Genomic DNA, 56,501 nt, shown 5'->3' with positions numbered 1-56,501 from the left:
CAGATATCTCACTAACTTCTTCAAGAGGTCCTTTTTGTAGATTGTATCAAAAATTCAATTCTTCTCTCCTTTTTTCTTTTCTTTTTTGTTTTGGACAACTGGATTCATATATTCTAATAAATAATTAAAAAGATTATATATATATATATATGTAGTAAAATATCAAAACAAGCAAGCTTTAGATGAAAACAATACCAAAAAAATTGAAATAATAGAACCTGATTCAAGAAGTTGATAACTTGATTTTATCAATACTTGTGTGGTGCTTTAATATACCTCTTGCAATATTTCGTGCCCGAGAAAAGAAAAAAAAAAAGCAAATTCATACACTATAGCTCTTGTCTTTCAAAGTAATATAGTCAAACACTCTTGAAGAAACAAAGAAGAAATATATAAGCGTAGAAGTATACTGAAGTTTGAGAGAAAAATATGAAAAATAGATTGAGTATTGTAGAAAAACCAATCAGGAGCCTTTTTTTTTTTTTTTTTGGTAAATATGCTAAATAGATTGAGTATTTATGAACTATATGTTACTTATTAATTTAGGGCCTTCTTGTCTACCAATCAATTAACTATTTGCTTTCAATGACAAAAATACTCAAAGTATTTTATAATTTTTCAAAAAAATAAATAATATATATATAGAAAACCTATATTGATGAAAAACTGGGGGCCTAACATTTTTTTTTGTGCGGATTGTCATTCTTTTGGGGTGGTCTTTAAATTTTGTCCCTCATATTTTTGGTCTTTAAATTTTGTCGCTCATATTTGTGGTCTTTAAGTTTATCTTTTGCTTAAAAAGGTGGGCGAACACCTGAGGTATATATATATATATATATACACACCTTAAGGAAAAACTAAAGCCATGTCCGATCCGGCGTAACTAAAAGTCTTCCCCATAAGACAGAACTTTTCCTTAATGCATAGTTTGGTTATGCCTTATGGGGCAGACTTTTAGTTAAGACATAACCAAAAGTATACCCCATAAGGCAAAACTTTTTCTTAAGGCATAGACTTTGCCTTATACGGCAAACTTTTAGTTATGCCTTAAGGAAAAGTTCCGCCTTATGTGGCATAATTTTAGTTATGTCTTATGGGGCACACTTTTAGTTATACTTTTAGTTAAGGCATAACTAAAAGTACGCCTTAAGGCGTTTTCCTTATAACTAAAAGTTTACCTTAAAAAGTAAAAAAAAAAAAAATATATATATATATATATATATATATACCTCACAGAAAGTAGCCGGCAGACTTTTAGTTAAGCATAACTAAAAGTCTGCTAGAGGGGGCAGAACGAAATTCAAACTCTGCCTTGCGATTTTTTTTTAAAATTTTGACTGAGCGGGGGTTCGAACCTGGAACCTATGAGTTTTAGGCAAAAAGCAAAAATTAAAGACTACCAATTTGAGGGACAAAGCTAAAGATCACCCCAGGGCCTAAAGCCTTGACTTTAGAGGGTTCATCCTAAAAGGGTCATTTGCACGATTACCCTTCAAAGGCACTGGTCTTTAATTTTTGCCGCTCAAATTGGTGGTTTTTAATTTTTTCCTTTCACCTAATAGCATGAGGATTGGGGTTCGAATCCCGGCTCAGTCAAAAAAAAAATCGCTAGGCAGAGTTTCGTAGCGAAGTTTGGCCTATTCGGACCAAAGTTAGGCCTCAGACAAATTTTTGAATGCAAAACTCTACCTCAGGCAGAGTTTTTGAATTCAAAACTCTGTCTTGAGAATCTAAACATACGCTTTTTTTTCTTTTTTTTTTTTTTCAAGGAGTTAGGCAAAGAGCAAAAATTAAAGACCAGTGCCTTTGAAGGGTAATCCGCACAAAATAATCACCCGAAAAGCCACAGTGTTTGCAAAAATTTCAACAGATTATGAAAATGCTCAAATGTACTATCGAACTATTAGAAATGGCTCATTTATGTCACTCATCAATTGTTTGGCTCATTTATGCCATCAAACTATCGAAAATGGTTCATTTATGCCACTCATCAATAGTTTAGCTCATTTATGTCATCGGCCGATACTAAAATGACTCATTCATGCCATTTTTCATTAACGCCAGATTTATAATACCAGATATAACATGTGGTCTCTATTAGAGGTCAACGTCGTTTAATTAAACTAGACCCATACACCCTACCCACCCACAACCATAATCTAATTAGAGACCATGTGTCATATCTGGTATTGTAAAACCGACGTTAATGAAAAATGACATGGATGAATCATTTTGGTAACGGGCGATGACATAAATGAGCCAAGCTATTGATGAGTGGTATAAATGAGCCATTTCCGATAGTTCGATGACAAAAATGAGCCAAACTATTGAAGAATGACATAAATGAGTCATTTCCGATTATTCGATGGCATATTTAACCCTTTTTCGAGATAACTTCTTCCAATGTGATTGTAGCTTTAATGACATGTTCCTTCTAAACAACTTCAATCGTTATAATGTCACATCTAGTGGTTAGTTCTACATAGAACATGATCAATTCATCTGAGACTTACGTTCTTTGATTTAATTTTTATGTGTATTACTTGTATCTTCTGTTGCATATATTATTTCTAATATTATCGAACTTCATATGACCGCGCATCATTTTTGTCATTCACATTCTACAAAACTCATCTTAACATCCAGCATTCTTGTGGATGCTCCTCTTTATTTTGATTTTTCTTAAGTAGGACACATATGACAAATGATTTACTTTTATGCTGCGAGCCTGCGACGATAAGATTCTGATAAGGAACTAAGGATTTATGAATAATATTGACTATGAGAAAATTAATTTGAAAGAACAATGATTTATTCTAACCCAGATTGAACGAGATGGCTAAAATTAACTGGTAAAACTTTTTTTACATGATGATTTTTTTTTTAATTAAAATTATATACCATAAGTGTTTTATTAGTATTGTTTCAAATTGGGTATTTCAATCAATAAGGATATATGGAATTTCCTTTGTGGTTTGGCAATATGACAAACATAAAAGAGTACTTCAAGACCCACTTCAAGTTTGAATAAAGTTCAAATTCTTCAACCAACAAAAGAGTTTTATCCAAGTGAAATTCCAATAGCATTACACTTTATTGTTTTTTTTTTTTTTTTTTTGGTTGACAATAAACACGAACTTCAAATGTGTCATATATTTTGAGAAAATCTAATTATCCAAGTGGAGAGTAGTGGATACTTCTCACTTAGATATTATACATTTTTCTTTCAGATAACATGTGAAATGTGAATCCACAGTTATCCAAGTCCGAAATTCAAGGCTCAGAGACATTGTACACAGTGTGCTATGCCAGGCCAGCAATATTATTTTCTTTTATGCTGCTAACATAGGCGGATATAGAAATTGGATTGCAAGTACGATAATATATAAGAAGTGGGGAAGATGGCTATATTTATCGTTTACTAAATTTTGTGAGATGGTGCAAATTTATTTTTCTGGATCATGGCATGTACACTCATCATCTTCATCCATAAAAGGACCACAAACATTAACTTCTGCTGGATAACCCCACAAATGACACTTTTTTTCCCTAAGAAAAGAGAACTGTTTATCGTACAAATGTTTCTATCACTCTGCACATAATCCTACATTACTCAGCATTTTGAAAAAAGCACCAAAAGTTATAAAATGACAATATTTACAAAATATATCTTCAGGGAGAAGTTAATCATATTCATATTGATGATCTCTTTTCATCAAAAATTAAAAGTAAATACGCGAAATACATCATCGGGGTTAACATCTACTATATATACATAATAAAATAATTTTAACTTTGAAAATACACGTAATTTTTACTAGGATGAACCGCCTAATTTCCGTCTGGATGATCTTACATGTCGCGTGCTTATTAGGACTGCCGAATTGGAGTTAATTTGTAGCTCAATGGTTATAATAAGGATTTCATGAGTCCTACTGAAAATTTTACTCTCTTTTTTTTTTTTTTCCCTAATTACTTCTTCTTTTCTAATTTGTAAAGAAAAAAAAAGATTTTTGAAACTTGCATATAAAGCAAATCATAAATAATTGGGCGATTATAAATTATTTTATTAAAACGTAAAAAGATAGAGTTAAATTATTTCTAAAAAAGGAAGTATGACATTTTGTTTGGGACCATAAAAAGAAAAGATATAATACCTAAAAAAAAAGTCAAAACTTGATCCGTTGTATTCAGATTTTCCTTAAACAATAACTGACCCCAATTATCCACATTTTTTTCCTTAAATAATAACTGACCCTAATTATCCACATTTTACTGGAGGAATAAAGAAGTATTGAAGGAGGACAAAAAGTAGTAATTGGAATGGCTAAATATAAAAGAAGATAGCATTTATATTTTTCTACGTATCAGATTAATATGATGTGGCTGTTATTTTATAGTCTCACACGCCAAATGTTATTTGAAATCACTTAGATAGTAGAAAAACCAAGTACAGAGGATTAATTCAGACTAATTATTATTTGATCCGGGGGGGGGGGGGGGAAGGGGTAATGATTATAAAAAAAGTCAAGTACAAATGATTTATTTAAGACCAAACATAGTTTAACGGTAATTTGAATAAAACGCATCAAATTTAGGGATGCCGAAAGTAAAGGAAATCATCTAATTTGGGATGAAAGCAGTAAGAAAGACAGGAAAATTTGGAAAAGAAACAACTGAAGGGTTGCATGAAACGGTTTCTTCTTTGGACCAATTGGTACACCTTCCTCCTATCTGCACGCAGAGCCCAAATATATTATAGGTATATTTCAATTTTCATGTTGAATTGACAAAGCAAATAAGCATAAAAAAGCAATAAAATAGTGAAAAAGAACTCCGGGAAGAAAAAAGTCATGCATATTACTTTTCGAACTAGAAAGAAATTATGTATTATATACAAAATGCTCAAGTTAAAGTAACTGTCGGATGCCTTAAGTCGCAATGCGCCTATATTAAATGTGAAGCAGTAGGGGTTGGAGATTGGCGGCCGTAGGATTAAAAGAAGAAATGTAGAAATTAGATTTAAGAGGGGAGAGAAAGAAGGGATAAATTCTTGAATTATTGGGATATTATTTGGGATAAGGCACTAGTATTTCATGAACTTTGACCAAAGTTGTTGCTACACACCTTATCTTTATTAGATTCCTATTACCCCCTAAACTATTTTAAAGTTTAATTAATGTCTCCCTAAGTGCTGACGTGGCATAGAGAACCAAATATTTGGCAGGCAGTGAAATACACGCGCTGCCATGTGTAATTTCACAATTTTTTTAAATCTATTTCATTTCGTCCTTTTTGTTTTCTTTTTAATTCCGAAATGTAATGGAAATATTATTTGATATTTAGAAAATTGAAAAGGACAATTGTTATTGTTATTGTTTTTGTATGAACCTGAAAAAGAATTAGAGGTGTTGAGCATATACGAAGGTTGTTGAAGTTTTAAAGTTAAGATTCAAGTGCTAAACTCATTCTAGATCCTTATTGTTGATGAGATCTGAAAATGAAGAAAGAATTTCGAATCCATCATTGTTGAACCTTGAAAAAGCTTGAACAACAAAAAAATGGGTTTGTCGAAATTCTTGGTTGTTGGCCAAATTGATTACTAGGGTTTGGCGATGATGTTGTAGTTGAAATTTGAGTGGTGCGGATTTAGCTGAATTTTTGTTGAATTTTGAGATAAAAAATTAGATTTGGAACTATTGAAAGTGAGTTATAAAATGGGGATGAAGAGTTCTTGAAAATCAGCTTTGAAACTAACACGCGGCCATTTCGTATAGGTTAGAGCCCTTCTTTTTAAGTTCCCAGGCGCTTAGAGGAGGTGCTCTCATGCCCTCCTCCACGTCAGCACATAAAGTGCAAAACAAAAACAAAAACAGAAACAAAAAAAACAAAAAAATGAATTAGGGAGGTAGTAGAACCCTAGTAAAAATCAGGTGCGTCACAACAACTTTGGCCAAAGTTCATGGATTACTAGTGCCTTATCCCACTTTATTTATTAGAAAAATATGTTAGAAATGTTATTAAAACTGCTACATCTGAAAGATATTAAAAGTTATGTTATTTATTATTGCCATGAGGCCAGTGCTACTCATTCTATAAAAATATTAATTTTTTTTTAAAATATAACTTGTATTACATTTTCCTATAGCATAATTAGTTTAATCTCTTCGCAAGTGTATCATTATTTTGTTGGTAAGTCTTCATAATAAAGTTTTTCACTCACATAATTGAATAATCTATAAAGAACAAATTATTTATGAAGAAGGAAGTGTGGAAGGAGACTTAGCAAATACAAAGAAATAAAAGATCCGATATTCCCTGAAGAAACAAAACTTTAGAGGTTGAAAACAAATAAAGAGTGAATTCGGTATGGAGGAAAACATTTTCTCAACTTTTCCATTATTGACTAGTCAAGAAAATTTATAGATATTTTTGTAGGAAAATAAGTTTTTTTAAAATGAAGAAAATAACAAGCCTAATGAAAATAGGAAAATTGGCAATTAGAACTTTTTACGCACGAACGGGTCAACCCTTGTTTTTGATGAAAAAGACATAGGAAGAAGTACATGTTTGTCTTACTTTCCTTTTTTGCCCATTTAAAAAAGAATGCATCTTTTCTTTTTTAGCAACTCTTTAATTTCAACTTTCTACATGATATGTTTAAGACCACAAAATTAAATGGCATTTTGATACATTTTACATATGTTTAGCTAACAACCACAAGATTCAAATGTTTTATTTACTTTCTTAAACTTCATGCCAAATAATTTAAAACGAAGGAATAATTTTCTTAGTCTAAGACACGTGTTAATTTAGAAGCTAATGGTAGTACCATTTACATAGCTTGTTGTACAAATTTTCACAGCCAAAGTTATCCTTTTAAGATAAGATCAATAAGCATGGGAGAAAATTTAAAAGGTAAGCTTAGGGATAAGTTTATTCACCAAGGAGGCCCCACCCCAAAGCTTGTGAGGACGACAAAAGCAAGCGATTCCCTCTTATATTAAGTAGTCATGTCAATAACTTTATTAAACCTGATTAACCACGTAAGAATCTCCAAGAAAGAAGTTCAGCTAAATATCAATGGTTGTACTATTTTCATTTACATAAGTAAAGATCTTGTTTTATCTCATAGGTTTGCCCAGTTCAAATGAGATACCTAATTTAGGATAGGGGAAGTATGAATCAGTGTTTTAAAAAGGCAGTTTTACGGCATGCTTGAGGCTTACGCCTGGCCCGACCGTACGCCTTAAAACGTCAAAACGGGACTTAGTTCTTGTATATATTATAATTAAATTAATTAGAATCGTTGACCCTTATAATTCTTTAATAAATAAATAAATGATAGTTAATAGTTTTTTATCTATAGAAATAAGAAAATTGGGTGTAACTCAAATAACAAGTCGTAGTATTGCATACATTTGAGAATATCGTGAGGGTGAATATCACTTTATATATATATATGAGTTATGAATGTAGTATGTTAGCAAGATACCCATTTTTAGTTTACCCAAAATACCCTTAATAGTTTATTGGAAAATATTAATAGAGGTGGTTTTTTGGTCTTCTAACAAAAAATGCTAAACCCAAAATCTGATACCCACATTTTCTTTGAAAAAAAAAAAATATCGCCATCTTCTCGTCCCTGTCCTCCTCTTCTTCTCCACCCTTTCTGCCATTCATAGATTCATCTGAATATGTAAAATTAAAAGATACCATGGTCATAATCTCTAATAACTAGAAATGTTTTTAAGTTTTGAAACCACGATCTATTTTATGAAACTCCATTTCTTCTCTTGCATTTTGTTTTAAATATTTTGGGGTAGTCTTGGGAAGATACACAACATCAATGGAGCTACACATGTAATCAATGACCTCTTTTTCTTCCGGAAGTGGGTCTAATTTGGGATTTAGTGTCAATGGTGCTTCTGTGGAGATTTAATCCTCAAAGGTGAGATTTGTCGTCAATCTTCTTGGTTGCTAACCGTGTCCCTCCTTCCGATGAATTTGCCATGTTTAGTCCCTCTATGTTCTTGCTTGGCGAATTTGTTTTCGTTTTTCTTGGGTTTGTTGTCTTTCCCATTACTTGCTATAATTTTATGAACTAGGGACTTGGATGTTCATGTTCAATTTATCTTTTTCGTTTTTTGTTACCTTCTTCGTTTGTATATGCAGGGAATATTTACTTTTACTTAAATTTGCTTCGGTCTAAGTTTTATTTGTAAGTAAAGATTTGTTAATTCTCAAAAAGTTAGTATTAGTTTTTTTCTGCTAATGAACAAATGTTGGTTGATTTTTAAAAGAAATGCAATCGATTGAATAATCGAATTTTGAAAGGATAAATAACTAAATATGTGAAATTCTTCTCTTTTGCAGCTCTGAAAATGATGCTGAGAATGCACCAAAAATTGGTCAATTTGGTGCTAAAATGGTGCAGAAATAGTGCTGAAATCGTGCTGAAAATGGTCTAAAATTGTGCTAAAATGGTGCTGAAAATGGTCTAAAATTGTGCTGAAAATGATTTGATCTATAGCTGCATTAGCTGCTGAAAAAACAGCCAAAATGGACCAGTTTTGCAGTTAATTTGTTGCTGCATTATGTGCTGAAATGCAGCAAAAGAAATGCCTACACAGTGACCAATTTGCTGCTGCATTTTGTGTTGAAATACAACTTAAACAGCACCCGAAAATACAGCAAAATGCACAAAGAAATGGCCAATCTGCTGCTGTATTAGAGTGCTGAAAATGCAGCCTCAAATGCACCAAAAATCTAGCAAAATGGCCATACTTAAGGTGTTGAAATACAGCCTCAAATGCACTTTCATTTTTGGCAATTCTGAGCTACATTCTGCAACTAAGGAGATTCTCCTCCATGAATTTGGCCTTTAGAAACTAGTAGCTTATTCTTGAAATCTTGTAAGAAGAGATGATGTTCTCTCTACCTAATGTAATATCGGAAGTTAGGCTTCACGTCTCCCTCCTCTTGTACTCATCTGAAACAGTATTTATACGGAATAAAGTATGTTCATATTCAAAAACTGATTTGATAGACAATGGATGATCTATCACTATTTGGAAATAGACCATATTCAACAGAGAGTATCATCTCATCTTGTAATAATTTAAAAGCGAAAGGTGTGAGGACTTTTGAAGCATGTTTTTCTATTGGCATGAATGTCTTAATATGAGGATTGTAATACTTTTGTCACATCGTTGCCTCTTCACCAGCATGATTTCTTATGCTGACCGCAGTCCCGACCTGCTCAACAAATTCTTTTAAACTTGTTCTTGCATGTAAAAATCTTTTCAAGTATGCATTAATAGATTCCGAGCGTCCAGTTGTTGTCATTCCAGCAAAAAAGTACCCCTTCAAATAAGGCAATGCCCATGATGCACGATTTATGTATAAAAATTTGATTTGCCGATCCGATCCAAGATCAAACTGAGAAATCAATTCATCCCATTGGTGCTCAAATTCTTCAATGCTGCCAAGTTCATAAAGCCTATGAAATTCATATTTGAATTGCAAATACCTTGAACCAAGGACAAAAGAAAATCAAGTGGGGAACTTGGATGTAATATGCCATATGCAAAATGCATGTTTGGTGTGCGGCAATTCATTGGCAATAGCTTCTGTTAAGCCAAGATCTTGATCTGTTAGTATAGTTTGTGGGTGCTTTTCATTCATAAGTCGCAAAAAACTCTGCAAAATAAATATACAATAGCTATAAAACTAGAAAATATTTTTTTTTTTTTTAAATTGAGAATACAACGGTATTAACCTTTAATGCCCATGAAAAAAAAGATGCTTTCTCGTTTCGCAAGAGAACACAACCAAAGAAAATAGAGTTGCCATGATTGTCCACACCAATCCAAACTCCCAATGGCATCTCATAACGATTCAATCGGTAAGAGTATCGAAAACAACTACATCTCCAAAAATTTCATAAGCACGAATGAAGTCTCCAAATGCCCAAATGATATGTCCGAGTCTTTGACATGCATCAACCGTGAAATCATATTGGAAATCACCATCTTTATCTTTCAAACTCTTGCATATTTTTAGTAGCTCCAGTGCATCACTTTGAATATTGGTAGAACTTTCTGATTGAACAAAGTTCCTTATATCATTTTCCGTAAAAGGCAATTGGCCTGGATCTACTTCCTTTTCTAATTCAAGCACCCTTCTTATTAAACCCATTATCAACCAGCTCTCGCAAGAAGTGTAATCCGCTTTTGATCAACAATGTCAATATTTTGATAAGCGGGAAGGAAGCTCACCTCCTTATCACTCAATAGGTCATGGTTGTGGACATTATCAAAACATACCACCATCCAACGAGTGATCCCGTCAATTATATCTTTGGCAATAGACATTTTGGCTTTACAACTGCATCTGGAAGATTTTCGAGGACGAGGGCTACCGACTCGATGACAAACATAATCCTTTTTATAAATTCCCATAGGATGTTCTGCACTTCCCAAATGGCGCTCACGTCTAACTGAGAAACCATTTCTTTTAGCAAAATTTACATAGCAATTATAAACCTCATCATCACTATTAAACACTTTGACTCTCTTCAAACTACCATCAGTGTTATCAATAATATTTTCTTGTCTAAGTTCTTCATGTAAAATTGTTGTAGATCCTACAACTACGTCTTCATTAAAAAAGCACCCAATATCACCACACGCACACTGACTTCTTGAAACTCCTATAGTAGAATCACCCATACTACTAAAGACCTGTGTTTTTTAAACCCATCAAAAGAAACAATTTTGTCAATACACTAAGTCATCCAACTATAAATCAGTTCATTGAACTTTAAATATTGAGTTTTACCAATCAACAAACAAGAACAAATCTAAAGGCACAAAAAATTATATATAAACAAAACTCCCAAATAGTTGGGCAACTCTGTTTCAAAAAGGAAAAAGAAGTATCAGCATAATCTAATCCTATAATTTAATCAACAAATGAAAAGGTATTAAAAAACTATATTCTTACCTCCATAATGCATTGATCAATGTTGAAAGAAGAGAAAACTTAGAAAACAAGATTGAAATTTTAGAGAGAAAATGGTTGCTTTGTCCCTTTTTGCCGCCAGCTTTGTACATGAATTGGAGAATTTGGGATGGGGTGAAAATTGGGGAGGGAAAATTAGGGAGTTTTGGAGTAAAGACTAAAAAGCCCATATTTTTTAATGATTTGGCAGGGCATTTGAGTAAACTAAAAAGTGGGGAAGGAGCTAACATACTATCTTTATGTAGTATGTTATATATATATATATATATATATATATATATATATATATATATTGTGAGATGGTAACAAATCACTTTATATTTCTTTTAAAAATACATAACTGAATTGTACATTTTTACTTGTCATTGGTCTTTTGTCCTATGTATCAAAATTATCATATTTTATTATTTGAAAGTAATTTTATTTTTATTCATGAAAGAGTTACATTTTAATTATAATATTGAGATAAAATGAATAGTATGATAGCAATATTGTTTTAAGAAATTGTGATTTTTTCATTGTTTGAAAGTTAAGATGTTATAGTTGATTTACATTTTATAATAGTTTTTATTTCATTGTATTGTTCATACTTGTAAAATTATATTATATATAAGTACAAGTTGTAAGTGGCATATAATGGATTGCTTTGATTAATTTTTTTCTTAGGATCAAGCATTATATATATATATATATATATATATATATATATATATATATATATATATATTATTTTTTATGTAATTTTACCTATTTAAAAGTATTTATTGTAATTATATTATTTTATTATTTTATGAAATATTAAAAATTAAATACCCATGAGGCTTTTGACCATTGGTCTTTTGTCCTATGTAAAACGTCCCGCCTTACGCCCCCCGCCTTTTATAACACTGGTATGAATTCTCTTGCCCAAAAAGGAGAAAAGAAGATAAACAAACAATTTTTCTTAACATAATTACCTTGAAGGCTGGGTATATAATGGATTGCGGGCTGTACATATATATATATATATATATATATATATATATATATATCGGCGAGGCATATGTAAAACGTCCCGCCTTGCGCAAAATTTTCATTCAGCCTTTTATAACAACATTTTGATGAATTCTCTTGCCCAAAAAGGAGAAAAGACGATAAACAAACAATTTTTCTTAACATAATTACCTTGAAGTCAATTGTGCACGGCGGGTTATGTGACCCGGCGGTATGTAGCTCAAATGCGGGATATTGAAAGACTATCAAAAAGTTAACCGAGGCATATGTAAAACGCCCAAAAAATTGCCTTTTATAACCTTTAATTAATTAAAAAAAAGTATGAATTCTCTTGCCCAAAAAGGAGAAAAGAAGATAAACAAACAATTTTTCTTAACATAATTACCTTGAAGCTGAGCTGGCGGGCTGTAGCAGCCCAGTAGGATATGTAGCCGCTAGAATAGTGCAAGTGTGTGCAAGTTGATCCAGACACAACCATTATGAAAATACGGTTTATAACATAAATTTTCAAATCAGGGGATCAAAACAATTTGAGAGATGTAACTAATTATGCAATGATCAAAAACAAACTTCATAGTCCAAGACCAAAAGGTCACACAAATTTTGCACTAGTTGAAGTAGCTGCAAAGGTCAGTGTAATAAGAGAACTCTTAATTTGTTAGAGTTCCAGGTTTTGAGCTACAGAATTCATCTGTACTGCTCAGTATGATCTAACTTTTTTTCAATCAATTATCGATACAAAGATCACTTAATCTCAAGAAGCCATCTGTAATTCTGACTTCAGATAAAGCTAGTATTAGAACAGAAGAATCACTTGTACCAAACAAACAAACAAACAAACGTGATTCATGGTTATACACTTATACTCAATATAACAAACAAATGCATATCACAATTCACAATTATACTCCTTAGTAGGGGTGACAAAATCAGCTCATAAAATCATGACCCGCCCAACCCGTTTAGCTTTGGGCGGGTTAATGACCGGGTTATTTATTAACTCAGCTCATTTTAACATGCCCAATTTCAGCCCAACCCGCCCATTTGACACCCCTACTCCTTAGTAACTTCACAAAGTGGTGTTCATGCACCACAAAATTTACCACTATAATCAAACGCCTAGTCATTGTGAGCTCTTCTTCAGTATACTCGCTCAAGCTGGCCAGTTCAATGATACTCTCAGTTTCTTTCAGAACCTCACCCATGGAAGGCCTGTCATTCATTAACACATCTCATTCTCAATGCAAATAGTCTATCAATGCCTTCGAGTTTTGAACCTGGGACAATTCTTGGATCTATTAATTGGTAGAGTCTGCAGTTATTTTTTGAATCATATATGGTCTCTGCAACCAGTCTCCCTATGTGTTCTCCTCGTTCTATTGGAGCTCTTGCAGTTATCAGCTCTAGCAACACCACTCCAAAGCTATATACATCACTTTTCTCGGTCAACTGTTGGCTCATCTAACAGTCAGGTTACAAGTATATCCCTAAAATTCTTAGAAAATGGGAAATTGAAGCAGTTCGGTGGGCGCATTATGGAATTACAAATGCTTTTTGAAATAAAAATTTGCTTATATCACCATGTTAAACAATGAATAACATGAAGTGACTAATCTTTAATTGGATTCAAAATGATCTTTCTTCATGTTGTTCAATCATTCATGGTCAAGAAATTACCATTGTTGCTATCCAACCGCCTTCAAGTTTTATGATTTCTTTTTCTCCGTATGACCCACCATATGCTTGCTGGGATTGTGTTGCACACACTAAAATTCTTGCTGGTTACTTTGTTTCTCCAGCTTTTGTAGGGTTCTTTTGCTGTCTCAAGCATGCACCATTTCACCTCTTTAAGATGTAACATCACATTCCATAGTTGCCTTGTAATTAACCTTGCAGTGAATGAACAAGAGGTTGGCATCTTCATACCCCTAATCACATAATGCACATATTGTTGCAAATGATTAGCATCTCCGGCTAGATCTAAGATCATGTAGAGCATTAACCGTATAAGATTAAAATGGATTACGACTCAATAATCCAATCCCAAAAAAACAGAAAGCTACATGCTGCGAACCCTTTCAAGTACTTCATAAACTTTACCTTATAATTTCAATTGGTTAAACAAAAATATTAGGCCCATCTTTCTGTTGCCAAGAAATACAAAATTGTAGTCCCAAAATTGTAGTCCATCTTACTAACTCAAAGTACACTGTATAACGTTCACAAATTCACTCTCCATAGAGCATGGCAATCACATGAATTGATTGTAATCGGATCAGCATTCTGATTGCTAAACTCATCAGCTATCACCAGTAATCCCCACAAGAACATGTCCCACCCTTGAAGCAATGAAACCTGTGGCAATCCCTTACTGTAATCACTCTTCCTGTCATACCAGATAGAAACTTAATTGCATTATGACAGTCACCACATATTCTCAAATTCTTTATGATAAGAATAGGTTCAGAATCTTTGGTCGATAAAAGTCCGAAAGCAACTGCCAGCTTTTCACTGTGATGCCACAAGCTTCTCTCTCTCTCCTCCTGCCTAGTTCCATCATCTCTCAGCAGAGCCCACCTCAAATCCGGAGAATACCCTTCTTGCTTCATCTTCTTTGACATCTCTTCCCAGAATTTATACACCAAATTTATCATCGGATGAGAACTATCTTCTGCCACAAAGACATGAACCCTCTTGGCCACCTCAATCCAACTACACCCCACTTGCTTTCTAACTCCCTTGTCTCGCATTTCTTTTCTAATCGATGCTACCTCTTCCCATCTGCCGAGACAAGCATTCATGTGCGCAAGCATGACATACGGCGCCGCATTTGATGGATCCAGCTGAACACACTGGTTAGCTGCCTTTGTTGCTAGCCCTATATTACCATGCGTTCGACATGCCCTAAGTAACGAGCCCCAGCCAATTGTACCAGGATTATATGGCATTGTTTCGATTAGTCTCTCTGCTTCTTCGAGCTTCCCTGCTCGACCCAAAAGATCGATCATGCATATATAGTGCTCAGCCTCCGGTTTTATCCCAAATTTATGAGTCATTAAACCAAAATACTTCTTCCCTTCCTCGACTTTTCCAGTGTGTGCACATGAAGATAGGACAGAGATGAAAGTTATATGTGTAGGTGTCATATTTCCTTCAAGCATCCATGCAAATAGTAAAAGTGACTCTGCTCCATGCCCATGCTGAGCATAGCCTGCTATCATAGAATTTAAAGTGACAGCATTATGCTCAGGCATTCTATCAAAAAGTAGTCTTGCATCTTGCAGATTTCCACATTTAGAATACATTGAAATGAGAGCATTGTTCACTGAGATTCGATTGGATGGAATGCTAGATTTGATTGCCAAAGAGTGAATCTGTTTCCCTTGCGACGGCGATGACAAGTTAGAACATGCACTAATCACACAAACAAAGCTGCAATCATCAGGTTGATGACCAGCAAGCTGCATTTGTCTAAAACAAGCAACAGCTTCTTCACACAATTCAGACTGTGAATATCCAGAAATCATTGTGTTCCAAACGACCAAGTCAGGATAAGGAATTTCCCGAAATACTTTCTTGCAATCTAATATACCATCACTACATTTTGAATACAAATCAATCAGCCCACTTCCAACATGTGGATTTTCTTGAAACCCCATTTTGATTAACCGAGCATGAAATTGAAGCCCACCACGCAAGTCTTCCATAGATGTAAGCGCTGTCAATACACTTGCCAAAGTAAACATATCTAAACATAACTCCCTAAATTCCATTTCTTTATACAAAGCCAATGCCTTTATCCCTTCCCTATGCTGCCCATAAGCAACAATCATCGTGTTCCAAGAAACCTCATCTTTTATCTCACCCATCGACTCAAAAACCCCTCGCGCATAATCAAGAACCCCATTTTTACTATAATACGTAATAAGCGTGTTGTTAACTGAAGCATAAGAGTGAAGGCCAGTATATACAGACATGCAATGAAGCTGAGTTATAAAACCAACATTATCATTAGCAGCAGTAATAGCAGCGGAAAGTGTAAACCCATCCATAGAAAGACACGTGTCCTTCAAGTCAAGAAAGAGTCTAACAGCAGGCAGAGTGTAACCAAGGTCAGCATAAGCAGAAATAAGGGTGTTATAAGAAACAATATCTGGTTGGGGAATTTTATCGAACAAGTGGTGTGCAAAGTGGGGTTGACCTTCTTTAGCATAGGCATTGAGGATAGCATTGAAAGAGAAGACATTGGGTTCTTGGGTTGCTTCGAAAGCTTTACGAGCAGTGTTAAGTAGGCCACATTTGGAGTAGAGAAGGATGAAATGGTTGGAGAAGTAAGTAGATTGTGGAATTAGTGATTTGATGTAAAGTGTATGTAGAGATTTGCCAGTTAAGAGGTTTCTTTGGGCTATGCATGTTTTTAAAATGTGGCGGAATTGTTGGAAGCTCTCCACCAATGTTTGTTGGTTCATCACCCACTGCACTATTTGCTCTCAAATGTAGCTGGAATAACTTGCCACTAAATTGGGTGGGAGGGAAAGAATTAGTGTACTTATATCGTTGATATTTTAAATTTTTTTATTGTTGCATAAAATGAGACAACAAAACAAAAATTAATTTACACAGGAGCATATGTATCCTAGCGGTAAATGAAGTTGTAATGGATCACCGAGTACCAGGGTTTAACTCCGAGCAAAGACAAGACAAAAAAAATATGTGATTTATTTGAATGTATGTAAGCTTTGGTGAAATATTAATTTGTACACAAGCTAAGCAATTTCTTCAGTTTTGTTTAAAATTTGATGGACATAGTTATCACGTACCCGAGTTGTTGAGTTGGTGGGCGGAAGCAACCTAGCAGGTAAGTAGGCAGTGAAGTAATGAGGTGCGTGTAAGATGACCTTACACCACAGTCATAAAAAGACATCTTATAACATTAAAATTTCAAACGAAGGATGTTTGCCTAATATCAAAACCATTTGATCAGAGATGTGTTACAAGCCAAAACCTCATCCACATTTAACACTTGATTTTGAATACTGTAAATTCCTCGTAACTAATTATGCAATTAAGCCCCCGTTTGGCCATAAGAATTATTTACTTTATTCCGGAAATTTTTTTCACTTTTTTCCGGAATCAGCGTTTGGCCATGAGAATTCCGAATACAACTTGAAGTTGTATTCCGGAATACCAAAAACTCAAAAAACTTATTTTTCAAAAAATTTCACTTTTTTCACTTTTTTACGACTATATTTCACCAAAAACTACAATTTCAAAAACTATGGCTAAACATAACTCCAACTCCAAATTCCAAAAAAAGTGAATTTTTTTTTTATATCTATGGATAAACGGGGCCTTAAGAGAACTCTTGATTTGTTACAGTTCTGGGTTTTGAGCTATAAGTATCATATGTAGTCCTGTACAGTATGATCCAACCTGTTATAGAACAAATATCGATACAAAGATCACTCAATCTCAAGAAGTCATCAGTAATTCTGACTTCAGGTATAGCTAGTATTAGAACAGAAGAATCACTAGTACCAAACATCAAACAAAAGGTAATTCATAGTTATGCTCAATATTACAAACTAATGTAAATCACAGTTATAGTCCACAGTAACTTCATTAAGTGATGTTCATTCCGCCAGAAGTGTATTTACCACTATAATCAAAAGCCTTGTCATTATAAAAATCGTCAAGACTGACTTGAGTTGTGTCCCCATAGCTAGTTGAAGTAAGGTCTTCTTCAGTATACTTGCTCAAGCTGGCCAGTTCAAGGATACTCTCAATTTCTTTCACAGCCTCACCCATGGAGGGCCTCTCGGCCCCGGATTCATTAACACATCTCATTGCCAATGTACATAGTCTATCAATGCCTTCGAGTTTTGAACCTGGACCTATTCTTGGATCTGTTAATTGGTAGAGTTTGCTGTTATCTTTTGAATCAAATATGGTCTCTGCAACCAGTCTCACGATGTGTTTTCCTCGTTCTATTGGAGCTCTTGCAGTTATCAGCTCTAGCAACACTACTCCAAAGCTATATACATCACTTTTCTCAGTCAACTGTTGGCTCATGTAATATTCAGGATCCAAGTACCCCTACATAGGAACATTCATAGAAAATGGGATTTCGAAGTAGTATGAATGGTACATTATGGAATTACTTATGTTCTTTGAAATCAGACTTTGCATATATCGCCATGTTAAACAATGAATAACATGTGGTGACTAATCTTTAATTGGATTCCAAATGATTTTTCTTCATCTTGTTCAGTAATTCATGGTCAACAAAATTAGTCTTGTTGCTATCCAACAGCCTTGAAGTGTTTGGGTTTTTAACATAGGCAAATCTATAAGAGAGTTATAACACAGCTCAAATTGATCCATGAAGGTTTGAGGTTGTAATACTCACCAATGTACCTTTGACTTGAGTGGTGACATGTCCCTTGTCGTCGTCTCTCAAAAGTTTAGATAGGCCAAAATCAGCAACTTTTGCGGTTAAATGGTCATCCAGTAAGATGTTATTTGACTTAACATCCCTGTGTATAATGGGAGGATCTGCAAGCTCATGCAAGTATGCCAAACCTCTCGCAGCATCAAGGGCTATCCTAAGTCTCCTAGTCCACTCCAACTGGAGTTTTGGCTTGACTGAAAGAGCATATGCAGATTAAGAATAACCAAATTAAATTTGTATATAAGCCCAAACACTGTGATACAAACCTTCTTGTATCATACTAGAAAACTCCATTTCAACTTTGCTAGAGGGCTAGAAAACTTAGGTATCTCTAGCATATCCTAAAACAATCAAGTATCTGAAGAGTTTTATTCGTGACTAGGAGAAAATCCATGATGGTGATGGAGAGAGTTTCAGTTGGAAATGCTATTCCTTGGAGGAGAATGGCTGGATATCATATAATGAACAAGTATGGAAAAGGAGCGGAAGCAATATGATGAATTCAAATTTACACAAAGGTAATTGAAACACTTTCCACTGTATGAACAGGACAGTTCACTGGACAGATCGATATTGTATTAGTGAAGAAATATTACTCCATCTCCTCATTTTCCAGATCGGACAGAACTTAGCATCTGCTTACTCTGAAGAAAGATATGAAATGACAAACACGGATAAATATTCTTTGAAGGTCATTGAAAATAAGAGAGGAATTACCTGAGAGACTTTCCCTTAGAGTACCCTTTGGAATGTACTCATAGACCAGCATTTGTTCGCCTTGCTCATAACAAAATCCAACCAGGTTTACAACATTCTTGTGATGAATCCTTGACAGTAGCTCAATCTCTGTTTTGAACTCAAAAGCCCCCTGCATTGATCCATGTTGTGCTCTTTTAATTGCAACTACCTCCCCAGCAGTAAGAGTTGCTTTGTAGACCTGTTGATGCAACATGTATCAGTCTAGAAAATTTTGACATGCCACGAAGAAAATAGCAAAGGAGTGTGAAAGATGCAATATTATTGTACCGTGCAACGCTCATGTCAGTCATGCAGAAAAATCAAGATATAATCCTAGATGACTGAACATCAGCTGTTAGTGAATATTAACAATGTAGTTCAATTACAAATGCCTCAGCAATTTCCTATAGCTCCTAAGTTGCTGGTAAATAACACAAATGAGGAAGGAGTAAAACATACAGGTGGGTGGCAACAGCAGCATACTTGATGGGATAATTAGTTAGTTTTAGGAAACGACTATTTTAGCAGCTGACCTAACAACAGAAGTAAGCCAATTAACCAAGAGACACATTTCCTTATTGCCTTTGGCTTTTCAGACCAAGAAATACTACCTCCCCATAATCATTGCAACATCCTGACAGCTGAATAAATCTTAGACTAGTTCAGTTCATAATCATGGCTAGAGGTGGAAAATGGGAAATGTTTTTAAATGGATTAAAAATAAATAGTTAGTTGTGTAGATCGCTTCATTCACTTTAACTCATCAGCGTATTTCTCCATATAGGCAAGGCGGACTTTTCTTTAATAAATGTGAAATCTGTAGAAGAAGTTTGTGATTTGTGATCCCATGTGCAGGAAGTTATAGCCATATCGACATATAACTATTGCATTCAACAATTCCCTGTCACCTGTTCATTGATGAGTAGCAGAGATCAAACAAGTGAATTTATGCCACTATATTATGAGATGGTCAGCATGTCAGAACAAGTCAAGAGCTTATGACCACTATATTCCCTGTCCTCATTTAGTGTCAGAACAATTACAGGTTTAATGTGATAGTTGGAGCAAAGATCATACAAGTCAAGAGCTTATGACCATCTCTGCATTTTACAATGGTAGTTAAAGTGAATTTATGCCACTATATTATAAGATGGTCAGCATGTTATTCATCCATTCGTATGTGGAAATTAAGACCTTAACACTAAATATGTGCTGAACTTCATAGCAGGAAAGAAAAGAAAGAGAGATTGTAAACCTTCCCATAGCCCCCAGATCCAATGCAGTTAGATTCTGAAAAATTATTTGTGCACTTCCTCATCTCTTCAAATGAGAACCATCTTGCTCCTTTAAGTTGTGGCACAGCACCACTCTTATCACGGTCCCAAGATTCTGAATTCACACGAAGACATCATGGGGAGACAAAAAAATTATTTAAAAGTTAAAAAAACAATAATGTCAAGGGTCCAGATCTAAGAAGAACTAATCTTACCAAAAGGGTTACTGCTATGACCAGCTCTTTTAGCTATATTTCTCTGGCGAAAAGCATAAAGACCAGCACAGAGTGTTAAGAGAACAAGCACTGCACCACCAACCGATGCTCCAATGATGATACCAGTATGTGATGACTTCTTCTTTCCGTCTAAATTAAAAAAATAAGCAAACTTGTTAAGCTCAATAAAAGTTGCAAATCTATCCAGAAAAGAATTTGAGAACAAGAGGAAACAAAAGATTGCTTTTTGTATGTTTAGTTACCTGCAAAGCAACAGTAACCTTCAGAAGTAAAGAAGAAGGGTCCAAAAAATTGGAGTTGGAAAGGATTCCGGTTAAGCAGGTAACCAATGGAAGAAGTTGATGTTCGATTGAAACTGTCCTGTGTTGAAGGAAAGATTTGTGCTTCAATTTGTAGATATGAATAAATATCAACTGTTGGATCACTAAGAGAAACTGAATCCACCGGCAGTCCATTGGATAGAAAGGCAGACATCATAGAGCCAGCAAGGGTTGTAAAGTAGCTTGAGTTCTCTAAATTTGAGAAGGACAGGGAAAAGAAATGCAGTGTCCCAGTGTATGGATATGAACATTTGCATGTAGGACTTAATGCTTTGTCTGAATTGCAGGACATTGCTGGACAACTCAGAGGTGATGAAAAGGAATCATTGGAAATCTGAACTGCACAGTATCTGGCTGTTGCTCCAGTTCCATCACAAATAGGGTTGCCAGTGAGTCTGCAAAATACAATAGAACATTATTCTCTAAGACAGAAGAATGTGCATGCTCTAATAAGAGGGTTAATAACAGAGAAGTAATTTGCTCACGATATATTCATATTGTATTCTGCTTTCTGGGTGAAGTTCTGGATAGAATTATTTCGTAAATCAAGTGTTAAATTGTTCCCATATCCGGTCCCAATGTCCAATGTTCCATTGAGCTTGTTGTTGGCTAATCCTCTACAAATATATAAACAAAATGATGATCAAATAAAATGCTTCCTGTAGGAGTGATGCTGTAGATCCTAAGGCCAAGTAGTAATTTTAATGAATGAACATCCCCTGCCTAAATTAGGTTTTATGATAGAACAAGTATGAACTTACATAGTCTCCAAGTTAGGAAGGCTGAATAACTCAACAGGTATTTGTCCCTGCAGTGTTGTGTTCTCCATATATCTGTTACAATGTCCATCAAAGATTACTAAAGAAGCAAATAACCCCAGGGATTAATTCAACCTAAAAAACGAGGAAGCACACAGAGTAGTTAACTTCCTTGAACTATCCGTATTTGGATATGTGCCGCTTAAGAGCAAGCTCCTCCTCTACAGGATTTGCAGACTAGTACTTGTTTAGGCTTACATTTACAATATAGATTTGCATAAAGAAAGAGTGCTACCAAATTAGTCTAAAACAGTAGCAGAAATACTCAACACCGGATACTACTGGCGGACTGTTCAGCCATAAAATACAACGTGAAAATAATGGAAGAAAAATCCATTTTCTTCATAAGGTTTTATTTCTCCAATCCTAATAAATGACTCGTAGAGATAGTAGCTGCAATAACTTAGGTCTCTGCCAGTTAATGGCAGTGTAGTCAAGAAAACAGGAATTGGTTCTTTGGCAGGCGCATTAGAGGACATTTTGTATGTTATTTAAGTTCAGGTTTTACTTGATACAACTAAGTTTCTGTGTGCGCGTGAGAGAGAGGCGATAGAGAAATACATTGTTTTCAATGATGGGAGGTTTGTAAGCCATTTTGGAACATCTGATGCGTTGAAACTGTTATTGCTCATGCCCCTGCAAACAATAGGAACTAAATAAAAAGGTGAATAAATCAAATAGGTATATCACATTATTCACATCCTTGCCAAAAGGAGTCACTAATAAATAGAATGAAGCATTTATATGATGAGAACTCTCAAATCTGTCATAAGAGAAGCCAAGTCTACCAAGTTTCTACAAGCATTAATAAAGATTGTTATAGTTATAAAACCTAAACACCAACTTACACATAGCTTAGAAAGTTCATCCCTGTAAGGTCTGGAATTGATCCATTGAGATTATTATTGGATAAGTACCTAAAACAAAAAAGAAAAGACTTATTTTCAAAATAAAAAACCAATAACATGCTACTTTTACAAGGGATCAACAGAAATTGATTAGGTATATCCTCTTTTGAGTGCATACAGCTCGTTGAGACTTTGTAACATTGTGAGGTTGGAAGGTACAGGTCCATTGAGAGAGTTCCAGTCCAGTCGCCTGTAGCCATGACAAGAAATGTAATGAAAATGAACGTAACTTCAGGGTAGAAAGTACATGAGAGAATATTGCTGACAGCACTAGGGAACTCACAAAATTTCTAAATTTGGCAGACTTCCCAGAGACTCCGGAATGTCACCTATCAGTTTGTTGTGATCTAAAATCCTGATCGATAGGAAGCTAAGTATCATCAGAGATCAAGAGAAAAATGAATTGCGGCATGGCTGCTTCTTATTAATCAACATCATTTCTTCAGCATCAAATCTCCATTCTTCAGGTCTTTTAGCCAAAAAATCAAGTCTTTACTCTTTTTAATATTCCATCGACATAGAACATGCATTAAATATATTGTTCTCTCCAAGGATATAATAGTACTAAAACTTCACAGCATACTTTGGAATTGATGCATATGATTGTGCTGGCATAGAGCCCAATGCAGAAGAGCACATATTCTATCAAAGCAACACTGTTAGTCAATCCATTTTGCCTTGAGGAAGTCAAAACACATAAAGGATGTCATGATAAATACAAATATGTACCATAAGTATATGCAAATGGCAATTGATAACTAAACAAGGAGAGATAAAAGAAAGATCTTATACAAAGGAAATGTAAAATACTTGCATCGCTCCCTGCGACAAAGCACACAATAAAAAGAAAAAGCAAAAACATACATCCTCAAAACTTTCTACTCAGGTTGGAAGTAATAAAAGGTCATTATGTATTTATTCTTCAAAAGGTTTAACAAACCTAAGTAAATTAAGTAACTAGATATATGAGTTTGTTAAAATGAAAATATACACTTAACTTGCCTACATACTCACACATGTATCAGCTTCATGGTTGGACTGAAGAGTCGAGATTGGATAGGGCCAGAGAGCTGATTTTTTGACAAGTGACTGCAAGAAACGGATAAAACTTTACACAACTATTAAGGAAGAGAAAAAGACTAGCATAAAAAAGTTACATTTTATAGCGAGGAAACATACAGGTGTCTGGTATTGACTAGCCAATCCAAACCAGGTTCTGAACCGCGTGAGATTGGGATAGTCCCACTAATTTTATTGTCACTGAGATCAAGCCATGACAACTTAGATAAATTGCCAATTGATGGTGGAATTGGCCCAGTGAAGCTGTTAGAAGTTAGAGATCTGCAGAAATGTTGTAAAAAAGACAAGAAAATAAGTCAAAGAAGCTGACTGCTATAAAGAACATAAACCATAGACCTTAAACAAAGATGAAGAATGTATTGAAACATAATAACAAATAGAGATGTCCTCTATGTGGTGTGTTTCTGTTTATATAACCATAAGATGATCCTCGACAAAAAGTAAAGGTGCTTGAGTTTTTTCATTAAGAAACTACAAAATGAATCCGTACCACTCCTCGTCTCATTTACTTCACATGTTAGGGATGAATTCACTTTAACTGGACCACTAAGTTCCAATAAGTCAATTTCAATTTACTGAATCCTACTCCGGCACACGTCCATAATCTAGGCAGTGCACATTACAAGTTGTTTGTTAGAGAATCTCTCGATTATATACCCACAACTGATGGGCAACTTTTTGTTTTTGAACCAAAGCCAATCTTAATAATGTTGAATAGACCTTTCGCATGAACTGAACCTAATTTGACTGAGGCCTTAATAAGAAAAGCAAAAAATATTGTCAATCAAAGTTGTTTTTAACTGCAAGAATAATAACTCAGCTGCCCAAGTCCGACTTAGAAAAAATGCACAATTTTACTCCAGGTAAACAAAAAGGAAGTAGTTAATGATTAAACTTCAGATAAACAAAAAGGAAGAAATCAATGATTAAACTTCAGGTAAACAAAAATCCTTACATAAAAACCAGCTGCTGCAGAGAACCAATTGATTCTGGAATTGGGCCAAAGAAGCTGCAACCAACTAAGATTCTGCACAAAATGACCAGCTTCTGAAGTCAGAATCTAGAGTACACAGTTGTATAGAACATACTGGAGTGGCCATTTAAATTTCTTACAAGGTTGTCAAATTCTTCAAATTTCCAATTGATGGTGGAAGAGTTCCTTTCAAGCCAACATTATTCGAGAGGTCCCTACAACAAAGAAGCTCATAATGTGTGCTTCAAAAACCAAATTTGGTACAATAAAACTAAGCGAATTGATAAACCATTTGAATAGGTTAATTTGGGTAAGAAAAAGGTTTGAAACTAATTAAAGCAGTGGATATCCTCTTATCCAAATAGAAGAACTTATTCCTTTTATTTGAGAGAGAAAGATTTAATTTTTTCGTATGGTGTGTATACTCCTTACAAATTCTTACAAGAATTAGATTGGGATCAGGAAGAGATGAGGCCAGAATTATATAAGTAGCAAAGAAAGACATTAATGTTGCACTCATTTACTTTGAGAACTAGCGGCAGTATTCTTAATGATTTTTATATGAAACTACAGTTGTTCTTCAGATGAGAGTTGGAGAAAGGATTATAGGTAAAATAAAGATAATTATGGAATCGTATCATCGATATCTTAACAGTCAAGATAGAAAAAACAGAAATAAAAAACATACAAAATCTGCAATGCAGTTAACGATGAAAGATCTCCGAACTGATTGCCTTCTAGGCCCATGCCTGATAACTTTCTGCAAAAGGAAGTTAAAGAAAACAATGAGGAAGGGAAGATAGGAAAGCTACAGAACAATCAGAAATTTAAAATATCGAGGATATACATCGAGGTTATGCGCGAATTGTTGCAGATTATTCCTGCCCAGCTGCTACCACAAGGATCTGACCCCTCCCAATTTGGTGGCAAGTTATTCCAGCTAGATTTGATAGCAAATAGAGCAGTGGCTGCACAATAAAAGGAATTATAAACGGTTCTGTATTGTACTATCATAAAACTCAAGTTAAAAAAAGCGCAAAACTTTTAAGCATTCAAATTTGACAAATATTCTTTTCAACTGAAAATCCATGACAATAAATCTAGATAGCATAGAAGCTTCTTCCAAAGCTTGTTGCTAATCTAAACTCGACATCTGCATTGCTAACTTTGAACGACTTTTCGGTTGATCAATAATTTGGTCAACTAAACTACAAGAAGAGCATATTTCAACTTTTTTTTTTCATATGTTTTAAATTGGGAGTAAAGACAGAAAGAGATCCCAATAAAGAAAAGACAACTCTTACTCTGAGTACCTCTGAAATGTGCTTAATTCTGAATGAAGTGTGTTGCCTAGCATTTTGCCCTACAACGCACAAGGAAGTCTGATGTAAACACATCATTCGATCTTCAATGACGCTAAAGAACAGCTAGATCATAAAGTTCTCTAGTTCTTCCTTTGTGATGACTTAGTTTTATCCCTTCCTGTTTTTCTTAACTCTGCTATTTTTCCCTTGTACTAGTTTCCACTAGCATGCATATAGTAATCAATCACAACACAGCGCCAGCAGTCCACTGACAATCAGCAAGAACTATAGGCTGCGGACCTAGGCACCTCAAACTTTTTAGATGAATTATTCACTCCAACTCAAAGCTTAAAGAGGAACAGAACGAAATAGTCAAATCAAAATTCATCCCCCACAAATTGGGTGCATTGAAGAAATTAGAAAGTAATGCAATAGGCTTTTTTGAAGTTCCATAAATAGAATAAATCATTATTCAGGATGGAGTATGATATTCTATCAACGAGTAGCCAAATAGCCAATACTGCACAAACAATTCATGCTGTTTTATACTTTTAAACAGTTAGTAATTTCGGATGCACTCAAGTCTAACTATCAAAGTCTTAGGTTATAGACTCAGTAACTATCAAATCTGAAACAGTTCACCAGTTTACAGAGAAGTGGAATTTAAGCATGAAAAAAAAGAGTGCATATCAAGTTGTCTTAATTGGATAATTGGAAGAAAAAAGATTTAAAAAAAAAAAAGCACTACCATCATTGCTGTTTGTCTGTCCCAGTATAGCCAGAATTTGGGATACAAAAATCAGGAGGAAGATATGACTTCTTGAACCCATTAATTCCAGCATAGCAAAACCTTTTTTCTGAACATCCAAAATCCCAATGCTTTTGTTGGAAAAGAAAAACTGTATTTCAGTGCAAGCCTTGTGAACAACGCCTTCCTAATATCCAGCAAGTTATCATTGACCTTCACGCTGCATGGACAAAAGAATGAGTCCAAGAAAATATGTTGAAAACTAAGACAGGACAAATAAAATAATGTGTTTGAAGTATATTACAATGATTCCTCGAGCCAACAATAAGAACAAGCCAACAAGAAGAAGGTTTCTTGGTAAGAATCAAGAACTTTGACTGAGTATCCTCGCCCCTTGTCATTTGCTGATTTCATCATCCCTAAAAACTTATCATAAAGGGGTTAGAATTAATTTAAAGGGTGCAGGTAAGAAATATTGTTGTATAACATATAAAAGAAAGCAAATGTTTTCTTTATTTTTGCTATAAAGAAAGAAGATGGTTCATCTGCTGACAAGTTAAAAAGTGGACATATTCTTGTATCTTGGAATTAAGAAGAGTTCTTCCAAGATAAACATTGAAACTTTTGGTGAATATTCAAATATCTAAACTCTAAAGCGACAGCCTGAGGCCTTATAATATAACTATCACAAGTGGGGTAAGATGAAGAAGAGCAAGTAGAAGAAGAACAAGTATTGGCGCCAAGGCCAAGGTTGAACATTCGAAGAAGTCAAATATTTCTGAAACACTAGAAAATTATGTTTGTCAATGTTGCCATGATGAAAATATCTGTTGACATTCTTCCTTAGAGACAAATTATCTCATACCCGAAGGTATTACAGTTAGACAAATTCAAGAATGACATAAGGGGTTCCGTCTGATAGACCAGGAATTGTTTCTTTCGTCGCATAAGTCATAATATATGGGATATCACATATATAATAAAAAATCTTTGGTTTGCAACACGAATATATGCTTATTAATATACGCATAACTCATAAGATGTCTGATTTCTGATACAAAACATTGAATAATTAAAATAACGTTGGTTTGTGGTATTAAAATCCACATTGTTATTACACTGAATAATTATGCAAGGATCTATATCTATATAATTGCAGGATATAGGCGCGGTGACGTGACACTCTCCTAGGCCAGGATCTTTATTTATCTTTATTCTCAAATTTTTCTCTTTATTTGGATATTAATTGTATTATATAATTATTTAAAAAGATTTGATATATTTGTTCGAATGTTCCGAATAGTTACCATGAAACGTTGTCTTTTGTAGTAAATAGTTGTCAAAAACTTGCTTCCCTCTCTCCTCAGTAGTTACTTAATTAGAGCCCGTTTGGATTGGTTTATAAATGTTTAAATTTTGCCCTTCGGCTAAAATAAAACCCACGCGCGGTTTTTAAAAAAAATTCGTCGCTTGCCTTGACAACTTTTTTTTATGGGCGTCATAAGTTGGCCCGTATCACTTTTGAACATAAATCATTTTTATGTCTTAAAATAAGCTCAAAAAAAATAATTGTCCGGCATAACTTTGCTTTTATCTTAGGCTTAATTTTTTATCTTGCGCCCAAAGTTTATAAGCTTTTTTTTTTTTTTTTTTTTTGTAAACCGTTGGGAGTCCCCTTCTATAAAAATTTTTATAAACCAAAAAAAAAAAAAAAAAAGTTGGGGTAGCGATTTTTTTTTTTTTTTTTTTTAAAATGCTAATTGTCTTGTTTTTAAGTTAGAAATTTCAACTTTATGTTTATAAGCTTTTTTTATAAGCCCATCCAAACAGGCTCTTAATCCCGAGCAATTTCTATTCCCCCGTTCATTTTCCATTCAATGTCATTCCTTGGTTACATTCATATTCATCCATTTCAATTGTCCATTACTTCCAAATTGGAGATTTCATTTGTCTCTTATGCTGCCATTTCCTAGATATCAATGTAAAGTTTCTTTCTCTTTATTTAATATAATAACCTATTATTAATTTATGTTTTGATTTTTACCATTACTCTGGCTTCTATTCTTGGGTATGGTTCTGCATTTTTCTTAAATATCACTAGATGATGAAAACCCGTGCTAGCACGGGCCCAACACAAAAAATAGTATCACACTTTTTTTTAGTCTGTCTAAAAAAGAATGATATATTTTTATGTTTAGAAATCATTTAACTTGAAATTTCCCCTTTTACCTTTAATGAAATGATTTAAATCCACACAAATATCTATGACTTGTTTTAGTACCAAAAGTTTCAAAGATCTTTCCTTTTCTTTTTTAAACCTTCGTGCCTAATCAAACTATGTCACATAAATTAGGACGAGAGAGAGTACCTTTTAGTAATATAATTATGGAATTTTTATTATAGAAAGTATTATAATTCAATTAATTGAAAATATCAATAAATTATTTTACTTAGTTCGCTTCTCCCATATATGACTTTCCTGGTTTGGTTCTCCAATTGAAAGATTTGAAATACACCTTTCCTACCAAGTTTCATGCCATCATCTCTTTCTACTCAATAACACCGAAAAATATTTTCATGTGTTAGTATCTGTTGTAGTCTTAAATTTTTAAGTATAGACCAACTTCATCATTTTAAGAAAATATGTGTATACGTTTCTTGATCGTTTATATTTCGTCTTCTTGATGTTATTTCTCATTATTCATGTGAGACGTATGTGTCTAAAATTAGTGTATTTTTTAAAATTAGTGTATTTTTATCCTTACCCAAAGATATAAGTTTTAAATCTTTTGGTTTTATGACTTCTTTAGCGATTTTTGTGTTCACTTTAAATCGTTATTTCTTTTTTTTTCTGAATTTCTCTTCTTTAAATTTTCTCTAAGCGTATCTTTACCATTTTCTGAACTTATTATCATTATTTAAATGTCCTATAAATTTTCTCTAAGCGTACCTTTACCATTTTCTGAACTTATTATCATTATTTAAATGTCTTTTTTTTTCTTCCTTTTTTTTGCAATTGTCTCCTAATTCTTCATGTAGACCTCACCTTAATTTTTTTTTTACTACTATTATAGAAGAGTGGGTTGACGACCAAATCCACTCTTCTATAATAGTTAATAATATGATGTACATGTCCTTCCTTTTTCTTTTCCATTTGTTAAACATACATGGAAAAAAGTTAGCTTTTAAGCACAATAAAATCTCTATGAAAGTATGTTACTGTAAAAGATCCATTTCTAATTTTAAGCTTGATCTCAATTATTTTAGAGTAATAACAAAAAGAAAATATTAATGTGTAGGATTAGGATAAAATTTGGTTTAACTTATTTGTTATCACTATTTATAGAATATTTTGTACATGAAAATTGGAAAGGGCAAAAGATGAAATTGTCGTCCAGAATCCATACCTTTTATGTACACAGGTATATGTCAAGGACAAATTGTACAATCAAAGAATATATAGCAGACAAAAAAAATTAATCAAAAAATAATACTTTTATATTATTCATTAGAGATACCTGAGTAAGTGACTGTGCTAACTATTAAAATTTTAAATTACAATTTTCTCAACATTTTTTATTTTAGGATAATCTACCTTTTATTATTTTTAATTAATGTTAATTTATATTGGATTATTCTCAGCATTTTTTCTAATTTTTACAAGAATATGCCTTTTGTTATTTTAATATCTAAGTATGGAAAAGGATTAGTCACAAGTTCAATGAGGTCATTCGCCATCGCGCGAAGCACGGACAGATTTTCTAGTTTATATATAAGTTGCATAAAAAGTAAAATGATAAATAAGAATATGTTGGTGTTGACAAAGAAAGGACTAGCCAAAGAATACGAGGGGACAAAACCAACGAAAAATAATTTAGTTTGTGAACAAGTTATGGAAGGAATTATAATGTATGAATTTTATGCGGTAAATACAATATATAACTCGTTATGAGGTCAATAATAATACTATATAAACTATTTTGTAGAAATTGTAATACCAAAATTAAGAATCAGTTCTAGTACGATCTTTTATATACAAAAACATGGTTAGTGTAATTCCACAAGTAGGGTCTAGTGAAAGGTAAGATGTATGCAGACCTTATTCCAACCTTTGTGGGTAAAGAGGTTGTTTCTGATATAACCTAGTACATTCTATTATATATTTTTTTCTAATATATGTATTCTTATTTCAAATTGTGTCAAGAATAAAATAACACACAAATTCTTCAACAAGGGATTAAAATTCATAGTTTTATACCTAAAAGACTTACTAAGGTCTCATTTGTTTGCACTTAATGAACGTCTTAATCTTAATTATTCAGATCTCGGTCACTAAATCTATTTGCCTTTTAAGTCTGAATCTTAATTATTCAAATCTTAATCATTTAGTGCGTTTATTTTTTTTATAATTTTATAACCACTCTGGATCTGAATAGATCTGAATGATTAAGTTCTATAATATAGTCTAAATATCATTAAAATGTATATTCAAAAGCTACTATGAAGATGACACAGTTCATCATCCACTCCATTCATTTTCATTGCTAATCGCCGCCACCCACTATTATCAACTACCACCACCCACAACCTACAATCACCATCATCACCCCAACAACCACCAATTACCATAATTAGTCGTCACCACCAACCACCATTACAACCATCGATCACTAACAACTATCACCACAATTAGGCACCACTATATATCGCCAACTACCGTCATCATTGACCACCGGCATTAACTATCACTGTCGTCCACCACATTTACTAATTACCACCACCAACCAACACGATTAACAACCACCGTTAATCATTACTATCAGCTACCATCACCGCTAGCTACGTCATAAAACCACACACCATTACCAACATAATTCCCAGTCGGCACACACAACCACCATCATTAGCCATCAGCATCTCTAATTATCATATAATCCCTTTTTTTTATCAATGTAATATTAGATTAATATAATATTTTATTTAAATCTTATATTTATTAATTGTAAGAAAAATTTTACATATTCCGGTGTTGAGAAAATAATCAGTCCTATAGTTTTGGTATTCAGATCTCAAAATACAATATTTTAATATTCAGATATGTATTTAAATTCAAGCATCTAAATCTTAAGAGATAATATAATGCACCTGCAATTTTGGTATCAGAGTGCCAAAGTATTTCCAAAAAAAAAAAAAAAAAAGTTTAGGGCGAAACTAAACACTTACTAAAACTAAAGGGGCTTTAATGCTCTACAGGTTTATTACTTCTTCCTCTGTCACTCCAAGGGTAAAATGCAGTACCGGCAAGAAACCGATGGCCGCCGCAGCGTAGTGGTGGAGCTACCACTGGACGACGACGGCGCATTCGATTTGGCAAAAGCAGTATGTAGCCACGGCTTATTCATGATGGCTCCAAAACCCTAGAACGTCCGTTACGCCTATCCGACAACATTAACGACGATCTAATCTCTTCTCGTCCGAATATCTCAACCCTCATTTACTCCTTCTACGTGTTTTCGGGACCGATTCTCTTTCTGTTGTACACCAACGCTCTTTGCTCCTTTTAACTATTTGTTTCAATTTGTACGTTTTGCATTGAGATAATGGGGAAAATCACACCTGAAGTATCATTTTTTTTTTTTTTTGCGAGTTCCTCTGTGAACTGTCAGGTGCTTGTGTTTCCTATCCCAACTATCAACAACTACTTATCTAAACCGACTAGACCCAGTGTTTGAATACAATCACTAAAAAGCGCACCACGTCTTAATTTATCCATAATATTTCGTCCACATGGCAGCTGACTCGTTAATTTCGAGGTGTGTTTTGATAAATAGTTGGTGATAGTTTAGGTAGGAAATACAAACACCTGATAGTTCAGGTAGGAAACTCGCAAAAAACGTAATACTTCGGGTGTGTTTTTGAACATTATATCTTTTGCATTTCCTATACAGTTTGGTTTATTGGCTGGGGTTTTACTTTTACTGTTATTATATAGGGTCAAGTGAGGCGAATGCTGAGATTATCAGTGGAAGAGAACAAAAGAGTGAAAGAGTTTCAGGATATTTGTGAAGAAGCAAAGGAGAGGGGATTTGGGAGAGTGTTTAGATCGCCCACATTGGTTGAGGACATGGTGCAGTGTATCCTGCTCTGCAATTGCCAGTGAGTAGTTAAACTGAGTAGCAATGTTAAACTAGTTACATTAATAGATACAATATAGTATAAAGCTATGCTAAGAATTTCTGAGTAAGGAAATCAAGATTCAGAATAATTTGAAGAAAATAAGGGACTGCACCAATTGTTTAATTGTTGGGATAATTTTCTAGGTTACTGCATAGTAGATTAAAACTGTAAAACTCTTCAGGGATCTAAGTTTATACCTCTGTTTTCTCATAATCTTCAAGTTGGTTCTAACTTATTTAATAAGTCCTTGTATTGGGGCTTTGCTATTAATGAACACCCTTAGTATGGCTCCGATTAGTGCTTTAACTTCGAATTATCTTATGTATCAAAACAAAACAAAAATAATTCAACTTTACTTGGCCTACATCTCCATCCTAGAGGGAATGAGCAACTGGAGATTAGAGACAGATTTTTTGTTGAGGTTGTTCTGGAATTTTATATGAACTCTTATGCTGAAATCTGTTAGCTTAAAAAAAATAAAAAATAAAAAAATAAAAAAAAATAGCAGCTTGATTTGATGTTTAGATAAAATTGATAGAAAGAGATATTCCTAAATGGTAGCCTTTTCTGATTATCTCAATGCATAGGCGGTCAAGGACGTTGAGCATGGCTGAGGCATTATGTGAGTTTCAGTTGGAGCTAAACTGTCCCTCATCAGCTGCATGTTTTTCTGTTGCTGATAACCGAAATCAGTTGAAGGGTGTAACTGCTGAATCTGAGCATTTCACTCCAAAAACACCAGCAGGAAAAGAATCAAGGAAAAGAGCTGGAGCTTATGGATGTTCCAGAAACTTGTTGGAGAGGCTTACAGAAGTCGAAGAAATTTTCGTGGATGAAGAGAAACCGGATGTAAGTGTGAGACCTGCATTTCCAGATGGTAAAGAGGTTGTTCTACAAAAAAGTGATCTTTGTCAGGCTACTACGGAGGTTTGTGAAGTTAGTACAAGTGAACCATTCAATTCTGATCCTTCAGAGGATAGAGAGCTGAGCTTCAATAAGCTTGGGAATTTCCCTAGCCCGAAAGAATTGGCAGGCCTTGATGAGAGTTTTCTAGCAAAGCATTGCGGTCTTGGCTATAGAGCTGGGCGCATTATAAAGCTTGCTAAGGGCATAGTTGAAGGCAGGATTCAGCTGAAAGAACTTGAAGAAGCTTGTAGCAACCCAAGCTTGTCCAACTATGATAAAATGGCTGAGCAACTGAGAGAAATAGATGGATTTGGCCCTTTTACCTGTGCTAATGTACTGATATGCTTGGGTTATTACCATGTGATTCCTACTGATTCAGAAACAGTTAGGCATCTAAAACAGGTATTAACTCTTACTTCAAACTTGACTTAAAGGCGAGTCTATTACTTGTGCCAATGTACACCCCTGCATGTTATATACCCCTGAAATTCTCATGAATTCATATGTTACTAGGAATCTTAGACAGGTTCAATGTTACTAAAATTTCAGGTTCATGCAAAAACCTCCACCACGATTAAGACAGTTCAAACAGATGTTGAAGAAATTTATGGGAAGTATGAACCATTTCAGTTCTTGGCATATTGGTAGGCTGCTGCGCCCATTTCCCTGTTCCAACTTATTAGTCTATGTGAACTTCCTTGCTAATGTTCTCTTATTTGTTATTCTCTTGACCAGGTCAGAGGTGTGGCACTTTTATGATGAATGGTTTGGTAAGTTAAGCGAGATGCCTCACTCTCAATATAAACTTATTACTGCCGCAAATATGAGACCGAAAAGAAATGTCAAATGCAAGAAGTTGAAGATAACCTCGGGGTAGAAGCTTAGCATGTAACATAAAAGGGAAATGCTGAGAAGCTTGGCATGTAACTTAAGAGTTCAGGCATGAATGGTTAATGCTGAATTTGCCTTTTATTGAGATTCATTTTTTGTTCTGCACATGAATTAGTCTTTCAATCTTCTATAAATTTATCTAGCAAGAACAGTTTCCTGCTCTTCCTTTTTCCATTCTCGTTTATGTTCCTAAGGTCTCTTTTTTGGAAGTATTAAGTCAGATCAAAGTTAACAAAGAGACGTAATATAAATAATTTTTTTGAGAAAACACTTTTAGTATCCAAATAGGTAGTTATAAAATAAAGTGACCAAATTACTCTCTGATTATAAACAAATGGTTAGCATTAGATAAAAACTGCACCCGGTGTGAAATCTTAAAATGCAGATACATATAAACGGTAAATTATCTATATTTTCTATAACAATCAACCTATATTTTTTTTTGCATATACGTAGTATGAGGTGTGGGAGATAGGAGACAGGGAAGCAGCTCAAACATAGCATAGGCCTGTATGTTGTAACAATAACAATTCGTGTAATTGTAGTAGGGGGATGTTTAAGGCTAGAGCATTTGCACGAGCAAGTAGACTCTGCGTATTTACTCTCTTACTCTTTCACCAGATACAACTCAACTTTAGAAGTTGCTTATTGTTCATGTCTAAAATCATCTCTCTTCCATGATGGTACATGCATGATGCAAAATCTCTGTTTCATGTAGAATTTCTTTTTTTCCCTCCGATACTTCCCAACACGGCAACAAGCTACAAAGTTGGTGATGAATGACATGTCTACGAAGATAAAATACTTTGTCCAAACAAAAACACTCTCTTTTTCAACATGCAAGGAACTTGTTATAGCTCACAAATTACAACATAGACCAAGGAATGTTCATCCAAGGCCCCTTAACATAGGTGAAATACCATTTTCACTATTTGAACTTCAGTATTATCATGACTTCGCCATAAGCGAAGTGATACACAGCTATATGTACTTTTATTCATAACTAGAAGCATAGGTGGCATGCATGCAAGTATGCAAACCACTTTTCCTGATCTGACATGAAAGAACCAAACGCCATCCTCATCCTTGTCAAGCATTCTGCTAAAATGCAAGTCCAGCAGTTGAGTCAATGGTTCGAAGGGAACTTTCAAGGTGATAGATGGCCTGCTCATTGAAATACTAATTAGTTAAATGTGATATATCAGTGGTTGTTTGTGCACAAGTATGACTATTTAAGGCAAAACAACAAATGAACAAAGCAAACATTCTTCATCTCCAAAGCAATTAACAAACTCAGATTCTTGCCTCAGCCGGTGGCATCAGGCTGCTTTTCTGGCATAGCATCCTGGAAAGCAGGCAGCTCTTGGTAAGCCTCATATACCCTCAACAATGTAGGGAACTGATTCTGCACATTGCATCGACAACTTTTAGGAAGAATACATTCGTTAAAGAGAAGTAATGTATACATATAACTTCACCTAAGAAATATGAAAGTTCCACCATTGACTAAGGCAAATCAAGTGAGGTGGATATACCATCCAGCTTTTTGAGAGGAAAATTTACTTCTTGAAAGCGACAATTGATTAAAAGAAGAAATAGACCAAAAGAAAAGTTAGAAAGCAATGGATTGGCAAGACGCTAATCACAGTAAGGTAAACTATACGGGAACAATCGATAGCGTCTATCAGGACAAATGAAATGAAGCAGCAATGAGTACCCCTTTATCTGATAAAGAAGCTAGTAGTGCACTGCCTTGTCTCTACTCCAAGATGAGAAAACATAAGTATATTATAGGTGCTCATTATGCAAGCCACTAAGAAACAATTCACAAGATCAGGTACTAATTAACTGAGGCTTGCAAGACACTGAATAAGATTCTACATAAATCAAGAAAGACGTTATTTTCCCTTCTTTAGTATTACAAATTCTTTATTGTACCATGTTCTTTTAGTACCAGAAAGTGAGTAGAAACGAAAATGACTCTCATGTACACACTAGGATGTCTATAAAGGCAGTACCATGTCAATTTCAATACGCTTGATTGCGGCATAGATCTGAGGTGCCAGAAACAAGTCGGCCTGCAAGTTGCAAAACAAGTTAAGCATCTGAATTGGATTCGATATGGCATAAAAGTGGTCCATCTTTTCAGTCTGTTAGAGGAAATACTGAGTGAACTGAATCGGGATTTGCTATTCTACCATTAAAGTCATCACTATTTTATCATGCAGGTATACTTGCAAGTTTTTTAGTCAAGTTCTGGTGAGCTTACTTATTATGTCATAATTGAATGCTCTTTACATTATTTGACCAAATTAAGAAAGCATATGAGGACCTAACAAATGACAAATCTTTAGCTGTCACAGTTCCTGATTTATAGAGCATTGTACTTGACAAAAATGGTGCAATAGCTGATTCTTGGGATGGAAGCTCATGAACATTTTAATTTAGAAGGAATTTTAACGACTGGGAGATAGAAAGGGTAGAGATTTTACTGGATATTGCTAACAGCATTTCCCTGAATGTTATCAATAAATTTCCTTTAGTTATCAAGGAAAAAAGAAAGCATATGAGACATATGGGGTAAAAGACTTGGAAGTGCATGGTGTGTTTCTAAGATCAATGCATGTATGAAAGATATCAAGACATTCGTTAGCATTATCTGCTCCTGGTGCATATGTAGGCAGCAATATATGAACTGGAAAGAAACAAACCACATAAATTTCATCTCCTGTTGCATACTTCCCAGCATAATCTTTTAGTAGCTTTTCAAGTGCTGCGAAAAGCAAATCTCTGTTAAGAAAACCTCTAGACCAACTGGGACCAAAATATGTATCAAAAACAAATTTTATGGGACAAATATGTTAGCATCCATTCATGCTACGTCTGCAAAGGCACTAAGCATAATATTACCTTCAAAGCCTTTTCTTATATGAGTTTGAAGCCAAGGGGTTGTCTCATTAGGGCCAACTTTTTCTTGGATGTAATTCTGTGAATGAGAAGGCCAAAAAAAAAAAAAAAGGAGTAAATCACATGAATCTGTATACACTTGAAAATGACCTCATATGACCAGCAAACAGAATAATATTTTAAGCTCACAAGTACAGCAAGATTCTGTAGAGGCTGAATGTTTGCCGCAACAATGTTTGCAGCCTGCAGAAATGGAAAACATGGCAGATATGCTAAATGAATTCCAATTCCAAGAACTTAAGCAAAAGAATATTTCAGAAAGAAAAAAGAGGCAAAGAGAAAGACATAGGAGACAGGATAAAGGTTGAGAAAGAGCTATAGGTATTCACAAGAATTTAAATTTGTCACTTTCCCGCAGCTTATTTCAAGTGAGGTATCAGTGCAGTAGAGGAAGTGGTAGCAAAGAAGGCCATATTCCGAGATAGATGATAGCAGAGTCCCAAAGTTTTCGCTAGCTACTTGGTATTTATCTGCTTAAGTGGATTATCCTGCTTTGCTAATGGACTCAACAAAAGATGAAGTTGGAAATACTAAAAAGTTAAGCTCACATACATGTGAGAAGAGGAGACCCTGAAACTTTAGTCACTCGAGGCACATCTAAGTGCTGAAACAATCAAATACTAAATATATACAACAAGCAGCAGTATATCTAAGTCATCAGAAGATAATACATAAGATGCACACAGTTCTTTGAATTCCTCAACAGGAACTAGATTGAAAACAAGTCGAATTGAATGATGTGCTAAATCATTCAACATTGTACGATCTATTTTTCTTATATAAGTATCGATCAGGGTATCTTAAGTTCTTTTTATTTTCAAGTAAGCAGTATTGGGTTTAAAAGCAGTATTGGAGGAAAGTGTTTCAGCAGAGCTTGCAGGTGATAACCAAATCATTTTCATTCCACTGCATGAAATCGCTAAAGTTCAGTATTTCAGTCCAGCAGTTTAAATAATCAGCCCCCAGAACAAGGTACTAAAAACTTTAGTTCCGTTTTGTTCAATCAGTACTAAAGAACTTTAGCTCTTGATGGCAAAAAAATAACACCATCCACTTTTCTTTTGTACCTGATAGTTGATTGCTCTTTTCTGAAGATCCTGAGGCAACAATGCTCGCTGGGGATACTTCTCTTCCAGATACTGCCCAGTAAATCTTCTCATCACCAACAACGTAGTAATGATAAACAATTACACACTCAAATGGCAGAGCACAAGAAAAACGTACCATTATGATAGCAAAAGAGTCGGCAATTACTGTATCTCCATCCACCAAAGTCGGCACATATCCAAGGGGATTCAGCTTCAAGTATTCTATACTTCCACACATTACAAAGGCCAAAAAGAAGAAAAAAAGTTCAGAAGAATTCTACAATGATTTGTTTAACGCCCCTAAACCCAATTTCTCATCTTTAATCCTAATTAATTACAATCAGCAGCTCCACATAACATTCTAACTAACAAATACCACACATTCTCTATTGTCCAATAAACTTAGAGTTGATTTCTCAGATGATAATACTCCGTTATTATCTCAGAAAGTCACTTTCTTTGTTGAAGGAAATTGGAATCAAGAAGAAAGGTGACTTTCTGAGATAATAACTCAACTAGTTGAGTGATCATTTGAGGAATCAACCCAATAAACTTATACACATTCAGTCACTAATTCTTACACTAAATTTCTAATTTCCAATCACTAATACTATCTTTCATATTCATCAACAACAGTTTCTTAACAACTAATAGACAACTGTTGGTCCTAATTATTTATCAACAACAGCTCCTGGTAACTTCCTAAAACAACAATCTTTCAACTGTTCAAAAAACTTAAACACCCAAAAAAGAAAAAGGGAGAAACTAACCAGGGTCCTTTTGTTCTCCTTTGAGCAAGTTAACAGCTTTATACTCATATCCCAATCCTAACAAAGAAAAACAAAAAGGGTTAATAAACAATACTCCTATTTCTTTTCAAGTAATCAAAAGAAAAGAGTTTTACCTTTCAAATTGAGAGCTATTCTGACACGAAATGCACATGAGCTCCACCAATATGAGTAGAGCTGCAACTTCTTTGACTCCTCCACACTCCCTGCCTGATAATTCATGAAATAAATAACTGATCCAATTAATTAAACAAATAAAGATTACCATTAAAAACCCATATTATTGTTTTTTGCAAACATAATTAACATAGTAAGAGGCAAGTACTCACCATAATTAAAGTTATCTGGAAAATATAATTGTGGGACTTTTTTAGAAATGATCAACAAGGACTGAATATCTTATACTAACTAAAGTGGAAACAAAGTTGAAATTTTCGTCTTCGTTACATTGTCCACTACGCCGGCCGGCCCCACCCCTATTCTGTCTAATCCTTTTTTTTCTTTTCTTTTTCATAATTTACACACTAAGAGCATCTAAAGTCCCGGCCACCTCCTAGGAAGGGTGCGAGGATCCTCTAGACCTCAAGAGTAACACAACCAGCAGCCAAACAAAAAACATACCATCTACAAATTCTATGAATTACGACTCTGCAAGTTATAGCCTTCCTAGAGTGTCGAGGAAGATTTAACTTATCCTGACAAATAAATTTACTAATTAAAAATGGTGACAAGTTTGATCAGCCAAAGTCAAACTTATTTTAAAAATATGATTAAGTTAAATGGGATTAAATTATAATTTTTAAAACTTTTTAATCTTTTACAAAATATAAAAAGACCCCAACTTAATCCCAAAAAATCCACTAGCTCCCCTTCTCCTACCCCCACGACTCCCCCCCTCCCCCCCCCCACCCTAATTTTTTTTTTAACAAAAAAAAAAGTTTCAAATTTTTTTATTTGCTTTATCATCAGCCCTCCTGCTCCCACCCCGCCTCTGCACCTCTCCTCCGCCCCCCAACACCAATATTTTTATTTCTTTTCTGACCCCCCGCTCCCACCCCCCCTCCCCCCTCCCCCAACACCAATTTTAATTTAATTTTTTTATTTCCTTTCTCACCCTCTCTCTCCCTCCCCTCCTCCGCCCCCCTTCCCCACTCCCCGAACACTAATTTTTAAAAAAAAAAGTTTTAAATTTTTTTTATTTGCTTTTTCACAAACCACCCCCTCCCACCCCTCTCCGTCTCCCTCCCCCCCTCCCCCGCCCCCCGCCCCCGCCCATTTTTTTTTATAAAGTTTTAAATTTTTTTTATTTGCCTTTTCGCCAGCCCCTCCTCGACCTCCTCCCACCCCCCCCCCCCCCCCCCCCCCAAATGATTTTTTTTTTAAGTTTTGATTTTCTTTATTTATTTTTTCACCCCCTCCTCCTCCTCTGCAACCCCCCTCTCCCCGCCCCCCACCCCAATTTTTTTTTTTAACAGTCCTCACTCCGCCTCCTCCCACCCTCACCCCTCCCCCCGCCCCCCAAAATATTTTTTAAAAAAAATTTAGAAAAGCTTTTTTTTTTTTTTTTTTTGCACCCACCACCCTCCCAAAAAAAATTTTTTTAAAAAAAAGAAGTTTTGCAATGTTTTTGTTTTTGTTTTTTTGCACCACCACACCCCCCCCCCCCCCAATCCAAAAAAAAAAATAATTTTTTTTTAAAAGAAGTTATTGATTTTTTTTTTTTTTGGTTTCTTACTTCCCCCATCCACCCAAAAAGAAATTTTATTTTAAAAAAAAAAGGTTTTGAAAAGTTTTTATTTTTAATTTTTTGCACACCTCACCCACTACAAAAAAAAAAAAAAAAAAAATCTTGAAAGGAAGTTTCGATTTTTTTTTTTTTTTGGGTTTAGGAAAAGTTTGGATAAAATCTAGGTTATTGTTGTGTGTTTGTAGTGAAATAGATGGGTTTTCTGTTGTTGTCCTGGTATGGTTCAGGGTTTAGGAAAATATATCCAACATATAGTTTTTTGTTTTTGTCTGGTATTTATCTGGTTGTTTGTAGTAGATAATATAACCAATGATTTGTAGTTGTTGCAACAAGTTCTACACTTTTTGCAACAAGTAGACAATCTGGTAAACGACTCACTAATCACATTGGACATAGCTTATTTGCTTGCTCATTTGTAGAAGATATCCAACAAATTTGTAGTTGTTGCAACAAGCTCTACACTTGTTGTAACAAGTAGACAATCTGTTGCAACAACTACAAATCTATTGGACATAGCTTCAGTTATTTAGTTCTGTTTGTAGAAGATATCCTACAGATTTGTAGTTGTTGCAACAAGTTCTACACTTGTTGCAACAAGTAGACAATCTGTTGTAACAACTATAAATCTGTTGGACATAGCTTCGGTTATTTGGTTCTGTTTGTAGAAGATATCCAACAGATTTGTAGTTGTTGCAACAAATGTAGTGCAATAAGTTCTACACTTGTTGCAACAAGTAGACAACCAATTTATGAATCAGCAAATGTTGAGAAAAGATATAAGCAAATTGACAGCCAAATTAACAATCAATTCTCAGAAAGAGATGAAGAACAGAGCCAAGAAGCAGTAGATACAAATGAAGAAAGTGAAGAAGAACTAGAAGATGAAGAAACTAATGATGGAAACGAAGGAGATGAAGTAGATCAAGGAAATCTGCTACACTCCAGAAGGCAGTTGCTGAACAAATTATTGCTTGAGTTGTGGTATTTGGAGCCAAGGTGTCTATTGAACAATTTCTGTTTATGAACTTATTTATTTTGCTTACTAATTGTTGCAACAGATGCATACAGTTGTTGAAGAAGTTGCAACAAGTTACTAATTTATTTCAACAAGTTACTAATCTGTTTCAACAAGTTACTAATCTTTTTAAACAAGTTGCTTAGTTGTTGCAACAAATTACTCACCTTGTTAGAAAAAATCAAACAATTGCTTAAATTATTGCAAAAACTAAAAAATATGTCGCAATGCATTTAGTTAATTGTCGCAACGGATCATACATTTGTTGAAGAAGTTGCAACAAGTTACTAATCTGCTTCAACGGATGGATCAAATGTTTAAGCAAGTTGCATAGTTGTTGCAAGAACTTACTCACATGTTAAACAGGTATCTCATATGTTGCAATAACTTACTCATATGTATTCGAATCTCATATGTCTACAACAATTCTTCCATTGTTGCAACATATTCACGATATTGATCACATTGAACTCCTTTGTTTATACTGACTAACATTGAATTCATTTTTTTATCACTAAATATGGTCAAATTAAGTACTTCACATTAAATCACTCTAATGATCACTCGATTTAGGAAGAATACACTTAGAATTGCCCATCTAATCCATGAAATTACTATCTAATCCATTAAGGATGTTAGTAGACAGATATATTCATCGCTAAATACCATTTATTTTCTTTGTTTAACACTAAATATGGGTGAATTAAGTAGTTCGCATTAAATCACTCTAATGATCACTCGATTTAGTGCATACTGACTTAGTAGATCATCTCTCTTGACTCAAAATACATCAAATTGATTAAGTATTATACATTGATCATTAAATATCGTTGATTTCCTTTGTTTATCACTAAATATGGGTGAATCAAATAGTTCACATCAATTCACTCTAATGATCACTCGATTTAGTGCATACTGACTTAGTAGATCATCTTTCCTCACTCAAAATACATCAAATTGATTAAGTATTATACATTGATCATTAAATATCGTTGATTTTCTTTGTTTATCACTAAATATGGGTGAATCAAGTAGTTCACATCAATTCACTCTAATGATCACTCGATTTAGTGCATACTGACTTAGTAAATCATCTTTCCTGACTCAAAATACATCAAATTGATTAAGTATTATACATTGATCACTATATATATAGTTGATTTCCTTTGTTTATCACTAAATACCATTGATTCCTTTGTTGATCACTAAATATGGGTGAATCAAGTAGTATACGTTACAACAATCAGTAATATCTGGCTAGTTAGTATAGTATACTGTTGCAACAATCTTAGTATATCTGTTACAAGTGAGATACTGTTCCAACAAGATACTAGTTGCTTGCAACAAGTCTTGTTACTTGTTCGATAAAACCCAACAAGTTACGTGAGCATTGTATGATTCATTACTTGTTGGAAACTGATTCGAAGAATTTATTAACAAGAATACACACATTTTTGATTTGAACACGATCAACATATCATATAAACCAAGTTCACAAACACCAAGAACATAAATTATCATTCTAAAAAAAGAATAATATTAAAATGTCATAAAATTCCAAAAAATAACTATTTTTGTGCCCAATTACTTTTACATAAGGAGCATTTATTTTTCCTCGTTCGCAATGATTCCCGATTCCACGCCTCCTTTTTGTCCGCCTTCTTCCGGTTTGCTAGGATCAACATATGGAGGAGGTATCTCTCTCTCTAATTCAAAATTTCTTTTCAAGATTTTTTTTTTTTGGGGGGTGGGTGATGCAAAAAACAAAAAATAAAATTTTTTCAAAACTTCTTTTTTAAAACAAAATTATTTTTTTTGGGTGGGTGAGTGGAGTAAGAAACCAAAGAAAAAAAATTATTTTTCAAGATTTTTTTTTGCGGGAGAGGGGGGTTGGTGGATGCGTGGGGGTGGGTGGTGCAAAAAATCAAAAACAAAAACTTTTCAAAACTTTTTTCTCAAATAAAATTAATTTTTTTGGGATGGTAGGGGGTGGTGCAAAAAAAAATAAAAAAAACTTTTCAAAATCTTTTTTAAAAAACATTTTTTTGTGGGGTTTGGGGTGGGGGAAAGGGCGGGGGGGAGGGTGGATGGGGTGGGGTGGTGCAAAAAACCAAAACCAAAAACTTTTCAAAACTTTTTTTTAAATTAAAATTAATTTTTTTGCGAGGGTGGGGGTGGGGCGGGGGGGGGGGGATCAAGTAAAAAAACAAACAAAATTTTTTTAAAAAATATTTTTTTGTGGGGTTTGGGAGTGGGGGTGGGGGGAAAGGAAGGGGAGGGTGGATGGGGTGGGGGTGGTGCAAAAAATCAAAAATAAAAATTTTTTAAAACTTTTTTTAAAATAAAATTAATTTTTTTTTTTTTTTTTTTTTTTTGGGAGGGTGGAGGTGGTGGGGGGGGGGTGGAGTGGTACAAAAAAAAAATAAAAAAAAATTAAATTTTCAAACTCTTTTTAAAAAAAAACATTTTTTTTCATAGGGCGTGGGGGTGGGGGTGGGAGGCAAGGTCAGGGGGAAGGGTGGATAAGGTGGGGGTGGTGCAAAAAATCAAAAACAAAAACCTTTCAAAACTTTTTTTTTTAAATAAAATTAATTTTTTTTGAAGGGTGGGTGGTAGCGGGGCGGGGGGGGGGGTGATACAAAAAAACAAACAAAAAAAACTTTTCAAAATCTTTTTTAAAAAAATATTTTTTTTCATGGGGGGGTGGGCGGGGTGGGGGTGGGGGGGGGGGGGGGGGTTGGGGTGGTGCAAAAAACCAAAAATAAAATCTTTTCAAAACTTTTTTAAAAAAAAAAAAAAATTTGGAGGTTGCGGGTGGTGGGGCGGGGGCATGGGTGGTACAAAAAAACAAAAAAACAAAAACTTTTAAAATCTTTTTTTAAAAAAGCATTTTTTTTGTAGGGGTGGGGTGGGGGCAAGGGCGGGGGGGGTGGGGGGGGTCAGGGTGTGGAGGGTATGGGGGGCATGGGGCATGGGGGTAGGGGTATTTTATGATTTATATGAGTTGGGTTAAAGTGTTAAAAACAAAACTCGAAGTCAAAGTGTAAAAAACAAAGCTTGGGGTCAAAGTGTTAAAAATATAACTTTGGGGCAAGTCAAAACTCCCTAATCACTAATCCAAAGCTTATCACCTTTGTCACCCCAACTCAATTTTTAAACCTTTTTGTCACCTTTAATTAAAAGGCCCGAGTGTCTAGCTATCACTATCCTTTCCGTCATTTCCTTCTTTATCTGTGTAACTATAAACTCGGTATTTACAATTATTCGCCTAAACAACTTTCAATTCCTAGATTGCCATGTATAATAGATCATTGCACCACAAGCAGCAGCTACAATTTCCTTCATGAAGGTTTTTCAATGTCTTCTCCTAATACAATTCATGCTCATCTTAACTGTCTTCTGTGGTGTATCGACCCTAATCCATCCAGCCAATGCATCCCTTATAGCTGATATCCATGGACAGTCAACAAAAATGTGCCTACTACTCTCTAGAACCCCTTCAGTACACAAGCAGCACTCCTCTTCCTCAGTCGAAATATTCAGTTTGTGCATCCTTTCCTTAGTTAAATGTCTATCTTGATAGGCCAACCAGAGTATCACTCTTTGCCTGGGTAGCATGATGGAATCCCATATCAATTCAGCTTCAGGTAATCTGTTCATGTTTCCCAGTAAACAATTATAACTACTTGACGTTGAGTAAGAGCCATTCAAAGTCAGATTGTAAGTTCCACCTTGATATCAGTTCACCATCACAGCTTTGATTGAATTCAGTTTCTTCCAATACCAACTGCAATCCTTTGGTGGAATATGCTCCCAAATATCATCATTATATTTCATATATACCTCTTGCACCCATTTAACCCATAAGACATCTTTTTTGACAGCAACCTGCCATAATAATTTCCCCATAGCAGCTACATTCCACAGCTTACAACACTTGATATTCAACGCAACAAACTTCTTTGGCATACAAACTTGATTCCAAGCAACAAGGAATACTTTTCTCTGTCCTTCAGAGCATCCCAAAGGAACTCCCTGCACTTCCTATCCACTGCCTTAAGTACGCTTTGCGGCAATATGAAAACAGCCCCCCAAAAATTGAATATTGCGAACAACACGGCATTAATAATTTGCAACCTTCCAGCATAGGAGAGCAGAGTAGCCAGTCGTAATTCTAACGCCATGGTTATTTATTCGTTTTGTTAGTTTTCTGATTTTTGTTTTTTTAATTTTAGATCTTACCTTATAAAAAAAAAATCTAAGAAACACTAAGTAACCAAGGCATTAAAGAAAAGAAGAGAAGAAGAATCATCACATGGAGAAACTAGCAACGGCGAGTAGAAAAATCTTTGAGTGTTAAACATGCTTGTGTGATAGGAATAGTCAGAGTCGAAATGTAAGTTTTTCATGTACTACCTCTATTATTTCTAATTTCTTTTCTGATATTTGACCTTGTTGATTGTGTAATTAATCTAAAATTTAGTTAAGCCTTTCCTGATTCCCAAACAGTGGAGTACATGGAACACAGACTTTGGAATTGTGTCAATTCTATTTTGCAACTTTGTAGGTACTTAAACATCCGCATTCTTTAATTTTTTATTTTAGTTTCTTTAATTCAAAAGTAGATTAATTAATTAATTCTTGGACCTAAATTAAAATTATGGCTAACCAACGCCTAAGAGTGTATATATAAGTACAGACTTCATTAAAATTATGTCATAATAAATTTTTTTAGGGCATTTTACATAAATAACAAACATTTGGGGTTTAATCAAACTGCATAACTAATGTTTCAATATTTACGTTCTATAGCAAATCAGCTTAACTCCCACATGTATTCAATTTTTTTTAGCTGTATTCATGAATACAACAATTTTTTTTTCTACTTTGTATTCATAAATTGGCTTGTTGTATTCATGAATACAACGAGTAAAAACTGAATACATATACACCAATAATTACACAACTACATCATATTTTTTGATATGTATACAACAGATAAATGCTGTATACAACATAGATACACCAAAAATTTAACAAATACACCATATTTTCCGGTATATATACAACAAATACAAACGAAAAATATTATATACACAATAAATATACAACAAAATAAAGCGAAAATCTGAACTTTTTCCAGATCTGACCGGAAAAAATTCCGGCGAACATTGACAAAATATCTAGACTGATGTTCTTTTGTAGTATATGATTCCTTTGAGTAGTCGTGACTAAATATGGATGGTGTACCACAAAACAAAAATGGATGGATTCTCAGGTACTATTCACAGTGCTAAATATTCCTCTGGTTTTTGAAAGTTTTCAAGAAACCCATCCATTGGAAGTCTGGATCATACACTTGTCATCGATCCTATTAGAATCAACACCATGTTTCCAGATCTGACCGGAAAAAATCCGGCGAATACAGCGAAAATCGTCACCACCGTGTAACTATCCTGTCACTCCAACGCTCGTCATTTGGCTCCGCATCCGGCGGAGAAGGGATATCCACGTCATCGAAGATATAGAGTGGGTGAAGAAACAGACGTAGGGTAATGGAAATGGCGTAATTTTTAGAAATGGCATTTCGCCGAGCTCCGGTGGTCGGTGGGGTCGGCGGCGGAGTAAAGAGGGGAAGAGGGGGAGAGAGATGGGAGGAGATGGGTCAAATTGAATAGTGTGATGAGTATTCTATTTTGTGTGTGTATATATATAGTTACTAAATGTTATTAATATATAAATGTTTGTTATGAGAAGTAATTAAGTTAAACTATAGCTACTAAATGTTAATACTCACTATATGTTTGTTATGTCATGTAATTAGGCCATTTTGCGGGTAGGGTTTAGACACATGTAGGACTAGTTAAGATTTTAAATAGTAGCATACTGCTGCCAAACTGCTAAAGTCGTACTAAAGGTACCGACTTTACCGAAGTTTGAAATTCTCCTCGTAGAAATGGCACCAAGTAGCTGATTTTTAGGACAGGTTTAAAACATATCTAGTTACTGATAGACGTATATCTGAAGTTTGAACTTAAGCATTTTGAACTACGAAAATTGAGTAAACTGTTGATAGATTTTTTCATTTTATTCCAAATGAATTCGTCAAGTTCTTCGAATTGAATACACGTGCTTGCTCTGCATGAGGATAGATCATATTCTAATTCATCAGAACCCAAATTTGCATTACAATTATTCCATTTATGGTACTTTCTACTTTGTCATTAAAAAAAAAAAAGTGTAAAGCTAATGAATATAAAAGGAAAAACACGCCGCTCTGTGCCTGCACTTTTTCTTCGTAAGACTAATTTAATTTCAAGTTTTGATGTAGAGGTACATTGATTGGATTTCTTTACAAAATCATGCGAAGAAGAAGTGGTGCAGCAAAAGAAGAAGAAAAACAACACAAGTGCTAAATCTATATATCTATAATAAAGCTAGGCATAGATAAGGTGATGCGTCACCTCTATTTGACCACGATTCCTATTTATCTTTTTTCTCCTTTTTTTGAGTTATTCTTCATTTTTTTCTCAATTATCATCTTCATAACTCACACATTTATTTTCATAACTTTTATCCTAATAATATCCATTAATCTTATGCCTTTAACTGACACATATTCAGCTACATAACTCCTACTGTTAATAACCTCAATTACTCTGATGTCTTTTCAAGTCCATAACCCCAAAATAATATGTTATAAAGTATACACCTTATCTTGATATTTTCCTCATGAACTATTATTGGTCACGCAATGGAAAAAGGCAATGCATATTGGAACGAGGAAAGCAAGTTCATACCTGATGTCTGGTCACTTTAGGTATTACGAGTCATCAAATCTTTCTATGAGAAGGCTTACATGCCATATATGAATCCCTTAAAAACTAACCAAGAGATGCCACAAGTATTGCATTGATGCTTCTCATGCCAACAATGAGCTGTTTAAGCTTACAAGATATGCAAAAAGTGAAACAACACTACTCACAATCCAGTGCATAGTGTATGCTGAGAAGAGTCGAAATGGGCAAAATCCTTCATACGTTTTCAATAGGTTCCAAAGAAATGAATTTCTAAAGCATTGGTCATGCATTTATAGTACTCTTTTTCGTCATCTCAACGCCAGAATCTCTTTCAATTTGTTAATGATAGGAAGTCTGCATCACGGCATAGTATTCCTTTTTTAAGCTACTTTTATTTTGGTTTACACTTCAATATCTTAATTTGTGCATACCATTTGTACTGTGGAAGTAAACTTTTAATGGCTCAGAAGTGATTTCGCTGCGACCTTTTTTCTAATCTTGAAAACGTTGTGCGAAACAACAAAATATTTCTCCTTTTAGAGATGTACACACTTTTTGGTCAAAATTGAAAAGAAAAGTAAAAAAATTATTTGGGATGATTTCCCATACACATTATATTCAAAACCAGTATATAACTAGAAATTAAACATGGAAATTGCATGCCAAACATACTAAAAAATATTTAAATCTCACTTCTTAGATTTCATCCAATGCGTGGTTATTTTCATTGTACATCCAATGTGTATGTTTAATTGATATTTTATCTTATTTCCCATTTCATTTTTTCCAACTCTTTATTTGTTTCCATTTCTTTTTATAATCTTTTTCTTTCATTTTCATCGGATACGAATGAGAGAATGTCAACTTTGTTTACCCCGAATTTCGGGTAACAATTAGATTTGTAACCAGGTATAGGATATGTGGATGAACTTTAATCTATTTGGTTGGTGTGAAGTGTCAATGGATTTGTTTGTAGTTATATCTATATGCATACGTGTTTGTGCTATATGTATGTGTACTATGATTGATGATTTGTGCCAAATATATTAAGTAATATTTAAAGGAAAAGCGAGCTAAGGAAGAACACTACAAAATCCGGACCAATATCTTTGAGAGAGAGCTTTTATATATTTGATGATTACAATATTGAGATATGAAAAGGAAGCTAACCTCAAAAAAGGGAGGAATGTCCTCTATTTATAGGTATGCCTCATGGGCCATGGATACAATGCAAAAAGCCTTTATGAATAAAAATCCTAAAAAAGATAAGGTTGATCCGTACGGTCCGACACCCGTACAGTCGTCAGCGCAAATGGCGGAACGGTTTCGTGACGCGTGGCAACCTCAGAACCGGTTATCCGGACCAACGGACACGCTGATTTAGGCTCGATCTATCCGGACCAACGGACACGCTTATCTTGTCTCAGATCAATTACATCCGGTACGACACCCCCGGTGTGGAGAAAGATCGAACATGCTCGTGCTCGTTTGGATTTATCCTCGGCTCCGGTCTCACCAGTCACACATTGACCCGGTTTTTACCGTATACAAACTTATCAAATATAAGTACTGTTAACAATTGTTTTATACCAAGAAGAAAAAAAGGGGCATATCTCAGTACTGTACATTCCTCCTCGGATTTTTACATCATGATTTTTTTCTATTCTTTGTGTCTAAGTTCACATAAACTGATTTAATTAAGTCATTTTATATTTAACCTGAAACGTTTTTAACATAATGTTACAAAGAATCATGAAAGATGATAAAATCACAAAAGACAAGTAATTGATTTATTAAAAATTAAAAGTATTAATATTTAACTATTTTAATATTTGTTTAACCGCGTGAAGCGCGGACAAGTTTACTAGTTTTAAATAACGCAGCACTAAAGATGGCTATCTAGCAGTATTTCTACAGTAACAAAATGTAAATGAGTGCTATTGTGGGAATACCCTTATTTTGGGGTGGTCTTTAATTTTTATCCTTTAAATTGGTGGTCTTTAATTTTGGCCTTCGTTGGAATCCCTTGGTTTCAAGTTCGAACCCCCGCTCAATCAAAAATAAAAATAAAAAATTCGCAAGGTAGGGGGTAGAGATTTGCCTGCAAAACTGTGCCTCAGGCAGAATTTTGCTACCTTCAGGCAGAGTTTGAACTCTGCCTGATCAGGAAGAGTTTGAACTCTGCCATGCCAAAAATCTACCTTAATGCAGTGTTTTGCCTTATACCTGAAGGCAAACCTCTGCCTTAAGGCCTAACTTTGCACCAAAATTCTGTCTTGGGAAATTGCCCTTTTTTTTTTCTTTTTTTTTTATTGAGCCGGGATTCGAACCCAAACCTCATTGTATTAGGCGAAAAGGATAAAAACTAAAGACCACCAATTTGAGGGACAAAAATTAAAGACCAATGCATTTGAAGGAGGGCAATTCTGCGAATTGCCCTTCTTTTGGGGTGGTCTTTAAATTTTGCCCCTCATATTTGTAATCTTTAAATTTTTCCCTTCAGCTAAAACCCATGGGTTTCATATTCGAACCCCCACTCAGTCAAAATTTTTAAAAAATTCCCAAAGCAGAGTTTGAATTTCGCTATGCCCCCACCGGCAGAATTTTAGTTATGTTTAACTAAAAATATGCCCCATAAGGTGGAACTTTTACTTAAGGAATAACTAAAGTTATGCCGGACCAGGCATAACTATAAGTTCAGTCTTATAAGGCAAAGTTTATGCCTTAAGGAAAAGTTCCGCCTTAGGGGCATACTTTTAGTTATGCCTTAACTAAAAGTCTGCCCCATAAGGCATAACTAAAAGTATGTCCCATAAGGCGGAACTTTTCCTTAAGGCATAACTAAAAGTTTGCCTTATAAGGTAAAGTCTGCGTCTTAAGGAAAAATTATGCCTTATGGGGCATACTTTTAGTTATGCTTTAACTAAAAGTCTGCCCCATAAGACATAACCAGGAAAAGACTTTTAGTTAAGGCTTAACTAAAGTCGTTTATAAGATAATAGAACCGATATACTTGTTAAGGAATAACCAAAGTTATGCCGGACCCGGCATACTTATGCCAAGTCTGCCCATAATGCATGAGTATGTCGGGTCCGACATAACTTTGGTTATTTCTTAACAAGTGTATGCCGGGTCCCGCATACACGCGACCCAAACCTTGCCTTGCGATTTTTTTAAAAAAAAATTTATGCTTGAGCGGGGGTTCGAACCCAGAGCCCCATGATTTTTGCACGAAGCTCAGGATTGCAACGCGAAGGGTAAAAATTAAAGACCAGCAATATGGGGGACAAAATTTAAAGACCACCCCAAAAGAAGGGCAATCCGCGCAAAAAAATATTTGAAGGACTCTCCGCAGAAAAAAAATGATTTGGCAACAGAAAACAGAACATGCGAGCCTAGTACTCCTTGGGTCAGCTGGCGATGGACTTCACAAGCAAACTTGACATAAATAGCCCACGGCTCACTGTTGTCGTATAATATATTATTGGCCAATTTGCAGGATTGGCCTTTGCTGGGGATGGTCTTTAATTTTCATCCCTCAAATTAGTGGTCTTTAATTTTTGGCCTTCGCTAAAAGTCTCTTGATTTCGGGTTCGAACTCCAATTCAATCAAAAAATTTTAAAAAAAATCGCAAGGTAGAGTTTAAATTCTCAAGGCAGAGTTTTTGCCTTTAAAATTCTGCAAAATTTTGCCTTAAGGCAGAGTTTCTATGCCGTACAAATCCAAACATCTGCCTTGCGAAAATTCCTTTCCTTTTTTATTGAGCTGGGGTTCGAAACCAGAGTCTTGAGGTATTAGGCGAAGGACAAATTAAAGACCACCAATTTGAAGGACAAAAATTAAAGACCACCCCAAATGAAGGACAATCCGCGCAAAAAAAAGTATATTTTTTATAAAATATCAGAAAGGTACTTTTGAAGAACTTTATAAGTTTTGCTTATTATGTGCCTAAATTTAAAAGTTTGTCATATGGTGTAATTTTCTCGTCTTTTTTGTCATAGTTAAGCTTCTACGCTAGCTTGGATTTGGAATTGTAGGATTCTGCTACTTCCATTCTTGTATCAAATTAATGATTAGTTTCATTATTTTTCAAGTGACGTCGGTTTTTTTATTTTTTATGTAAACACGTCGTTTAAAAAATAAAATTTACTAATAATATCTTGTAGTAAAGCAGGGTCGGATGACTTTATTTAGTTCAAAGTACTTCTACCATGATAGTATTTGTTCTAATATTCTGAGTTGTGCGACCTAAGTTCGTTAACCGGTCGGAACCGGACCGGACAGGTAACCGGTTAGGAAACCGGCCGGTTTCCGGTCAAAAAATTGGAACTGGCCACCGGTTGTCGGTTAACCGGTTCCAAAATTAGAAACCGGAACCAGCCAGTTCTATACTTAAAAAAAAAAATCTCTTTTTTTTTGTTTTTTGTATAGTATATGTATATTATAGTATTTCTTAGTATATTGTAGGTATATTTATATATGTTATATAAGTTTATAACTATATTATATATTATATATATATATATATATATATATTAAGTTATATGCTTAAGTTATACTAGATATACCTAAAATATACTAAGAATATACTATATGTACTTACACGTTATAATATGTATACTGTATATATTTATAGGTATTTAAGTTATATGTATACTATACATACTTATATATGTTTAAGTTATATGTATATAACTTAAGTTTTTTCTAAGTTTATAAATTTTTATAAAGTTTATAAATTTTTATTTTATAATTTAAATATATTTATATTATAAGTATATTCTTAGTATATTTTAGTTATTTTCCAAGTATATAAGTTTCTATTTTTTACTATAAATAGATGTGTATTATAAGTATATTCTTAGTATATTTTAGGTATATTCCTAACTTAATATGAGTAAAAATATGAACACAAGTAAATAGAAGAAAGTTCAATGAGTCATATATTTTATTCATTCATGGATAATATTTATTTGTAAGTTGTAATTTTTTTTAACTTGCAAATATTACATGAGTTGGAAAAAGGCAGTAGAATAATAAAATCAAAAAGTGCCAATCATTCAGCTAATATCCGCCATATCATATTCGATCATTGAGATATCTTCAAAGTCTTCCATTTGGTCTATTCCACTTGCTATCAAATCTTCAATCTCTTCCTCTTCGCCTTCCACCTCTTCTAAGTTTTGGTTGCGCCGCTCCGATCTAATCCAATCGCGGATGCAAACTAGTACCTGCAGGCTAAATCCGGATAATAAGTGTCTATGGTCTCCAATTTTTTATCTTCCTTGGCTAAATGCACTCTCCGAAGCCACGGTTGATATTTGAACTATAAGGCTATCTCGAGCCATTCTTGAAAGTACCGGATGACTCGCCTTGTATCTCTTTCACCATGCTAAGACTTCCAAATCATCTAGTTGGTTGATGTCTACATTTGACTGCATCAAATAAATGTAATATTCATCAAAGTTTGCATTATGAGCGGGAGTTGGATGTGAAAGTAAAACTTTTAAATTCGACAAGCCCTTTTTGCTACTTTGAGAAGTAGTAAGGTGTGGAGCAACAGGTGTAGCACTTTCTTCCAAATTAGAATAATGACTAAAAAAATTCTAAACTCGGCATCAATCGCTAGCTCGGCTTCATTTAAAGATGGTTCAACTTCCTCGTCAATTTCTAAGTAGTTATAAATTTGACCAACCAATGCTCTAGTATAAGACATTTTAAAACAAGGATTTAAAAGAGAACCCAATACAAATAAATTTGGGATGGAAAAAAAATACTTTTTAAATTTTGTTGTCATATTAAAAATAGCCGCTTGATAATCGGATTTATATTTATACTCATGTAAAACTCTAGTTATTTCTGCTAAGTAGACTAAAATTCTGGTTATCGTGGGATAGAATTGTCTAGAAAAAGCAAGATTTTCATTATAATTTTTTTGTAAAAGTTCAATACATTTCTTAACATATTCCCAATCGGTAATATTTAATCAATCATCACTATCCGTATTAAAATGGTTGTGAACTTGTTGTATGGGAATCCTATAATCATATGCTTGTTGTAATATAATGTAAGTGTAGTTCCACCTAGTGTCAACTTCCACTTGAATTTTCCTAAGTCTAAGGCCATTTTGCACACAAGAATTCTTAAAATCTCCCATTTTTTGCCTATTAGCATTACAACAAAAAAAAAAAAAGCAACCGTATTTCTAACTTTTTAAATAGAATCTTCAAAATAGTCAAGATCATCTCTAACAATCAAGTTTAAAATGTGACAACTACATCTCACATAAAAAATATTTTTTAGCAGAGGGTTTAATTCTCTTTTTAAAAGACCAACCACCATTGTATTATTAGAAACATTATCTAAAGCAATACAAAATGTTTTTCTATCAATGTTAAAAAAATTTATAATAGTTGACATTGAATCAGCTAAAAATTTCCATCATGACGACATTTCCCTTCATCATATAAAAAAGCTATAATTATTTTTTGCATCACCCAATTATCATCAACCCAATAACATGTAATAGCAAAAAAATCTAACTTGTTAAGACTAAGACCCAAATCGGTAGTAAGAGAAACACTATAATTTAAAGAATTAAATACATGGCGCAAATAAAATTTATATTTTTTATATAAATCTATAATATCCGTTCTACAAGTAATTCTAGGAATACTCTTAAATAACAGATTGTAACAACGTTGAATATAAGTAACAAACCCCAAATTCGAACGAAAGGAAAATGATATAGCATCAAAAGCAACCATTTTAGCTATTTCTCCATGATCTTTTTTCTTGTCCTAGCTAAAATTTCTATCGGTTCGTGGGTCTATTGTTTGTTGAATACCTCCCACATTTGAACTTGTTTTCTCTCCCCAAACATCCTTATGTTTAACTCTCATATGACCCGTTAGTGAACCCGTTTCCCCATCCATACTAGTTTGTTGCCTAAAAACAAATTCTGTTTTACATAAATTACATGTAGCTGTTTGTCTTTTCTTATCCTTAGTCATAAATTTTCAAATTCTAGCGGTTGGCCTATGAGTTCTTGGTGGTTTGTCTTGCGTATGTGATTGTGCAGGACTGTATCTCCTATAGGATTTTCGGGAGCTTGTGTTTCGTCATCATCATCATCATCAATTTCATTAAAAGTGTCGGTATAGTGTTGTTGCATTACCTCATGATCTAAAAGAGGATTATTTCCACCAATATCAATACCTAAATTAGGTGTTTCGTTCACAAATGTTTTCTCA

At 34.3% G+C, this 56,501-nt stretch overlaps 4 protein-coding genes and 1 long non-coding RNA gene across 9 annotated transcripts; 2 read left to right on the top strand and 3 right to left on the bottom strand.

The window, feature by feature from the left end:
* Window positions 1-13,569: 13,569 nt before the first annotated feature.
* Window positions 13,570-16,877, bottom strand: LOC132064466 (pentatricopeptide repeat-containing protein At3g49710). Of its 2 annotated transcripts, none has more exons than XM_059457454.1 (2): window positions 14,119-16,877; window positions 13,570-13,946 (listed from the first exon to the last, which is right to left on the bottom strand). In XM_059457454.1, exon 1 carries the CDS (start codon window positions 16,485-16,487, stop codon window positions 14,325-14,327), a length of 2,163 nt encoding a protein of 720 aa, XP_059313437.1. In that variant the 5' UTR covers window positions 16,488-16,877; the 3' UTR covers window positions 13,570-13,946; window positions 14,119-14,324. The 2 variants fall into 2 exon arrangements, with proteins under 2 accessions (XP_059313437.1, XP_059313438.1); XM_059457455.1 differs by having other exon boundaries at window positions 13,570-13,907.
* A 577-nt stretch (window positions 16,878-17,454) lies between these two features.
* Window positions 17,455-27,795, bottom strand: LOC132064465 (leucine-rich repeat receptor protein kinase HPCA1-like). 3 transcript variants are annotated; one of them, XM_059457451.1, is made up of 20 exons: window positions 27,173-27,795; window positions 26,869-27,088; window positions 25,664-25,784; window positions 25,505-25,576; window positions 24,957-25,031; window positions 24,799-24,870; window positions 23,943-24,104; window positions 23,778-23,852; window positions 23,047-23,118; window positions 22,882-22,953; window positions 22,704-22,772; window positions 22,417-22,491; window positions 21,799-21,870; window positions 21,523-21,654; window positions 20,960-21,432; window positions 20,697-20,846; window positions 20,463-20,596; window positions 19,187-19,406; window positions 18,428-18,663; window positions 17,455-18,114 (listed from the first exon to the last, which is right to left on the bottom strand). In XM_059457451.1, exons 2-20 carry the CDS (start codon window positions 26,960-26,962, stop codon window positions 17,641-17,643), a joined length of 2,850 nt encoding a protein of 949 aa, XP_059313434.1. In that variant the 5' UTR covers window positions 26,963-27,088; window positions 27,173-27,795; the 3' UTR covers window positions 17,455-17,640. The 3 variants fall into 3 exon arrangements, with proteins under 3 accessions (XP_059313434.1, XP_059313435.1, XP_059313436.1); XM_059457452.1 differs by lacking the exon at window positions 27,173-27,795 and adding an exon at window positions 26,121-26,179 and having other exon boundaries at window positions 26,869-26,990; XM_059457453.1 differs by lacking the exon at window positions 27,173-27,795 and adding an exon at window positions 26,130-26,179 and having other exon boundaries at window positions 26,869-26,990.
* Window positions 27,796-32,281: 4,486 nt separating this feature from the next.
* Window positions 32,282-35,003, top strand: LOC132064462 (uncharacterized). The gene is made up of 5 exons (XM_059457447.1): window positions 32,282-32,424; window positions 32,860-33,024; window positions 33,633-34,353; window positions 34,501-34,595; window positions 34,687-35,003. The coding sequence occupies exons 2-5, from the start codon at window positions 32,876-32,878 to the stop codon at window positions 34,826-34,828; spliced, it is 1,107 nt and encodes a 368-aa protein (XP_059313430.1). The 5' UTR covers window positions 32,282-32,424; window positions 32,860-32,875; the 3' UTR covers window positions 34,829-35,003.
* A 446-nt stretch (window positions 35,004-35,449) lies between these two features.
* Window positions 35,450-35,914, top strand: LOC132064464 (uncharacterized). Its single transcript, XR_009416557.1, has 2 exons — window positions 35,450-35,556; window positions 35,612-35,914. It is a non-coding gene; the product is annotated as an uncharacterized LOC132064464 (long non-coding RNA).
* LOC132064463 (glutathione S-transferase zeta class-like) lies at window positions 35,671-55,317 on the bottom strand. Of its 2 annotated transcripts, none has more exons than XM_059457450.1 (10): window positions 55,311-55,317; window positions 39,802-39,896; window positions 39,668-39,724; window positions 39,034-39,119; window positions 38,877-38,948; window positions 37,939-37,992; window positions 37,753-37,828; window positions 37,554-37,615; window positions 36,861-36,920; window positions 35,671-36,247 (listed from the first exon to the last, which is right to left on the bottom strand). In XM_059457450.1, coding segments are annotated over exons 1-10 (663 nt in total). In that variant the 5' UTR covers window positions 55,313-55,317; the 3' UTR covers window positions 35,671-36,148. The 2 variants fall into 2 exon arrangements, with proteins under 2 accessions (XP_059313433.1, XP_059313431.1); XM_059457448.1 differs by lacking the exon at window positions 55,311-55,317 and adding an exon at window positions 40,015-40,063 and having other exon boundaries at window positions 39,802-39,895.
* Window positions 55,318-56,501: the final 1,184 nt, after the last annotated feature.

The sequence above is a fragment of the Lycium ferocissimum genome, chromosome 7 (assembly GCF_029784015.1).
Source record: "Lycium ferocissimum isolate CSIRO_LF1 chromosome 7, AGI_CSIRO_Lferr_CH_V1, whole genome shotgun sequence".
Classification (NCBI taxonomy): Eukaryota; Viridiplantae; Streptophyta; class Magnoliopsida; order Solanales; family Solanaceae; genus Lycium; species Lycium ferocissimum.
Note: the sequence above shows the minus strand (reverse complement) of the source record. Positions and strands in the feature narration are given on the sequence as shown.

Excerpts from the sequence above, each read along its gene's own strand:
- LOC132064466 (XM_059457454.1), bottom strand. The coding sequence starts at position 16,487 with ATGAACCAACAAACATTGGTGGAGAGCTTCCAACAATTCCGCCACATT.
- LOC132064465 (XM_059457451.1), bottom strand. The coding sequence starts at position 26,962 with ATGCTGGAATTAATGGGTTCAAGAAGTCATATCTTCCTCCTGATTTTT. Across the intron at positions 21,433-21,522 it reads GAATACAATATGAATATATC|ACTCACTGGCAACCCTATTT; the intron begins GTGAGCAAATTA and ends TGTATTTTGCAG. Across the intron at positions 20,597-20,696 it reads TCATAGCAGTAACCCTTTTG|AATCTTGGGACCGTGATAAG; the intron begins GTAAGATTAGTT and ends GTGTGAATTCAG.
- LOC132064462 (XM_059457447.1), top strand. The coding sequence starts at position 32,876 with ATGCTGAGATTATCAGTGGAAGAGAACAAAAGAGTGAAAGAGTTTCAG. Across the intron at positions 33,025-33,632 it reads ATCCTGCTCTGCAATTGCCA|GCGGTCAAGGACGTTGAGCA; the intron begins GTGAGTAGTTAA and ends CTCAATGCATAG. Across the intron at positions 34,354-34,500 it reads CAGTTAGGCATCTAAAACAG|GTTCATGCAAAAACCTCCAC; the intron begins GTATTAACTCTT and ends CTAAAATTTCAG.
- LOC132064463 (XM_059457450.1), bottom strand. Across the intron at positions 39,725-39,801 it reads AATAGCTCTCAATTTGAAAG|GATTGGGATATGAGTATAAA; the intron begins GTAAAACTCTTT and ends TTTCTTTGTTAG. Across the intron at positions 38,949-39,033 it reads ACTCTTTTGCTATCATAATG|TATCTGGAAGAGAAGTATCC; the intron begins GTACGTTTTTCT and ends TTTACTGGGCAG.